The sequence below is a fragment of the Staurois parvus genome, unplaced genomic scaffold (assembly GCF_062004578.1).
Source record: "Staurois parvus isolate SC_StPar_1 unplaced genomic scaffold, SC_StPar_1.0 ptg000300l, whole genome shotgun sequence".
NCBI lineage: Eukaryota > Metazoa > Chordata > Amphibia > Anura > Ranidae > Staurois > Staurois parvus.
The window spans coordinates 93,462-165,550 of NW_028318096.1; the positions used below are offsets into that span (position 1 = coordinate 93,462).

Here is a 72,089-nt window from a genome sequence, read left to right on the forward strand (position 1 = left end):
AGATTTAGATGCACTTGATTAACAAAGTAAAGCTAAATTCCAGCTAGCAGCTAGATATACAAGTCAAACCGGGACCTTGAATTTGACGGGTATAAATAGGGACGCTAGTGTGGTGGTACTACACGTAGTAAGTGGCAAGTGTGTCCTATTATTGATAGGTGGCGTGAGCCAGGCCAGAGAATGTTAATCAAAATGGCAATGTTAGTGTGTGCATGGAACAGTGTGTGGTGATGAAGTTAATTGTGAATGAAAGCATAAAACCCATGAATATCTACAGCAGACAAGTACAGTACAGTGATGAGACACTCAGCTACAAAAAGACATTTGAGTGGTGTAAACATTTCAAAGACAGCCGTATATCTGTCAGTGAGGATCCTGGCTATGGGGATTCCCAGCTCACAGCAGTCATTCCTGTGAACATTCAGTGCGTGCAACGCTTGATCCTGGATAATCAATGTATAACCTGTTGTGAAATTGCACAAGAGATTAATCTTTCTGTGGGAATGGTGAACACAATCATGGCGAAGTGAAGCAGACTGTCCTAGGATGGTTCAGGTGTACTGACAAATCTTTCTATGCTGAAGCTTTCCAGGTGTTAAACACTGGGATGAGTGCATACATGTTGCAGGGGAGTATGTCAAACAATAAATGCAGTTGTCACTCCTTGAAATGTGTTCTTTTACTATATAAACTCAAAAGGCCTGGTTTGACTTTAACGCGCCTCATATAAGTAGTTACAGCAAACTTTTTAGTTTTTCTTTTGTTTGGGATAAAGGCTTTACGTAAATGAATAAAATGAATCATCATCAGCATTCCTGTCAGTGATGCTGCAGCATACAGGTGAATATGAAGGGGTTTGTTCTTTAATGTGCCCCAAACGTCTACTATAAGGGTTTAGGAGCTGGACTTCCCCACTGTACTGTACGTTAAAGTGGTTGTAAACACATATACCCAGTGAACTGACTGGTCTCAGGTGCTACCTAGCGATTAAACCACTCCTCCTGCATATGTTGTACCTGTAGCCCTCTCTTCTCTACAGCCTGTAAACCACACATTTTTTACACATTTCTGAGCTCTTGCAGTCAAGTAGTGAGATTCTTATGTCAAACACCGCACAGGCCATAGAGTAGAGCTGAGTGTAATTTGGAACTTGAATGGAGAGAAAGGACACACCTCCTACACAGTCTCATAGGGAGCCATGCACAGCTAAGGCTGTGTGCTGAAGGGGGGCAGGTCTTCTTTGTGGTTCTGTGGTGTCAGTATAACCTGTCAGACGTGACTCAAGCAGAGAGAAAACAGATCATGTAAGAACCACACTAAGTGCTTTGGATTGAAGCTAGTATGCACTATAGAGCTATATGCTTTGTTGATTTTTTCATTTTAGTGATTAACAGTACTTTAATGATAACTGGATTTAGTCAGTCCCCAGCCCAAACTAGTAGGACAGATCACGCTGAGCTAGTTGAGAAATATTCCTGCAGTCAGTCCTTACACCTTCTCAGAAACATAAAAAATGTAAGAAATATTTTTAGGAAGTTGTGTGAATAGAAACACAAACATATAATGGGGTTTTCTCATTTCACTGCACAAGTGGAAATACAGGGTAAACATACAGCTATTTCAAGCCTATTCTGCTCTATTCAAGGAAATATACTCTGCTTTATTAAAGCTGAACTCCGGGCATATAAAAACAATTCAGGTATTTGTTTATTAGAAAATCATGAGTTAAAATCACACTAAACTCCTTTTTTTTTTCGTTGCTATGACTGGGCTTTCTTTTTACAGGGTGGCTATGTTGATTACTCATAGTCCCACTCTATGTAGGAACATAGCCACCCTCTCTTGCTTGCTCCCGAGATGGACTATGAACTATGGGATTTGTAGTGTGTATATAGTGCACAACTAACACGCACTTCACATCCAACAAACAGAAGTGAGGGACAAGAAGGAGAGCTTCAGAAGCTTACAGAGGAGATTAAAAGAAGGCAGAAAAACACCTTCCTTCAGTGCAGTGTTTCTCAACTCCAGTCCTCATGGACCCCCAACAGGTCATGTTTTCAGGATTTCCCTCAGATGAAACAGCTGTGGTAATTACTAAGGCAGTGAAACTGATCAAATCACCTGTGCAAAATAATGGAAATCCTGAAAACATGACCTGTTGGGGGTCCATGAGGACTGGAGTTGAGAAACACTGCTTCAGTGAATGGCTGTGGTGTGTCTTTACAGTGTCATCAAAGCCAGCTAGCGTCCCTGATTGCTAGCCACAACAGACCAGTGCAGCCAGAAACAGTGTTCCTGATCACCACCACACCAGTACGCTTTCAGTAGACCAGTGTAAGCCAGCAACAGTGCTCCTGATTGCTCATCACACCAAGCCCAGTGTCACCAGCAACAGCGTTCTTGATCACTGCCAGATCGGTGTAAGCCAGCAACAGTGTTACTGATTGTCACTACACCAGTGCAAGTAATATCAGACCAGTGTATGCCAGCGACAGTGTTTCTGATCACGAGCCACACCAGGGCCTGTTTTAGCAGACCACTTTAAGCCAGGAACAGTGTTCTTGATTTACCAGCCCTAGTGTTTCCAGACCAATTCAGCCAGCAACAGTGTTTTTTTTGTCACAACCCTATCAGTCCCAGTATCACCAGATCACAGAAAGTCAGCAACAGTGTTCCTGATCCTGCCACACCAGTCCTGTTGTCACCAGACCAGTGTAGCCAGTAATCCCGATCACTAGCCACACCAGTCCCAGTGTTGCCAGACCAGTGCAGGCAACAACAGTGTTCTTGATCATTAGCCATACCAGCTGCCTTGTCACCAGAGCAGTCTAAGCCAGCAAGAATGTTCTTGATTGCCATTACACCAGTCCCTGTGTTGCCAGACTAGTGCAGCCAACAAAAGTGTTTTTGATTGCCTCCACATCAGTCCCAGTGTCACCATATTACAGCAAGTCAGCACCATTGTTCGTGATTGTTAGCCATACCATTTTCCCTGTCACCCGAGCAGTGCAAACCAGCAAATATGTAATGCAGAAATGCAGTGCTAAGAAAATATTAAAGTGAGAAAAATAAGTGCAGGTGCTAAAAAGCGTTATGAATGATACAGATATATAGTGGTATCGTCTGATTATGATGTATCAATATGGTGTACACATACATAAAGTGAGCAAATGAAGTGACTTTAATGATCCATATATGACATGATAAAGTCCAAATGCAAAAATAATAATAAATATTGGTGAAATCTGTGACTCAGTGGCTGGAAGCTTTTGTATAATATTGCACTAACCAGAAGCACAATATATAAGCGCATTTGTGTATATTAATCCCGTCATGGTCATGGGGATGTTACAAATCATCTGGCGCACGTCAGGTGATCAGCAGACCTCACACACAGGTTCCAGGGGCATCACGTCGGAAATTGTAGACCAATTAGCTGGGTATATAGTGGGTATGTTGCGGGACTCCACCTTGGGGGCTCGTTAAATAACAAGTCAGAGAAAGAATCTTTGATAGTGCAGTATTTTATTCAAGATAATGTGATAAAGATATAGAATGCACTCACATCTGGCTAAGTAACAATAAAGATGGCCGCCGGCCTTCCTCGCGGCCTGTGTGGCGTGACGGCAGCAGCTGGACTCCTCTCTGACCTGTTTCGGGTTCGTGCACTTTTCAAAGGGAGCGTGCCAGCTGTGAATGTCTTTCTTATAAAGGGCTCAGTGCGCATGCGCGGTTGAGCAAACAGGCACCATCTTGCCAGTACTGCGCATGCGAAAACCGGAGAAAAACTGGACTCATGAACAGGAAAAAGGCACAGCAGCATTGGGGGAAAGAAAATATATAAATGGTGTCCAAAATTCATGAAAACAAATGGGCATAATATTAATTATGATCGTGTTTATATGGCAATAAAAAAGTATAAATGGTAAGATTATACTATAAAAAATGGGACCGGAAGGGACAAGGTTGCCATTTTAAAGTGGACCACTACATTCCTTGTTAAAATATAGGAACGCCATAATCCCAAAGTCCAGATAGTAAATAGGACAAAGTGCTAGCACACTGGAATGCACATATAGTGGGACTACAAGTCTCAGATTTAAAGAGAAGGTATATCTCAAACATCATATGAAGGGATATATATATATAAATAACAAAAAGATCATAATATAAAATGGTTGAGTATCTAATAAAATGTAAAAACTATGAAAAACAATGCTGTGTGCAAATCTGAGAATTATGACATAGTAGACATATAAATATAATAGCATCAATACATAAAAAACAGTGAAAGCCAGATAAAATATATAAAATATAACAAATGATAACGTACATAGATCAATATAGCAATAAAGAACATGAGATATTATAGAAGATATTTAATCATACATAAAATAAAGGATAAAAATGACTAAGAAATTAAATTAACTAAATAGAGATCTCAGATTAAATAACTATAAAACAAATGAATGTGATAGTTATTTAAAATAGTATAATCATATTAAAAAAGATAAAAATATGTTAGAAAATATTAAAAATAATATTAAAAGATATGTTAAAGATATGTGTAAACCAGCAACATTGTTCCTGATCGCCACCATACCAGTATAGCCAGCAGCAGTGTTCCTGGTCGCTGCCACACCAGAGCCAGTTTTGTCAGACCAGTCCCTGGTCACTGCCCTACCAGTACAGTGCCACCAGAGCCAGTGCCGCCAGCAACAGAGTTCTGACTGCCACCACAGTTCTAGTTGCCTCTGCCTGCTGCCGGATCTGACCCTGCTGTGTTTATCGGACACATTTCCCTGACCACTCATAGAGATGAGCATTGCATTACAAGCATCCTCATACTCAGAGGTGTAGCAAAATGTCTTTTGTGGTGTAACTGTAGTATACCCATGCTATTTATGAAAACTTAAAATGACAACTGTGGGAAAAATAAACAAAACCTAAGTTAGACTTACCGGTGACGGTATATCTAAGAGCCTTTCAGGCCAGCACCTCCAGAGAGCACAGCTCCGCCCATAGTTTCAGGAAACACTGCAGCTTTAAAGGTCTGCATCTTCCACCATGCCCTCAGTTATTGCCGAGTAGCCAACAACATGCTGGAAAAATAAGAACAAACACCATGCAAACAACAGACTCACTAACATGATCATAAAACAGGAGGGGTAAGTTGCTGCTGTCCTGAAAGGTTCTTAGACATACCATCACCAGTAAGTCTAAGGTTTTCCCCCATTGCCTTTCAGGACAGCACCTGCAGATGATAACTGAGAAAGTTACTCTAGGGTGGGACCACCGCTTGTAGGGCCTTCCTGCCGAAAGACTGGTCAGCAGCTGCCAACAAGTCCACCTTATAATGGCGTATAAATGAGGAAAAGCTGAACCACGTAGCTGCCTTGTAAATCTGTTCTGGAGATGCACCAGCCCTCTGAGCCCAGGAGGTCATCACTGATCTTGTAGAGTGTGCTGCAATCCCTACTGAAGGATCTTTGCCTTTTGCTCCATAAGCCTCCTTGATGGCTTGCCTGAGTCATCTCCCTAAAGTACATCTGGAGGCTCTCTCCCTTTTGCGATTTCCCAAAAACAGTACAAACAAGAAATATGATTTCCTGAACTCCTTCGAGACCTCCAAAAATTGTAAAAGACATCTTCTCACATCCAATGTATGGAAAGTTCTTCTCCTGGATTGGCTGCAGCTGTACAAAAAGTAGGTAATACTATTTCTTGAGTACAATGAAAGGCAGAAGAAATCTTTGGAAGAAAACCGTGGTCTGTTCTAAGGATCACCTGATCCAGAAAAATAACAAAAGGGTTCAGATATTGACAGCACCTGGCACTTATCCTTGCGGCTGAAGTGATTGCAACAAAGAACATGGTTTTCAAAACTAAATCCCATATTGATGCCTCTTCTAGGGCCTCAAATGGTTTATTTGTGAGGCCCCGTAAAACTAAAAATAAGTCCCATTTCAGAAAAATTTTAATGGAAGCCGGCCTAGCCCTAACCAAGGCCTTGAAAAACCTAACAATTATTATTTCCTTAGATAATATTCTCTCCAAGAACACCGACAGCATGCAACTTGAGATTTACTTGTTGCTAACTCCGTGTCCATTCCTTCATTGAGAATTTCCAAAACTGACACGATCCTCTTCACCTAGAAATCCTTGGCTGAACACCAGGAATTATAACGCTTCCACACTTTAAGATCTATAGCTCTGGTTACCTCCTTTATACTTGAAAGTAGGGTTGAAATAAGCTTGTCTGACAGTCCCTTTCTTTTTAGAAGATGCTCTTCAAGAACCATGCTGTTAATTTGAACTGCTCCACCTACAGGTGCCATACAGTTCCCTGAATTAGCAAATCCTTTCTGCCCGGCAGTCTCCAGGGGGTGGGTCTGGAGGATAGATTCAGAAGCGTCAAGAACCATGGCCTTTTTGGCCGGTATGGCGTGATAAGGATTAGATTTGTTGCTTCTTGCTCAAACTTTCAAAGTACCAGAGGAAGGAGCTGAAAGGGAGGGAACGCATAGGACAAGAGGTAATTCCACGGATGAGCTAACGTCTAAACCCACAGCCTAATCTTTCCTGTGCAGGGAAAAGAACACAGAGTCGACCTAAGGAACTCCCCAAGCTTCCGTGACTAATTGGAAAATGTCCAATTAGCCACTCAGACTCTACCACCTTTCTCCTGCTTAGAATGTCTGCCAGATGATTCTGCAAGCCCTTTAAGTGAACAGCCAAGAGGGAGCCTAAATTCTGTTCTGCCTAAGACAGGATCTCTAGTGCCAACTTCAGCAGCCCCATGCTCCTTATGCCCCCGTCTTGATATGTATGCCACCGCTGTAATACTGTCTGAGAGGACCTGTATGTGCTGCCCCTTTATTGACTGCTCAAAAAAGAGTTGGATGGCCCTCCTCCAGTTTGAGGACTTTTTGGCCTCTGTTTTGGATCAAGAGTGTTGTCTGATCTTGTCTGATCTTCAAGGTGGGCTCCCCACCCCCACGCACTTGCATCCATCTGTAGCCATTTGGATCGGGGAAAGGACTATGGAAGACCCTTCGGCAGTTTGGTCGGATCCCGCCACCACCACAGTGCTTTTTTCATGTTTGAAATGATCTTTACAGGTCTGTCCAGAGGCTCCTAGTATGCCCATTTTTGAGGAATGTCCAGTTGGGGATGACGGGAATGAAACCTGGCCCACTGGACTGCTGGAATGGAGGCAGTAAGTAGCCCCAGCATGGCCACCTAGACTGACACTGACAGACTGGACTGAATCAGACTCAGAGCCGAGTGAATTTTCTCTATCTTCTCCTTGGGGAGAAAGATCTTCCATTGCACAGAGTCTATGACTTATCCCAAAAATCTTATGCTCTCGGCTGGTATCAGGTTGGCTTTCTCCAGGTTCAAAAGCTATCCCAGATTTTTCAGATGAGTCTAAATTACTTGAAGATTTGACAGCACCTGAGTCCTGGTTTCTGCGAACAGGAGCATGTCATCTTAATATGGCACAACGGAAATCCCCCTTAGCCTCAGGAGCTCTAGAGCTTCCGCCATCACCTTGGTGAACACCCTTGGGGAAGATGACAGGCCAAACAGTAGCGCCTTGAATTGTAGATGCCAAATGGACACCCCCAGATTGACAGCCAGGCAGAGGAATTTTTGAGAAGGTTGAGCTATCGGTATGTGTACATAAGCATCTCGAAGATCGATGGTTGCCATGAAGTACCCCAGGGATAATAGCTTCCTCACTGAAAAAATTGTGTCCATCCAAAAGTGTTTGTACCAAATGGACTTGTTTAATGTCTTTAGATTCAAAATAAAATAGAACTTTGCTGAGAGTTTCTTTACTAGAAAAGTTTGTGAATAGAACCCCAGACCTTCTTGTTCCCTGCGAACCTGGGCAATGACTTCCTGCTGCATCAGTTCCTTCAAAAGTGACGTCATTGCTAAAGCCATCTCTTGATCCCTTGGGGGATTGGTTACAAAAAATCTAGTCAGAGGGTTTCCTGGAGAACTCTAGACTGTACTCATGATGTTCTTGACAATGGCACTTGTCGCCTTCTTTCACTGTAGAAAGAAAAACCGTGGTCTCCCCCCCACAGATAGAGAATAGTCATTGGCTCTTGGCGGGCCTCTCTAGGGGTCTGAAAAAAACTCCTCCTTTCCTCTTGTTTTTTTCTGAAAGCTCCAACTTCTCTTCTGGCCCTGCTTTTTATCTCTCTGGTTCTGTGAAAAAGAATGAACACTCCTTATTGGCTGTTTCTTTTTTTTTGACAGAAAAGATTTCTTCTTATCTGCAGTCCTATCCAAAACTGTCTCCAGATCTGGCCCAAACAACAAGTCTCCTGAAAAAGGGATTCCACATAACTTGATCTTAGATGCTCAGTCCCCTGGTCATGTTTTAAGCCAGATGGCTCTCCTGGCTGAGTTAACCAAGACAGAGGACCTGACCGACAAAAGTTGTTTTCTAGAGGTCCCTGCTTCCACATGTTCCCTCAGCTACTCCAGCCAGCTCTCTATGTTTCTAGCCACCACTGTGGAAGCCATCACAGGCTTGAGGTTGGTCAGGGAAGAGTCCCAAGCTTTTTAAGGAGAGAGTCTGCCCTCTTATCCATTGCATCCTTCAGGATGCTAATGTCCTCAAAAGCCAAATCTGTGCACCTGGAAACCTGCTAGAAGGCCGCATCCAATTTTGTCTTTTTGTTCCAAACCAAAGACTCATCCTCCTCAAAGGGGAGTCTCCTTCTGTGGGATTTGGAAAAGAAAGGGCCCCTTTCTGGGTCCTTCTATTCTTTTCTGAGTCCGACAAGACTTGGTGGACCGGAAAAACTCCTCCTGAATTTCAAGAGTCCTATAAATTGCTTTCAGCAAGTCATCTACTTCTTCTAAGGATAGCTTGTATCTGCATGATCTTGCGATCTCCTCTCCCTCATCTTCATCAGAATCCTCAAAGGAGAGTAGGACGCTCCCTCTTTTCTTCTCTGAGTTGCTAACCCCAACATGGCCTGAGGTAGACGGCAGAGATCTGGATAGGGTGCTCTGCTGAGAGCTGGCTGCAGCACCTGGCTGCCTCCCCGGCATTTTATCCAGCAGGGAACAAAACAAACCCAGAATCTCTGTTAACTCTTTTTTGTAGTTCGCAAGCAAGAGCTACATAACTGCTTTGGCCACAAATCCCTAATCAGATTCCTGCAGGAAGGACACTTCCTTTTAAACAGAGACACTCCCTTCAACTTGACTGTGGCTTTTGCCTGAAATACAGAAAGGGACAGCAACAAAGCCTCATCAGGCTCCTATCCACCAGGACCCTGACCCTACCCCTCTGTGCCACAAAACAAGCCACCTTTTTGTGTGTGAGAGAGAGCATAAAAAGAAAGAGTGTGAGCCCATAGTACCATAGAGTGGCAACCTCACCAAACCATGCAGCAAAGCGAAGTAACTTATGTGTCATAGCAGCAGGCTTCCCCTCTAAGACCCACAGGGCAAGGCGCAATAGACCAACAATTGAGTTTACAAATGCCCCATAGTAAGGATAAAAGGCACCCCTGTACCCCCCCTTACCTGGGCTAGGCTATTGCAAGAGGCGCCTGCTTTCATCCTGCAGAGTGTGCAGCCTTGTTGGGACTTGCAGTCCTTTTAAATTTTCCTCCGGTGTCCCTGTGCCCCCAGGACCCAGACCTGGATGCACCAACCAATCCACCTCTTCCCCCTGTGGTCTAGCGGCCGGAACCACTGCCGCCACACCCCCACCAGAAGTCCTGCCCACTTGCTCTGGCGTCACCTCCCACAAGACGATCTGGGTGTAAGGAGACCCGTTCTTACCTTTCCAGACCCTTGGGCGCATGGGCAAAGACTCCCCAACTGGCCACCGCTCCCCTGAGCTGGAGGGGGAAAGAAAGCACGGAGCACCCCCGCCTCATCTTCTGGAGGAAGGTGCTGGGATGCACCATACAAAAGCTACACAATCAGCAAGGCTACCTCCTCCCCCCACACCTGGAGAGAGCGCAACCCCCCCTATCAAATGCTTCCTGCAGCGCTTCCACGATGATAGAGGAAACGCCATAACAAGGCATGGTGGTAGAGGCGGAATCTGCAGTGTTTCCTGAAACTATGGGTGGAGCTGTGTTCTCTCTCCAGGTGCTGTCCTGAAACATGATGGAGAAAAAAGAGTTTTATTAACTTTAATTTTCCCAAAAATTGTGGCAAAACATTACAGCTTAAAAAAAACCTCACCATGCTTTTTCCTAAATACCTCGGAGTGTCTACTTTCCAAGCAAAGATAATTTTGGGACTGTTTTTACTTAACTAGCATTTTGGGGTCTTAAGAAATTAGAACATCAGAGCTTATACATTTTAAAAATATGTACCAGCTTGTAGATGTAGCAATCGTGCACACAGAGACGGATACGAACCTCCATTTTGGCAAAGGACTGTCCATCTTGTACAAGCAAATCTCTCTCTCACTTTTTCCTCCAATCATCCTCCCTCCCTCTCTGTTGAGTGACATGTGGTCTGTTTGATGCAGAGTTCAAAAAGGCATCGAAACCCAGTGGGAGGGCATCCTGGCTATAAAACCTCACCAGCTAGGTGCCCCCCTGTCTGGTAGCTGTGCAATCTGGGATATCGTAAAAGTGTAAACCAAGTCCCTCACTGAACTTCAAAAGACCTTCCAAGGGGTTGTAAAAACAGACTTACTTTTAAAAACTCACTTTTTCATATAAGTTGATATCTTCACATAGGACATAATTACCTAAACATGGAGCCCATATTCGGACAGCTCAGTTTGAGACCATTCTCCTGGTATGTTGCACCCCTTATCTGACACATGTAAGAGAGCAGAAGATTATATCTTCTGAACCATTCAAGTAGATATGACATGTTTCATCTCTAACCATTCCGCAGATGCGGCTGAGTATTAATATACTAGTGCCCAGGCTGGCAAATGCCCCGAGAATGAGCTATGAATCATAATAGCAGCTAAAAGAGTTTCTAGTCATAACTTAGGGCTCCACCTACACTTCCCTCCCCAAGGGAGACAATTGGTTTCACTGCTCCAGGGAGACACCCTGCTGAGATCCTAGAAAAAGGCTGTTATGCTTGGTGTGTGTGAGAGAGAAAAGAAGAGTCTCCTGTTTAACATCGAAACTGACAGTAGAGACAAGAAATCCTTTTGACTTATGAAACTTGAAGCTGCTTACACCAAGGCTGACTGGCAAGTACTTTAACCCTCTAAATTCCGTTCTGTTATCTCTTTGCTGTGCTATTGTTTTCTGTATATTTATATATATATATATATACTGTATATTGGCTACATATTTCTGTAAATATTTTTTATTGCACCCTTTTGACCTTTTAGTAATAAATCTTACTTTCTGAAAGTGTTGAACTGTTTCTAACGCCTTTAATGCAAACTATGAATTCCTGCCGCTGAAGAGCGCTACTGTGTGTGTTTAACCCTCTGTATAACCTGCCTGCGGTGACAGTGGTATACAGACGATTATTTCAACCATCATAGTGTTATTGCTGATATTGCCGAGTTTGCTCTTTTTCTGTACAAAAAGGAGGTGGTAGCAGTGTGAAGGGTTAGTTGCGTAATTAACCTGACCCAGTAACAATCGTGCTCAGGCTGCCGGTACATCGATTGTGGTCCATTAGTTGGAAAATCGTTGTGCAGGGTGCAGCTGGGTGTGGAATTGTTACGCACGTGACATTGCAGTTTTACATTGGCTAGTCCTTTGGTCACGAGTTTGGTGAGAAGGGCTGGGAGTCTGACGCCGCGATCGTCACAGTAGACTCTACTGTATAATGTCCACACAGTCTAAATAATATACAGACTTTTTTTTTTTTTTAACCAAAGAAATATAGCAGAATACAAACTAAAAAAGACTAAAAATTTTGAAAAAAAAAAGTTTTCTCCTAGTTTCTGATATAAAATTTTGTAAATAAGTAATTTTTCTCCTTCACTGATGTGCGCTAATGAGGCTGCAGTGATGGGCACTGATAGGCGGCACTGATGGGCATGGACAGGCATCACTGATGGGCACTGAAAGGCAGCACTCATATATGGCACTGTTTAGAACTGTTATGCGCATTACCGTGCACTGATAGGTGGCACTGAAAGGCAGCTCTGATGGGCACTGATATGTGGCATTGATGTGCACTGGTATGAGGCATTGATGGGCACTGACAGGTGACACTGATGGGGCTACACTGATCATCAGAGCCCTGATGATCAGTGTAGATGCCCACTCTGAGTAATGCTGATCACGGGCTCTCCTCTCCTCACGAGCTGTCAGCGGGAGGAGAGGACTGCCAATAACCGGCATTTCCTATTGCGCGCACACGCAGTCAGAGTGGGAGGACATCATATGATGTCCTTCCAAAAAGAGAGAATCGCCGCCCTCCCGTCATTACCTTATATGGCGATTGGGAGGCGGTTAAACAACCAGCTTATGGCGTGCTGGGGTGGCATGCAGAGTCCCTCCTATGGCAGCTACTTTCTGTGCTGCTGGGGCGACTGGCAGAGTTCCTCCTGTGGCTGCTGGTGGAGGGCTGGTCCCTTCAATGGCAGCTGGGGTACTGTGGCAGTAGTCAGAGGTTCTCTGTGTCTGCTGCTAAGGGCATGCGGCGCTTGATCCCTGCACTTTTCAGGCACTTCCCGGGTAGAGATGCTTGCCAGTGTGGAAAGCACGCTGGAGGTCCGCTCTGGGCATGTGCAGAGTCACCCAGCCAATCACGGGAGGGGGAGCCAGGCTTAAAAGAGCCAATTTTAAAGATGCTTCTGTCTAAGAAGCATTTGCTGCCTTGCACTGGTTGTTCTCTGTTCAGTCTGCCTGTGCCTGCTGTTCTCCTACCCTAAGGTATACTTTGCAAATGCAAGGTTTAGTCCTGTGTATTGCCTGCTGTATTTTATTTTACTTACTATGGCTCTTTGATTTATCTTGCAGCAATGCCAACATGCCTACCCCCTCTAAAGACTAGCACTCACAGAGAAGGTAGGGGAGATGTCGATGGATGCATTTTTGAAGGACTGCAATATTGGCAGACTAATTTCTCCTCTCTCTGCTGTCCCAGCTCCTCAGGTCTCGATGATTCTTCTTGACGATCAGAAGAAAGAAGCCCGGGAAGGAGTAGGAGACATTGACGCTTCCATAGGACAGAGACTCCTTGTTCCCGTTCTGCCTTGAGGTGTCAACACTCCCCATCGTGATACTGCAGAGATGCGCATTATGTGCAGCCCAGAGCAGAAGGATGCTGGGCATGTCCTAAAAGAGCCTTGCTGGGTAAGACAGCATGTGAGAATTGCTTCAAAGAAGCAAACGGCAAGAGCCCTTTAAAGAAGAGATGGTTTTGCTAATGAAGCAGGTGTTTGAAGAAATACTAAAGGCGTTTGCGTCGCAGACGCAGGCCTCAGCTTTCCCGGTTCCATCTTCCTCACGCTCCTTATCACCTCAACTGGGGCTTCCTCTGAGGAAGATTACCAATATGATGGTTTTGACTTTGCCTTAGTCCAACCTTTCATGAAGGAGACTAGGCAGGCTTTGCTGTGGGAGGATGTGGCGAAAGAACCGTGGAAAAAGCAGAGGAAGTACTTCGCGAGCATGAAGAAGGATTGAATTTCCCCTTCATGAAGGAAATTCAGGATATAATTGATGATGAGTGGAAGCAAGCAGATAAAAGAATTGCATTCAAAAATCGGTTTGCGAAGTTGGCTGAGAAAGTTAATTTAGAGGAGCCTTCCATGGTGGTTGCGGCATTTATATGCCTCTCTAGACACGTAACCCTTCCGCTAGATGAGGCAGCAAGCTTCAGGGACGTGTTGGATTGGAGAGTGGATGTAGACCTTTAAAAAATACACACACTTGCTAGTAGGGCATGAAGGCCTTCGATGGTACTAGCTGCTATTCCTAAGGCCATGGAGGTCTGGCTTCAGAAATCGGAAGTGGAGGTGCAGATTGACCTGGGCAAAGCCGAGGTCCTGGCCTCATTCATCAATTTGAAGCTAACAGCTTCTTTTATGGCTGAGGCATCCACTGATCTGGTTAAGTCGTTGGCCAAAGTTATGCTGAATGCAGTAACTGCCAAAAGAGCCCAATGGCTGAGGCCCTGGGTGGTGGACCCAGCCTACAAACAGGGAGGAAGGGAAATCCCTGTTTGGAAATAAATTAGACACAACCAATGCTAAGGCAACAGATGGAAAATTGGGGTTTATTCCCCAAGATCAGAGGTTGCTTTGCAGGAGAGGCACAGCTTACAGAAATTCACCAAGGAGCAGAGGCAGAGAAACTAAGTCTTACAGGCCGGGAAGGGAAATTCATTAGCAATGGCTTCCATTTTGCTTGAGGTGATTGTAGCCGTATTAGTGCACTTGCGACAGAAACAATTAAGTACTGTCTGTGATACTTTTTTTATTTGCACTAACATACAATTTTCAGGACAAGCTTTCGGGGTATGTCCCCTTCTTCAAGGTCAAAGCAGTACTACTTCACAAAGTTTTAGCAGAATGTTAAAAGGAACAATCTCTGAGGAGGGGGAGGGGGGAAACAGAAAAAACACACAAACAAATGTACACAGCAATGGATATAAAACTAGGATTAGACTAGAGATAAGACAGAGCAAAAGCAAAGACTGGGGGGATTGGGACAACAGTCACAGAGTGGGTCGTAAGACTGTTGGATACGAGTGAGTAATCCCATGTCCAAATTGAGGCCGTTATCTTTTGTATCAAATAGAAATATCGTTCTTAGTTCAAAAGTTTTCCTTTCCTGGATAGTTTTGAAATTTCTTTTAAGAACTAAGATATTGAGGTTTTCCATAGTGTGGTCCGGTTGTGTGAAATGATGTCCCATAGGTGAGCAGAAGTAAAATTCTTGATGTTCCTTAATGGTATGTCTGTGCAAATTCATCCTTGTTCGTAACTTGCTGTTTCATCAACATAAGATCCTTTGCTACATTTTCTGCACTGGATAAGGTACATTACATTACTAGAGGTGCAGCTGTATGATCCGCTGATACTGAAGATCCCTTTTGAGTGTCTGACACTTTTTTATGGATTCATTTGGTTGCAGAGTTCGCAGCATTTTTTATTTCAGGGTTTCCTTCCATTATTTGTGATATCATAATCAGAAGGAAGTTTCCTACTGGTTAGTTTATTTCTGAGGTTTGGGGGTTGTCTAAAAGTCAGTATTGGGGGTTGCTTAAATATTTCTTTGAGGAGTTCCATATGATGGGTTGTAAATCTTTGATTATTTTTCTTATCCCTTCTAGTGCTGGGTTGTATGTGGTTACTATAGGTATATGGTTGTTGGTTTTTGTCTCTTTGTATTGGAGTGGATTTTCTCTTCGGGTTTTCAAGGCTGTTTATTCTGGTGTTGATAGTTTTGTCCTTGTAACCTTTCTTATGGAAGGAGTCTGCTAGTGTCCTGAGATGTTTATCTCTTGTCTTTTGGATCTGAACATGGTGGTGGTGTCTGGGTATCTGATGGCCTGAACTGTGTATGATGGCCCGTTTCGTGTGTTGGGGGTGAAAGCTTGAGCTGTGGAGGTAGTTGCATCTGTCAGTGGGTTTCCTGTATATTGAGGTGTGAAGCTTGTCATCCCTGATATATACTTTGCTATCTAGGAAGTTGATGTGTGTTTGAGTATTCCATTTTTAGTTTGATTGATGGATGAAAAGTGTTTATTGAGTAAAGTTGTTTTATGTTTTCTTCACCTTCTGTCCATATGATGAAAATATCATCAATAAAGCGATAGTATCTGTATGGTTTTTGTTGCATGCTGTTCAGGAATTTTTCCGCCAGGTCAGCCATAAATAAATTGACATATTGGGGTGCCATTTTACTTCCCATAGCAATGCCCATACATTGAAGACAGATGTCATTATTGAAAGCGAAGTAGTTGTGTGTATGAATTCAATGAGCTGTGTAACATCCTCAGCAGTGTATTTATCATTTGGTGAGGATGATAAGGATCTGTGACATGCGGCTAATCCATCCTTTTGAGGGATGTTACTATACAGGGAGTTTAGAGTTTGCAAGCAATCATGACTTTTCTCCAGACTCTGCAAGAGTCTGCTACATACTGGAATTCCTGCAGGCGGGATTGGAGTTGGGCCTTTCCGTGAGTACATTGAAAGCCCATGTGTCTGCCATCCCTGCTTTCACTGGTATGCAATGGGCCTCGGATAATTTAGTGGTTCAGTTCTTTAAATCAGCCATCTGCCTGAGACCACCCAAGTCTTTGATATTTCCAAAGTGGGACTTGCCTCTATTTTTGGACTTCCTTTTGTGAGACACCTTCAGTCATCCTGTCTTGCTATGGCATCTCTCTTTAAAGGTAACTTTTCTCGTGGCAAGAACATTAGCTAGAAAGGTATCAGAGCAAGCAGCCTTAGGATTTAAAGAACCCTTCCTCTCTTTCTATCACGATATCCACATCCAGAGTGGTGCTGAGACCGGTTGTGGGATTTGTACCAAAGGTAGCCTCCAGGTTTCACATGACGCAGGAAATTACACTTCAGATGTTCTTCTTGGAGAATTCCCAGGATTCAAATCCGCTTGATGTCAGACATTCATTGAAGACCTATGTGGACGCTATGGTCGATCTCAGGAAATCAAACCATCTCTTCATCATTCCTAATGGTGCTCAGAAGGGCCTGAGGGCTTCTAGTAGAGTGATCGCCTCGTGGCTGGTCAAGAAGATCTCTTTGGGATTCAGAGTGAGGGGTTCGCCTGTGCCTGAGGGGGTCATAGCGCATTCCGCTAGAGGGGTCTCAACCTCCTGGGTGACAGCAGGAGGAGTTTCTCTGGAAATTATCTGCAAGGCAGTTACATGGACTTCTATGCATACCTTCATGGCGCATTATTGTTTAAAGCTGGCAACTCTGAGTACTGTTGATTTTGGCAGGAGTGTTTTGGCTTCTGCTTCCAGTCAAAATTAAATTGGTCAAGCATTACCCTCCCGTGTGTGGCTAGTTAATTCCCAGCTGTGCTGACATGGAGCCGTCAGAAAAATTGACTACAAATGCTTACCGCAATTTTCCTTTCCTGACAGACAGCACAAATCCCACCCATTTTGGTAGGGCGAGTTACAGAATGCCAAGGCTGAGGTGAGCTGAAAATGTATAGATATGTCCTGGTCATATAGGCGGTGGGCAGGGCCTTACCCAGCTGTGCTGCCATGGAGCCAGTCAGGAAAGGAAAATTACAGTATTTGTATTCAATTTCCAATTTTTATTTCAAAATTTTCAGTAATTTCATTTTTATAAAATAAAAACACAGTGGTGATTAAATACTGTCAAAGAAAGCTCCATCTGTGTAAAAAAAAAAAAAAAAAAGATACAAAACTCACATGGGTATAGCGTTGCATGACCGAATAATTGTCACGCAAACTATCACAGTGCGTAAAACTGGTCTGGACAGGAAGGGGGTATAGCATGGTAGTCTTCAAGTGGTTAAAGCAACTTAGCTGTGCTGCAGTGTTCATGTGCAGACAGGAATCTGGACTATGAGATGAGCTAATTTGTCTGCTGTGTCTCCTTCATTGTGCATTCACAGGCTGGGGACAAGTGTAGGAAAGGATTAGAACATATGTCAAGTTTACTGTGGATGGGAAGCCTGTGCACAGCGATGTACTGGTATGTTGCTACCTGCTTCCTGGTTTAGGGCACACATATGCACACCCCCAATGATTGTACACAGTGGGAGTTTGTCAGGAGGTCCCAGCCAATGATTCATGGTCGGGACTTGCTGATAGGCTGTGTGCAATCACAGCCCAGAGCCCTGTGTTGACATATCAACACAGGGCTCTGCACAGAGGAAACAATCTTCTCTGTTTCGACAAAGATATTTTAGTAAAAGCAGCACATAATACACACATTAAACATTGGTAGGCACATGCCCCATGATTGCCCCAGATCAGGGGTGTCAAACTGGTGGCCCTCCAACTGTTGCAAAACTACAAGTCCTATCATGCCTCTGCCTTTGGGTGTCATGCTTGTAACTGTCAATCTTGCAATGCCTCATGGGACTTGTAGTTTGGCAACAGCTGGAGGGCTGCCAGTTTGACACCTGTGCCCTAGATGTTAACTCCTTTCCAGTCAGTGTCATTAGAATAGTGACAGTGTAGTATTAACACTGATCACTGTATTAGGGTCAGTGGCAAACAGTTATAGGCAAATTGCCAGCAGTCCCATTCTAAGTTGCTGATCACCATTAGTAGTATAAATAAATTAAATACATAAAAAAAAATTCCACTATATATCCCATACTTTGTAGAAGTTTTTTTTATACCAAAGACATGTAGTGTAATACATGTTTGGCCAAAATTTATGTAGAAGTTTTTTGTTTATTGGATATGTTTTATAGCATAAAGTAAAAAAAAATTTTTTTTTTCAAAATTTTCGGTCTTTTTTCGTTTATATCGCCAACAATAAAATACATTTTATTTGATATGTCTTATATACTAGAATTTTTATTTATTTTTTTTTACTAGTAATGGCAGCGATCAGTAACATGTTGGGAATATGATAGTCCTGCAGGCAATTTGACACTTTGTGGGAATTGGCACCGACATCAATGACACTAATACAGTGATCGGTGCTAATAATGTACACTGACTGTACTAATGGCACTGGCTGGGAAGGGGTTAACATCTAGGGGCAATCAAAGGGTTAACTGTAGGGCAGAAACAACCATTCGCCATAATTGATTATGAAAATAGTTGTTGTCAACTATTTTCATAATCGATTATTTGGCCTGTATACAGAATGCACTTTTTGTTTACATGTCAAAATACAGTGCAGCACACATACAGCTCCGTACATCGTCCATACATGTCAGAATGTGTGAGAAGCAATGCCTCGTGGAACATGTACTCCTGGGCAGGAGAAGGAAGTGATTTAAAGCGATTCTAAAAGGCAGATGTTCTTTACCTTGCTATAGAGGCACGCTATACTACAGGTGAAACTCAAAAAATTAGAATATCGTGCAAAAGTTCATTTATTTCAGTGCAGCAACTTAAAAGGTGAAACTAATATATGAGATAGACTCATTACATGGAAAGCAAGATAGTTCAAGCCGTGATTTCTCATAATTGTGATGATTATGGCTTACAGCTCATGAAAACCCCAAATCCACAATTTCAGAAAATTAGAATATTGTGAAAAGGTGCAATATTCTAGGCTCAAAGTGTCCCACTCTACTCAGCTAATTAAGCCATAACACCTGCAAAGGGTTCCTGAGCCATTAAAATGTCTCTCAGTCTGGTTCAGTAGGAATCACAATCATGGGAAAGACTGCTGACCTAACAGTTGTGCAGAAAACCATCATTGACACCCTCCATAAAGGTGGGAAAGCCTCAAAAGGTAATTGCAAAAGAAGTTGGATGTTCCCAAAGTGCTGTATCAAAGCACATTAATAGAAAGTTATGTGGAAGGGAAAAGTGTGGAAGAAAAAGGTGCACAAGCAGAAGGGATGACTGCAGCCTGGAGAGTATTGTCAGGAAAAGGCCATTCAAAAGTGTTGAGGACTTTCACAAGGAGTGGACTGAGGCTGGAGTCAGTGCATCAAGAGCCACCACACACAGATGGATCCTGGACATGGACTTCAAATGTCGTATTCCTCTTGTCAAGCCGCTCCTGAACAACAAACATCAGAAGCGTCTTACCTGGGTTAAAGAAAAACAGACCTGGTCTGTTGCTTAGTGGTCCAAAGTCCACTTTTCTGATGAGAGCACCTTTTGCATCTCATTTGGAAACCAAGGACCTAGAGTATGGAGGAAGAATGGAGAGGCACACACTGCAAGATACTTGAAGTCCAGTGTGAAGTTTCCACAGTCTGTGTTGATTTGGGGAGCCATGTCATCTGCTGGTGTTGGTCCATTGTGCTTCATTAAGTCCAGGGTCAATGCAGTCGTCTACCAGGAGATTTTGGAGCACTTCATGCTTCCTTCTGCAGATGAGCTTTATGGTGATGCTGACTTCATTTTCCAGCAGGACTTGCCACACTGCCAAAAGCACCAAAACCTGGCTCAATGACCATGGGATTACTGTGCTTGATTGGCCAGCAAACTCGCTTGACCTGAACCCCCATAGAAAATCTATGGGGCATTGCCAAGAGAAAGATGAGAGACATGAAATCGAACAATGCAGAAGAGCTGAAGGCCACTATTGAAGCATCCTGGTCTTCCATAACACCTCAGCAGTGCCACAGGCTGATAGCTTCCATGCCACGCCGCATTGAGGCTGTAATTGCTGCAAAAGGGGCCCAAACCAAGTACTGAGTACATATGCATGCTTATACTTTTCAGAGGTCTGATATTGTTCTATGTACAATCCTTGTTTTATTGATTGCATGTAATATTCACATTTTTTGAGATTGTGGATTTGGGGTTTTCATGAGGTGTAAGCCATAATCATCACAATTATGACAAATCACAGCTTGAACTATCTTGCTTTGCATGTAATGAGTCTCTCTCATAGATTAGTTTCACCTTTTAAGTTGCATTATTGAAATAAATGAACTTTTGCACAATATTCAAATTTTTCGAGTTTCACCTGTATATTTGGACACAGGCACAATTTTCATACTTTTGGCTCTGTATGCCACCAGAATAAATTAAAAGGAAACAATACAAATTAAATGAACTTTTGCACGATATTCTAATTATTCGCGTTTCACCTATATATTTTGTGGTGGCTTGCCATAGGGGCACTCTGAAGGCAGGAGGAGCCAGAAGCACAGATAGCGACACCAGAACAGAAGAATCGGGCTGCTCTGTGAAAAACTATTGCACAGAGCAGGTAAGTATGACAAGTTTGTTCTTTGTAAATGTTGGGATTTTTTTTTCTTATAATCACTTTAAGGGCTCTGCAGGGAAGATCAGCATCTGAACCCAGAGAAGCTGGAGGCTGATAGACTGCAAGTAATATGTCATTTTTATATTTAAAATGATAATATCCATGCTTAAACCTCTCAGCATTTAGTACTACTTTAATATAAAAGATTTATACCCCCCTCCACCCTTCATGTAGCTTCATGTTTGAGTCCCAGTTAAGGTTAGGTTCACACTACTGTGACCTGAAAGTAGCAGTTACAGTGCGACTTTGAGAGGCGACTTGATGCAACTTGGAGTACGACTTTGATGCGACTTGATGCGCGACTTGCATGCCTTGTGACTTTTCCTGGGTAATCTTCCTGTAATGTCAGATCCTAGTCACATAAATATAGATGATCATCCGACTTGGAGTTGACTTATATTCAAGTCTATGGGCACAAGTCGGATAGAAGTCTCCTTGAAGCAGTACAGGAACCTTTTCTAAAGTCGGAGCAACTTCAGCAGTGCTAATTAAGACAGCTCTCATTGACTAACATGGGATTTCACATGTCATGTAACTTGGGCTCTCACAAGTCGGACTCCAAGTCACGGCAGTGTGAACCGAGCCGAAAATACCCTATTTATATATAATTACTTTCATTGTTTCACAGTATAAATTAACCCCTTATAGTAGTGATTATTTACTGCTTTTGTACTATAAAAGGGCTACTTTTTGTTTTAACCATCACGACAGATAATTTAAAAAAAAAAAAAAAAAAAAAGCATGCTGCTGCTACTGGGTGTCTTATGCTGGCCGTATACGTATCGATTTTCAGACAAGGAAATTCTTTGTACATTCTACACGGTCTAAAAAAATTGGTTTGGCCAAGAAAAGTTTTCTATTCTGCTCCTTTGAATTTTTTGGTAACTGTGGTAGATTTTCTAATTAGTGGGGTCAAATCAACATTCGTTTTCTAACAAACTCTCTTAAAAAAGAACATTTGCAAACAAAAAATTAATTAGTGTATGGACATCATAAGTGACAGCAGTCACAGCTAGCTTGCATTAAGCTACCTGCCTATGACAAGGGAGTCTGTCATGCATAATTATTACAATCTTGTCTGAAAATCTCCAAAAACAGCATTTTAGGTCTTTTTAAATCTTTTTTTCTTTAAAAGCGGAACAATACTCACCTCAGCTCCAGCAATGCGGAGTCCTTCAGGCGGGGAAGGCATCACTCCCATGCATGCCTGAGAGTTGTCAGATTTGGCATTGCTGAATTTGTACAGCGAGCTGTACATGCACAGTTCACTGTACAGGGACAGACAGACAGACAGGTAAGTAGCAAGAAAGGTCTGGTTGGCCGCACATGCTGTTAAAATCACCTTTATTACAGCATATTCATAAAAACAATTCAAAGACACAAACATGGAGTAACAGCATTACCAGGTAATGAGTTTCGCATTCACTTAGCGCTTAATCATAGCCAAGTAGCAGATTAAGTAGCTTTAATGCAGAAGACAAAAATCATGCCTGTAAGCCAATTTTAATATTTTAGCCTAAATTTCCATTTTGATCTCTGAATCTGATATGTTCCAGATTCAACCTCTAATAGTGCATGTGTAAAATATAATATATATATATATATATATATATATATATATATATATATATATATATATATATATATATCTTCTGTTATTCTCAGAGTGGATTAGATAATTTGTTCTCAAACTATATAATGTAGCTGGTTATTTACCACTGCTTATAGATATTCAACAACACATTACTTTGACATATTAACTAAATTATACACCAAACTTTGAGATTATCCGGTTAATCGAAACAATAAAATCGGCCAACCAATCGACAATGAAAATAGTCGCTAGTTGCCACCCTAGTTAACTGCGTGCCTAACACGTGTAGAGTGCGCTGCTTTTATAAAGCAATGAGACTGTTTTATCTCCCTGCTTTGCAGGGAGAAAAACCAGCCACATTGCTGCAGTCTATAGAGAGCCATGTGTTTACCAACACAGGGCTCTCTTCTGTCATTCGCTCACTGGCTGGGACCTGCTGATCGGCTTGTGCTGTAACGAATGACAGCACAGCTGGGGTGGCAGGCTCAAGCGCCCTACCCAGAAATGAGGGACTATGCACATGATCCAGTGCAGAGGGGCTGCTCTGCCGCAGTAAGTCTGCGGTAGGCAGTCCATTAGTGGCTATAGTTGCGGCTAGGCTAGCCCATCTAGCCTATATTTTACAATATATTTCTCTAGATATTTTCTGTAAATAAAAGCACATACTTCAAGGTAACATTCTCCACTTTTAGAATCATCTGTACATTAAAAAACAAAAAAAAACAAATAGGTAAACTTTTTAAACATTTTATTTAGAAAATACAGATTACCGAACACCATCGTAATTTTGCATAGGTATTATATTACCCCTAACGGGGGATAAATCATAAACTGAATCAGCAACAGAAAGCAGCACATTTGGTCCCATCTGCTGTCTCTTCCTGGTTAGACCCATGTCTTTGGGTTAAAAGACCAACCAAGTAATTTGAAGGCGGAGCATACTGTAGAACCAACCAGACCAAGCAGGGCGAAAGAACTAATAGCTCCTCTTGCACGTTTCTTTGGATCTAGTAAAGGTTTAAATTGTGCAAAAAAAAAACAAAAAAAAACAGTTGATTATTGTGCTGCCAAAATAAAAGAGACATAAAGATAAACAAGATAAATAAAAGTTACAGGAATTTTACCCAAGATCATGGATTAATGGACACTATTGTAAACAGGTCTGACAAATGCAGGTTTTCAGTTCAGAAAAGGGGTGCAATGTGATTTATATACACAATTTTATTATATTATACAAATAAAATGATCATATGCTCCTTTAGGGCCCATTCACGCCCAGTTGTCTGTTGCATTCACGTAAACGGGCTGTTAATGCACCACAACAAGCTGAAACTGCACTTTTTTTTGTGCCACAGCACAACGCACAGTAGTGTTACCATGTGGTATGGTGTGCAGCAAAACAGGTGCACTACCTTTGAAAACTCAAGGCACAGCAATGCTATTGCAGTACAAGGGCATTTAGAGAAAATCTACACTGAAAAAATATAGGTGCTTATAATGCTGACCTCCCCCTGAAAATGCTAGCTGACTGTCATGGTGATCCTTAGATTTAGCTATGGACACTTGCTGACCTAGGAGAAGTCATACATGTTCCTGCTCAGTGACTCAGGGTGTATACATATCATAGAAACCATGACAGCCAGGAAAGTAGCATTTTCTAAAGGAGGGGTCAGCAATGACAGCCTTCCTTCAGGTGGTATTCTTAACCAATTTAAAGGGATATTTCTTCTCCTTTGTCAAATGAATAATGCTGTCAGCTATTTCAGGGTGTTTAAAATGCTTGTTCCAGGTAAATTAATTAGGTGAAGAACAAGGATTTTCACTAGATAAAAGTTTAGATATAATAGTCTTTACTTCATTTTTATGTTCTCAAATGAGGGTTACAGATGACACCAAAGATATGATCTGATCTGAGAGGTTACATGAGAACATACAGTGGGGCAAAAAAGTATTTAGTCAGCCGCCAATTGTGCAAGTTCTCCCACTTAAAAAGATGAGAGGCCTGTAATTGGCATCATAGGTAGACCTCAAATATGAGACAAAATGAGAAACAAAATCCAGACAATCACATTGGCCGATTTGGAAAGAATTTATTTGCAAATTATGGTGGAAAATAAGTATTTGGTCACCTACAAACAACCAGGATTTCTGTCTCTCACAGACCTGTACCTTCTTCTTTAAGAGGCTCCTCTGTCCTGCAGTCCTGCACTCATTACCTGTATCAATGGCACCTGTTTGAACTTGCTATCAGTATAAAAGACACCTGTCCACAACCTCAAACAGTCACACTCCAAACTCCACTATGGTGAAGACCAAAGAGCTGTCGAAGGACACCAGAAACAAAATTGTAGATCTGCACCAGGCTGGGAAGACTGAATCTGCAATAGGCAAGCAGCTTGGGGTCAAAAGGATCACAAGAACGGTGAGCAAAAATCCCAGGACCACACGGGGGGACCTAGTGAATGACCTGCAGAGAGCTGGGAACAACGTAACAAAGGCTACCATCAGTAATACACTACACCGCCAGGGACTCAGATCCTGCAGTGCCAGACGTGTCCCCCTGCTTAAGCCAGTACATGTCCGGGCCCATCTGAAGTTTGCTAGAGAGTGTTTGGATGATCCAGAAGAGGACTTGGAGAATGTCATATGGTCAGATGAAACCAAAATAGAACGGTTTGGTAGAAACACAACTCGTTGTGTTTGGAGGAGAGAGAATGCTGAGTTGCATCCAAAGAACACCATACCTACTGTGAAGCATCGGGGTGGCAACATCATGCTTTGGGGCTGTTTCTCCGCAAAGGGACCAGGACGACTGATCTTTGTATAGGACAGAATGAATGGGGCCATGTATCGTGAGATTTTGAGTGCAAACCTCCTTCCATCAGCAAGGGCATTGAAGATGAAACGTGGCTGGGTCTTCCAACATGACAATGATCCCAAACATACCGCCCGGGCAACGAAGGAGTGGCTTTGTAAGAAGCATTTCAAGGTCCTGGAGTGGCCTAGCCAGTCTCCAGATCTCAACCCCATAGAAAACCTTTGGAGGGAGTTGAAAGTCCGTGTTGCCCAGCAACAGCCCCAAAACATCATTGCTCTAGAGGAGATCTGCATGGAGGAATGGGCCAACATACCAGCAACAGTGTGTGTCAACCTTGTGAAGACTTACAGGAAATGTTTGACCTCTGTCATTGCCAACAAAGGATATATAACAAAGTATTGAGATGAACTTTTGATATTGACCAAATACTTATTTTCCACCATAATTTGCAAATAAATTCTTTCCATTTTTTTTTTCTCATTTTGTCTCTCATAGTTGAGGTCTACCTATGATGCCAATTACAGGCCTCTCTCATCTTTTTAAGTAGGAGAACTTGCACAATTGGTGGCTGACTAAATACTTTTTTGCCCCACTGTAGCCTCGCCCGACCCTGGATGCAGACAGTGTACATCCAAGGATGGCATTGCTATGGATTTCTGGCCGCACACAAACTGCCCGCAGCTAACTGGATGGTTTGTGCGCAGTCATAACACAAAGTGCAGCTTCATCCAGAGGAAGGGTTTAGCCGCCTCTGAAAGCAGTAACCTATATACACCCCATCCTCTGCGCGGCTGTAGCCTTAGGTACTATTTTCACATCTGTAATGATAGTATCCTGTTCCATTCTGGTAGTAAAGGGTTTGTGAACAAATCCTGGAAGGCACACATGGGGTCATGACGTATGAATACATTTGTAAAGAGTCATAAACCTACACTTGTCCTCACATTGTCTTTTTATTCTGAAGTCAAATCCAGCTCACCTTGTCAAAATTTTTTTTTTTTTTTTTTTTTTAAAGTGATATAATTAGTCCAGTTGAAAAAAAGCCAGTCTATTTCAACCTTTAAAAAGGGGAACAAAAAAAACAAAACTACACACTCCTACACACCCACACACCCACACACACCCACAGTTGATCCAGAGGAACGAAAAAAACCCCATTAAAGCTTGATCCAATTTTTTTTTCTCATCAGCAGTTAGTACAGTATTGTAACTTCTATCAATGTCCAACCAAGCACTGGTTAAAGTTTGTAGGAGGAGTTATTTTGCTCTAGGAGGATGCAGAACCCCCGACTTCTGTCTAGACAGTGCTGATTGGCCCTGTGCTGATCACATGCATTCTCCCAAGAAAAAAAAAACCCCCTATCAATACACCCCAAACTGAGCATGTGCAGAGTGACTCCACAAGATGTCTTATCAGGAGATAATAGGGGGACATTGGAAGAAGGGAGGGATCAGAGATGTCAGGATTAAACCGCATTTTTGCACAGTGCAGAGGAATAACCCCTTAGGTTCCACAGTGAGTATAACAAGCATGCGTTACTGCATATACAAACTGATTTTACTGTTGAGGGTTTAATAACACTTGAAGGAAAAAAAAACATTTTAAATTGTAAAAAAAAGTTCCATCCAAGTACTTAAAATCCCGCCCCCCTTCCTCCAAAAAAAATTTGAGGCCCCCACATACATGCACGTAAGAAAGAATGCAAGCATCAGAGAAAGAGCAATATTTCTAGCACCAGAGCTCCTGGGTAACTCGAAACTGATGACCTGTAGGGGCTTTAATGCGTTGCCTAAGGAAAATATACAATACTGAAGTTTGTCGCCATTTCAAAGGCACACAAAATTTTAAGGTTTGACATGTTGGATATCTATTTACTTAGCACAATCTCATCTTTTATATTGTACCATAATTTGTGTGATTTATTTGATCTGTGTGCCCTAAAATTAACTTTAGTTGATTTTTTTAAATTTCCTAAACCACTGCGTTAATATTGTGTAACATAAAAAATTGGAACTAACACTATTTTGGTGACTGCTTTCAGAAAATATATAACGTTTGGGGATTTTATGTAATCTTCAGGCAAAAAAATGACTTTGAACATGTGAGCGAAAAAAAAAAAAAAAAAAAAAAAAAAAAGAAAAGACAAAAACAGTTCTGGTAGCGAAAGGGTTCAAATATTTCATTACTATGGAAGCCTTTGTCTGCTCTAGTGGAACAAAGACATTTTCTCGGTTTACATGACTTTCCAGTAAGTTGGACATCAATTTTACGTAGGAAGAACCACTATATGAACTGATATTCCCTACCAACAGGAGGACAGAGTCACAACCTGCATGTCTTGGTATATTTCTGAAAGTTTGACACACACACACACACACACACACACACACACACACACACACACACACACACACACACACACTTTGGTTTGTTTAAATTAAGGGAAATACAACTAATGAGCCTGTGTACTTACCACCTGTAGAGTATCCAGCGGCATAAAGTTCTCTGCCAATAATCCACACAACTCCCATAGTACTAGCAGCACGCTGTAGGAATATAAACAAGTCAATCATTCAGCAAGTGAAAAAAAAAGGAACCTCAGGCTATATTGTTTAAATATACATGTATGTAAACTAAATATAAAAAGGATATGTAAGCAAGCGCTAATTGACAATAGATATAAATATTAAGTTAGCTGCTGGAACTCAGGGCTTAGGCAACGATCCCAATGTAAACATGTAATAAAGTGCAGCATTATAAAACGCACAAGCTGTATAATGATATTAATGCAGTAATTAGAGATGAGCGAATCGAAGTATCCGAAGTGGAATTCGAGTCGAATATCGGAAAAATTTAGATTCGTGCCGAATCCGAAAAATAGCCTAATTCGGACGCGCGAATCGAAATTTTTCAGAAAATGGCGGCTGACATGTGCGGCGACGGAGCGGGGATGTCTGGGAAGGCGCGCAGACAAGGCGCGCTGACCCATAATGCATTCCTCAACTACATGTGATCGCATCAGCCAATCAGCAGCCAGCACTGTGTAATGGTCGAGCTATAAATAGCGGCCATTTTGGAATTCTTCATTTGCCTGCAGTCATTGAACAGAGGCAGACCGCTCTGTACTAGGGACAGGGACAGAGTTAGGGCCACAGAAACGATAATTGGGGACAGAGAACCATTACTCAGGGACACAGACTTGTTAATGAGGGCCACAGAATCGTTATTAAGGGACAAAGAAACGCTAGTTAGGGCCACAGAATTCATACTCAGGGACAGACAGAATTGTTACTCAGTGCCAGAGAATTGTTACTTAGGGCCACAGAAACGTTATTAGGGCCACAGAATTTTTACTCAGGGACAGACAGAATTGTTACTGAGTGCCAGAGAATTGTTACTCAGGGACAGACAGAATTGTTACTGAGTGCCAGAGAATTGTTACTCAGGGACAGACAGAATTGTTACTGAGTGCCAGAGAATTGTTACTTAGGGCCACAGAAACTTTAATTAGGGCCACAGAATTTTTACTCAGGGACAGACAGAATTGTTACTGAGTGCCAGAGAATTGTTACTCAGGGACAGACAGAATTGTTACTGAGTGCCAGAGAATTGTTACTTAGGGCCACAGAAACTTTACTTAGGGCCACAGAATTGTTACTCGCACAGACACAGAATTGTTACTCGCACAGACACAGAATTGTTACTGAAGGCCACAGAACTGTTACTTAGGGCCACAGAATTGTTACTCGCACAGACACAGAATTGTTACTCGCACAGACACAGAACTGTTACTGAGGGCCACAGAACTGTTACTTAGGGCCACAGAATTGTTACTCGCACAGACACAGAATTGTTACTCAGGGCCACAGAACTGTTACTTAGGGACAAAGAAACGCTAGTTAGGGCCACAGAATTCATACTCAGGGACAGACAGAATTGTTACGGAGTGCCAGAGAATTGTTACTCAGGGCCACAGAAACTTTACTTAGGGCCACAGAATTTTTACTCGCACAGACACAGAATTGTTACTCGCACAGACACAGAACTGTTACTGAGGGCCACAGAAACTTTACTTAGGGCCACAGAATTGTTACTCGCACAGACACAGAATTGTTACTCGCACAGACACAGAACTGTTACTGAGGGCCACAGAACTGTTACTTAGGGCCACAGAATTGTTACTCAGGGCCACAGAACTGTTACTTAGGGACAAAGAAACGCTAGTTAGGGCCACAGAATTCATACTCAGGGACAGACAGAATTGTTACGGAGTGCCAGAGAATTGTTACTCAGGGCCACAGAAACTTTACTTAGGGCCACAGAATTCATACTCAGGGACAGACAGAATTGTTACGGAGTGCCAGAGAATTGTTACTCAGGGCCACAGAAACTTTACTTAGGGCCACAGAATTCATACTCAGGGACAGACAGAATTGTTACGGAGTGCCAGAGAATTGTTACTCAGGGCCACAGAAACTTTACTTAGGGCCACAGAATTTTTACTCAGGGACAGACAGAATTGTTACTGAGTGCCAGAGAATTGTTACTCAGGGACAGACAGAATTGTTACTGAGTGCCAGAGAATTGTTACTCAGGGACAGACAGAATTGTTACGGAGTGCCAGAGAATTGTTACTCAGGGACAGACAGAATTGTTACTGAGTGCCAGAGAATTGTTACTTAGGGCCACAGAAACTTTAATTAGGGCCACAGAATTTTTACTCAGGGACAGACAGAATTGTTACTGAGTGCCAGAGAATTGTTACTCAGGGACAGACAGAATTGTTACGGAGTGCCAGAGAATTGTTACTCAGGGCCACAGAAACTTTACTTAGGGCCACAGAATTTTTACTCAGGGACAGACAGAATTGTTACTGAGTGCCAGAGAATTGTTACTCAGGGACAGACAGAATTGTTACTGAGTGCCAGAGAATTGTTACTTAGGGCCACAGAAACTTTACTTAGGGCCACAGAATTTTTACTCAGGGACAGACAGAATTGTTACTGAGTGCCAGAGAATTGTTACTGAGGGACAGACAGAATTGTTACTGAGTGCCAGAGAATTGTTACTCAGGGACAGACAGAATTGTTACTGAGTGCCAGAGAATTGTTACTTAGGGCCACAGAAACTTTACTTAGGGCCACAGAATTTTTACTCAGGGACAGACAGAATTGTTACTGAGTGCCAGAGAATTGTTACTGAGGGACAGACAGAATTGTTACTGAGTGCCAGAGAATTGTTACTCAGGGACAGACAGAATTGTTACGGAGTGCCAGAGAATTGTTACTCAGGGCCACAGAAACTTTACTTAGGGCCACAGAATTGTTACTCGCACAGACACAGAATTGTTACTCGCACAGACACAGAATTGTTACTGAAGGCCACAGAACTGTTACTTAGGGCCACAGAATTGTTACTCGCACAGACACAGAATTGTTACTCAGGGCCACAGAACTGTTACTTAGGGACAAAGAAACGTTACTGAGTGCCAGAGAATTGTTATTCAGGGACAGACAGAATTGTTACGGAGTGCCAGAGAATTGTTACTCAGGGCCACAGAAACTTTACTTAGGGCCACAGAATTTTTACTCAGGGACAGACAGAATTGTTACTGAGTGCCAGAGAATTGTTACTCAGGGACACATAATCGTTGAATTAAAGAGTATGTCAGACAACATGCAGAGGAGTGGCAGAGGAGGCAATTTTTTAGGAGCGAGCAGACGTAGCAGCAGAGGAAGGGGTCGAGGCAGCACTATTCGCAGCCAGAGGCCAGTGCTCCCGGTGTCATCCAGCGGTCGTGTCTCCACCGACAACCCTGCCGTCATTGATTGGTTCGCTCGGTCGTCTTCCTCTTCCCAGGTCACCTCTGACACCTACAGCCAACGGTCGGTGGGTACGTCAGACACAACCGTTAGTTGGCATGGCCCGGGAGCAAGCCCACTGAAATCACATGTCCTCTACCTGCCCCTGTCCTTTGCTGTTCCCTCACCAAGCGAAGTACTGTACAGTGAGGAAGAGCTAACAGAGGGCGGTCAGGAACGGGGGGAGACATCGGCCTTTTCAGCAGCCAGGCGAAGAAGTACTGGCGAGGAGAGTGGCTCTGTAGCCGGTCTAGAGACAGGTCTGTCTCCTGACCCAGACGCAGCCGAGGGGGCTAGTAGTGAGGCGGAGACCGTACCTGATGATGAGGAGGTTGATCGCACTTGGCTGCCTCGTCGTCATCAGGCAATTTCTTCCGCATCATCAGGAGAAGAGGGTGCCAGCTTGGCAGCGAGCGAAACAGTCGGTGGGTTGCCCAGGAGGCAGCAGGGTCGCATCAGTGTCAGTGGAGCCAAACGGCCACGGAGTAGAGCACCAGCTCCACTGCAGCCTACCACCACGGCCAGTAGTGGTGCCGGTGCGCACGGAGGAAGTAGCAGTCAGCCAGTGAGGAGTAGCGGGGGCAAAGTTTCCTACTCGGTGGTGTGGCAATTTTTCGTCAAGCCGCCCGAGGAAGTAAACGTAGCCGTATGTCGACTATGTGGCCAGAAATGCAAGCGTGGCCAGGGGGCCCATGTTGGGACTACAGCGTTGCGTCAGCATATGCAGCGTCACCATTCGTTGGCCTGGGAAAACCGTGATAAAGATACAGCGGTTCTGCCTGCCCCAGCCCCCGCTCCATCACCCGCTCCGTTACTTGCTCCGTCACCCGACGTCGTCAATCACCCTCTATCAGCCAGTCAAGGCTCCAACACCTCTGCTGAGGGGAGTTGTCGCTCGTTGGCATCTTCCGCTCGTTCAGATGCTCCTTCTCCTGCTACTCCTCTTCACGGATTCCGTCAACAGTCTTTCTTGCAATCCGTTTCCAAGAGACAACAGTTTGCGAGCACGCACCCGACGGTGCAAAAGCTGAACGTCCTCCTGTCCAAGTTGCTGGTGCTGCAGTCCCTCCCTTTCCAACTGGTGGACTCAGCACCTTTCCGAGAAATGATGGCTTGTGCCGCGCCGCGGTGGAGAGTGCCAAGCCGTCATTTCTTTGCCCAAAAGGCAGTGCCAGCCCTGCATTCACATGTAGAAGAGATGGTGGGCCAGTCTTTGAGCATGTCGGTCTCTGCCAACGGCAGCGCCGACGTGTGGAGCTGTAACTACGGTCAGGGACAGTACATGTCATTTACGGCCCACTGGGTGAACGTGGTGCCGGCACAGCCGCACCAGCAACTTGGACAGGTCACGCCGCTTTTGCCTCCACGTTTGCACGTCCTTGGTCCAGCAAACATGTCCGCCTCTACCACCTCTTTTTCCGCCGTGTCCTCAGCCGCCACCCCCGTGCCAAGTGCCATTACCCGACCGGCATATCACATGTGCAGGGCGCAACGGTGTCACGCTGTGCTGCACCTGGTATGCCTTGGCGAACGTAGTCACACAGGGGAGGAACTGCTGAGTGTAATGAACAGAGAAATCGACAGATGGCTGTCTCCGCGCAAACTTAAAATCGGAACCATGTTGACCGACAACGGAAAGAACATGGTGTCTGCTCTGCGTCAAGGAAGGTTGTGCCATGCGCCATGCATGGCTCACATGTTCAATCTGGTTGTCAAGCGGTTCCTAAAATCCACCATCCCACTGCAAGACATCCTTAAAATGTCACGTAAACTGTGCATGCATTTCAGCCATTCCTACACCGCAAAGAACACCCTCATTGAGCTGCAGCGGCAGAACGGAATTCCACAGCATCGCCTGATCTGCGACGTTGCAACAAGGTGGAATTCAACCCTACACATGTTAGACCGCCTTTACGAGCAGCGAAAGGCCATCACCGATTTCCTTATGTTACAAGCGGATAAAGGTACTCCCCTGTGTAACTTAGATGTCAGCCATTGGCAGCTCATGCGTGACACCTGCCGCTTGCTCAGGCCCTTTGAGGAAGCCACGCTATTCGTGAGTCGGCAGGACTATGGGATGAACGACGTCATTCCTCTGTTGCACGTCCTGGAACAAATGCTGTTAACAATGGCTGGTCAGGGTGCGGTAGACGTGGCGCACAGATCTCAACGCCACATGACCCCTGTGGGGGCAGGACAGGAAGAAGAGGAGGAGGTAGAGGAGGACATTTGTGCTCAGGAATTATTGAGTGAAATGGGTGGTTTTTCCACTCAGCGGACAGGAGTGGAGGAGCAGGAGCATCTGGTAGAGGAGGAGGAGGAGGAGACAGAGGACCCAGACGCACCGTGGCAGTATGCTGTGGAGATGGAGGCAGGGAGTCCCTCGCATTCCTTGGCACAAATGGCCCATAGCATGCTCGGTTGCTTGCGTAGCGACAGCCGAATAATAACCATCAGACAGAGGGATGACTTTTGGCTGTCCACCTTGTTGGACCCTCGCTACCGGTCCAAAATGGTGGCCTTTTTCACACCTGCTGAGAGGGAGGCCAAAATTACGTACTATAAAAACCACCTATGTAGTCAGTTGGTCTCTGCCTTTGTGCGCCAACGTCCATCCTCAGACACTGTGGGCCCTGTGCGCTCGCGTTCCGCTGGCATGGCAGCAGGGGAGGGGTGGGGTGGTAGGAGCAGTGGCAGCTCCACCAGCAGCGGCTGCCTCAGTCTGCAGTCGATGATGAGTAGCTTTCTTCACCAGCACAGTGAGGAAACTACTAACCAGCCGCAGCAGCAGCAGCAGCATCAGGTGGACCTGGAGCAGGAGCTCAAACAACAGGCTTGGGCCTACTTGGACAGCACCCTGCCAACCGAGGTAGACAATCCCCTTGACTACTGGGCAACGAAACTTGACCTTTGGCCCCAACTAGCTGAATTTGCCCTTGAAAGGCTGTCATGCCCGGCCAGTAGCGTGGCATCGGAGCGCGTGTTTAGTGCGGCAGGAGGTATTGTAACTCCGCGGAGGACACGACTGTCCACCCAAAGTGTGGAGAGACTCACGTTTGTGAAAATGAATCAGGCGTGGATTAGTCTGGATTTCAAACCACCAGTTCTTGACACAACTGACTAAATCCGCCATGAATCATGCCTCAAACATGTGCCACTTTCAGGTCTCCTCACACACTGCTGGTGTGTTGAATTTTTTGACATAGGGTGCTGGCAGATTACGGACCTCCCATAGCTGCTGCCAGGCCCCTAATCTGCCATGGGCCCCTATATACCGCCTCCTCATGCTGCTGCCAAGTCCAGAGTCTCTCATGGGTCCCTGTACGGCCTCCCATTGCTGCTGTCTCCATCGCCACACTCTGCCATGTGCCACTTTCAGGTCTCCTCACACTGCTGGTGTGTTGAATTTTTTGACATAGGGTGCTGGCAGATTACGGGCCTCCTATAGCTGCTGCCAGGCCCCTAATCTGCCATAGGCCCCTATATACCGCCTCCTCATGCTGCTGCCAGGTGCAGAGTCTCTCATGGGTCCCTGTACGGCCTCCCATTGCTGCTGTCTCCATCGCCACACTCTGCCATGTGCCACTTTCAGGTCTCTTCACACTGCTGGTGTGTAGAATTTTTTGACATAGGGTGCTGGCAGATTACGGGCCTCCTATAGCTGCTGCCAGGCCCCTAATCTGCCATGGGCCCCTATATACCGCCTCCTCATGCTGCTGCCAAGTCCAGAGTCTCTCATGGGTCCCTGTACGGCCTCCCATTGCTGCTCTCTCCATCGCCACACTCTGCCATGTCCCACTTTCAGGTCTCCTCACACACTGCTGTTGTGTTGAATTTTTTGATATAGGGTGCTGGCAGATTACGGGCCTCCCATAGCTGCTGCCAGGCCCCTAATCTGCCATGGGCCCCTATATACCGCCTCCTCATGCTGCTGCCAAGTCCAGAGTCTCTCATGGGTCCCTGTACGGCCTCCCATTGCTGCTGTCTCCATCGCCACACTCTGCCATGTGCCACATTCAGGTCTCTTCACACTGCTTGTGTTTTCAATTTTTTGACATAGGGTGCTGGCAGATTACGGGCCTCCCATAGCTGCTGCCAGGCCCCTAATCTGCCATGGGCCCCTATATACCGCCTCCTCATGCTGCTGCCAAGTCCAGAGTCTCTCATGGGTCCCTGTACGGCCTCCCATTGCTGCTGTCTCCATCGCCACACTCTGCCATGTGCCACATTCAGGTCTCTTCACACTGCTTGTGTTTTCAATTTTTTGACATAGGGTGCTGGCAGATTACGGGCCTCCCATAGCTGCTGCCAGGCCCCTAATCTGCCATGGGCCCCTATATACCGCCTCCTCATGCTGCTGCCAAGTCCAGAGTCTCTCATGGGTCCCTGTACGGCCTCCCATTGCTGCTGTCTCCATCGCCACACTCTGCCATGTGCCACATTCAGGTCTCTTCACACTGCTTGTGTTTTCAATTTTTTGACATAGGGTGCTGGCAGATTACGGGCCTCCCATAGCTGCTGCCAGGCCCCTAATCTGCCATGGGCCCCTATATACCGCCTCCTCATGCTGCTGCCAAGTCCAGAGTCTCTCATGGGTCCCTGTACGGCCTCCCATTGCTGCTGTCTCCATCGCCACACTCTGCCATGTGCCACTTTCAGGTCTCCTCACACACTGCTGTTGTGTTGAATTTTTTGACATAGGGTGCTGGCAGATTACGGGCCTCCCATAGCTGCTGCCAGGCCCCTAATCTGCCATGGGCCCCTATATACCGCCTCCTCATGCTGCTGCCAAGTCCAGAGTCTCTCATGGGTCCCTGTACGGCCTCCCATTGCTGCTGTTTCCATCGCCACACTCTGCCATGTGCCACATTCAGGTCTCTTCACACTGCTGGTGTGTTGAATTTTTTGACATAGGGTGCTGGCAGATTACGGGCCTCCCATAGCTGCTGCCAGGCCCCTAATCTGCCATGGGCCCCTATATACCGCCTCCTCATGCTGCTGCCAAGTCCAGAGTCTCTCATGGGTCCCTGTACGGCCTCCCATTGCTGCTGTCTCCATCGCCACACTCTGCCATGTGCCACTTTCAGGTCTCCTCACACACTGCTGTTGTGTTGAATTTTTTGACATAGGGTGCTGGCAGATTACGGGCCTCCCATAGCTGCTGCCAGGCCCCTAATCTGCCATGGGCCCCTATATACCGCCTCCTCATGCTGCTGCCAAGTCTAGAGTCTCTCATGGGTCCCTGTACGGCCTCCCATTGCTGCTGCCAGGAGGCAGCAGGGTCGCAGCAGTGTCAGTGGAGGCAAACGGCCACGGAGTAGAGCACCAGCTCCACTGCAGCCTACCACCACGGCCAGTAGTGGTGCCGGTGTGCACGGAGGAAGTAGCAGTCAGCCAGTGAGGAGTAGCGGAGGCAAAGTTTCCTACTCTGCGGTGTGGCAATTTTTCGTCAAGCCGCCTGAGGAAGTAAACGTAGCCGTATGTCGACTATGTGGCCAGAAAGTCAAGCGTGGCCAGGGGGCCCATGTTGGGACTACAGCGTTGCGTCAGCATATGCAGCGTCGCCATTCGGTGGCCTGGGAAAACCGTGATAAAGATACGGCGGTTCTGCCTGCCCCAGCCCAGGGTTCCATTTTGTCATAGGGTGCTGGCAGATTACAGGCCTCCCATAGGTGCTGCCAGGCCCCAAATCTGCCATGGGCCCCCGTACCGCCTGGTCACGCTGCTGCTGGGCCCACAGTGTGACCTGGGTCCCTGTACCGCCTCCCATTGCTCCCACTCTGCCATGTGCCACTTTCAGGTCTCCTCACACTCCTGCTGGTTTCCATTTTGTCATAGGTTGCTGTATGGCCTCCCATTGCTGCTGCCTCCACCGCCACACTGTGGCTCCAAACACTGGTTTTGGCCCCGTGACTGGCCAAATGAGTGAAGTGTGCGGTGATTCTAAGATCGACGGCACTCATCTGCATGTCATACTGACTGACAGTATTATTTCTCTTCCCCAGCAGACTCCAAGGGCATTTAAATTAAAGGTACAGTGTTCTGCACTAATATTAAGTCTCTCTGAAGCCTAGAAACACCCTTTTTTAAGTTAAATTCACAGCGAATTTATTCGACTCGAATCGAATATTGTCCACGAATTCGCCGAATCAGTCGAATCGAATTTTTCATTTCTTCGCTCATCTCTAGCAGTAATCAATATAAATTGTGCTCTTAATAGTGTAATCAAAGAGGTATATAAAAAGAATAAAGTGCAAAACAGTGCAAATAAGTGAATCAATGTCCATAATATTACTATATATCAGTCAGCAAATCTCAAGTCAATAATAGTCCTCAAATCAATTGCAATGTATCCAAGTGCACAAGTGCAAAAATCCACAAAGGGAATCCACCACCTTGGACAGATGTACGCTCACCAGAAAGCAAACCTTACTAGGCATCTGTTAAAACCTGTCACATCTGGAGGTGCAGAGGTAAAGAGGCAGCCCAGGGGTTAACCCTGCTGCTTCATCCCTATGCAAGTGGGGAGAGTATACAGGTTTTAACAGATGCCTAGTAAGGTTTGCTTTCTGGTGAGCGTACATCTGTCCAAGGTGGTGGATTCCCTTCGTGGATTTTTGCACTTGTGCACTTGGATACATTGCAATTGATTTGAGGACTATTATCAATTGAGATTTGCTGATTTATATATAGTAATATTATGGACATTGATTTACTTAGTTGCACTGCTGCACTTTATTCTTTTTATATACCTTTTTGATTACACTATTAAGAGCATAATTTATATTGATTACTGCATTAATATCATTATACAGATTGTGAGTTTATAGCGCTCCACTTTATTTATACATATAAACTAAATAGATGAAAGGAAGTAAGCATCTGTAAAATCTGTTAAAGAATATACTGTATATACTAAAGATATTTGATTTTCATACAGTGTGTAAAAATGCAAATGCAATATGTACATATCCAAAAAAAGTTTTAATAAGTAAAGCTGAACTGCAGTCAAGTCTCGCATTCCCTGTTTCAATTGGGTAGATATCGTTCTCTTTTTGCCCCATGTGGTCATCAGAGGGATCCTAAATCTTCTTTCTGCAGGTACCCCCCACCAGTGAAACCTGCATGGTGAAATACTTACCCACTTCCCTCTTCTGGAGCTCTTCACTGTGTACCCCGACCAACACCATGCAACCTTTGCAAGAAAAATGTCTTGGCCATTTTCTCTTCCAAGTGTGCACGTGCGCCACAGACACCCCATTCATTCCTTTTGGATGCTCTGTATTCATGATGACATCCAGCAGAAGCAAGAAGGCAAGTTTTTACCATTCAGGCTTCATTTATAGGACAATATCACTAAGTGAAGTTGTTCTTTAGGAGATGGGCAATGAACCCCAAGAGTAAAAATAATCAGCAGTTGTCTCTGATAGCCAGCAGAGTGTGTTGTATTGCATTTACTTGGCATTGTGCAGTAATTTTCAGCAGAGCCACTATGTAACCTAATCTTATTTATTAAACACAATCCACACACAATTCTTAAGAATCAACTGGATAAAGATATGATCATATCTGTCTATGTATCAGTTTTAGGCACAAACGGAAAGCTTCACCACCTTAAAGGATAAGTTCACCTTTTCTAACATGTTAAACCCATATTCAGGGTGCAACATGTAAAAAGTTACAAGATCTGCCCCCCGCTCCCCTGTGACAGCTAGGGGGGGGGGTCTTCTCCCACCTGCTAGCTGTTACAATTGTATGTATGGGCATGCAGATTCACTGACAGGTCTGCAGGAGACCTGCATGGCACCAGCAATCTGTTGGTCGCTGGTGCAATGCTTTAGAGGCTCCAGAAACAGAAAATAGTAAATGCACTTTTTTTTTTTACCTGTAAAAAAATGTGCATTTATTTTTTATAAAAAGGTGAACTTATCCTTTAAAACAAGTGGAGGGCCGATTTAAAAAGCGTAACTAAAAGCAATTTTTTTTTATTTGGATAGAATGAAGAGGGATTAGAACACCTGTCAGGTTTTTATTGCTCTGTGCCCATTAGGGAGATTCACTCTCTATTTGTCCCAATTACAGTTCACATCAAAAGTGAAAATAAAATATCAGAAGAGGAATGGAGGGGGCAACTTACAAAGGAGACACTAATTTTGGTGACCCTTGTGACTCTCCAAGAAATGGCTATCGGAGAGGAAGTGAAGGGAAATTACCCCTATGGGACACGAACGGCAAAAACACTGACAGGATCTCACTCATTGGAAAACTGCTCAAAAGATCATTCATAACTAGTATTACATGCCAGTGAAAATCTTCCATCTCTCTCCATCCCAGTCTACAACCTGTTGGAGGAACTGTGGCCATAGAGGCACATCTGCACATATATGGTGGACTTGTCCAACTTTAGTATCTTTCTGATCTTATGTACATTCTCTAATAACAAGGGTCACTGGCATTTCCCAGGACCTTACACCTCAGTTGGCTTTGCTGGGAATAGGTTTGGAGGAATGGCCTTGGCACTATCACTCCATTATTACAGACGTCCTTATATCAGCACGCCTCTCTATTGCATGCAAGTGGAAAAAATCATGTCCCACCAACTATTCAACATGTCATAACTCTTAATCAACATTTAAATATTGAGCATATGTTCGCTAAAGCACACCTGACCAACCCAAAATTTCTCGCAAACTGGTCCCCCTGGTTAAACCATCCATCTAGTGACTCACTTACCAGATAGCATAGGCCGGTTCCTGAAATACCTTAACCTGTTACTCGTACTCTTATTCCCAGCAAGGACCACAAGATGACATCAACTTGCCTGAAATATTGAGTCCTCTTTAGTCTATTGTTGATGCCTGGGTCAGGTTGCACAACCTCTCTTAATGAAGTGTATGTATAATATATATATAAAAAATTTCATACTGTCTCTCTCTATTCTCTTTTTACCTATGTATTATTTTTCTGTTAAACCTTAATAAAGATTTAAGTGAAAGACAAAAAAAAAAAAAAAACCTGACAGGAGATATAACCTCTCCTTACTCTATCCAAAATGAAAAAAAAATTGCCTTTAGTTACATTTTAATCTCATCATAATTACATAAGCATTACACTTTAGATAAATATTTTTGACTATTGTTATAGATATGGAACCATTGCATAGCCCAGGTTTTTGGTGCTGGTAATTTACAGGTTTAGTGCTAGGCTCAGGTCTATGGTTAAGTGTAGGGTTTAGATCTAGATAATACATTGAGGTTTAGGAATGGAGTATGAAAAATGTGTATCACATGCAATAAAAGTTATTTGCACCTCATATTTGTGTTCTGATATTTCTGGTGGCAAAACTCCAAAATCCAAAAACATTTAACGCAGGCTGAAACTAAATATACTGCAAAAGCACTGCAACCCCGATCAGCAAAAAACAAACCTGAAATAGGTTAGGCACAGCAAAGAATAACAAAGTAAGGAGCTAACAGAATAATCACTTACCGGGTGTGTAAGTCCTCCAGCAGCAAGGAAGAATAAAAAGGCAGGGTATGATTCCAAACTGTAAAAATATTGCACAGTAACAACAATAAACATTTTTTGGGCATTGTCAAGCATTATACAAGCGTTTTTGAATGTATATTAAAGTTTTAGGCATTTGTTTCCTGGGCTGTGTAAGAGGAGGGAAGTTCTAGAGGAATTTTTCAGGCACAGAAATCCATGCAATTGTGTGTGTTGCATGTTTGCAGGAGCATTCATTGAAGTATATGGAGGTAAAAATGATTAAATACACTAAAAAAAAAAAATTAAAAAAAATCTCATGTACTTTAAGCCTTCAAGTGGGAACAGGGACAATTACAACAAATGGGATTCTGTACGTTAATTGTAGTCAGGTGTAGGGAAGCAGGATGGAATTTTTTCAAGTGTGAATGGCGGTCATGAGACTAAAACATGCCAAGTATAAACATTCTACTTTAATTTAAATGCAGTTTTCCATTTTTACCAAGACAGTAGATCAACCTGTCATTGATGGTACCTGATCAACCTTGGGAGCTATAAACCAAGACAATTACTTGTTTTTTCTACTGTAAAATACTTATGCCCCTGGAAACCCAATGAAATATACAGATTTTTTTTGTCTAGGAAGCCAAGAAAGTGTACTGCTGTGAGGGAAAAAAAAAACAAAACAGTGTAGCTAAAATCTCCTGTCCTGAACCGCTTTCATAACATTTTATTAAACGCAGTCAATGAGCTAATTAGAAATCAAATATCCACCAAAAAAGGACAACTGATAAAGTCATGTTTTTTTGTTTGTTTTTTTTTTTTTAGATCAGGATTACTGTATGGGGTACACAGCAAATGGCACCCATTACGGGTTCCTAGATTGCCACACTAATAACAAAAGAAGGGTACACTACACCAATGCTGTGCTCTCTCTTTGCATCTCAAGGCTTTAAGTTTTATGTTCTAAACCCACACTTGCCGCTCTGATAATCTGTCCTTGCAAATACTTCTGGGTATGGGGGAGCATGTGACCATCTCCTCTTAAGCTGGCCATACACTGAACAAAATTCAGCTGGTTCAGCAGGGACTGGATGAACCTGGATCAGTATGTGGGCTGCTCTGCACAACAGAATCCACTTCTGTTGAAGAAACATGTTGGAACAATGTCCGTCGATCAGTGGCTGTATGCGATATCCAGTTGTTGTTGTGCTATTGGTTTTTACCAATAGCACAACAACTGGATATCACTTATTGAGTAATTGTACTGATATTTTTGAGTGCGGCTTTTGTTTCACTGTTTGTTTAGTTTTATGATCCACAATTTGTTTGGATTCTTTTAGCGCAGTTACATACGTTTCACAATCAGTGGCTGTAGCCAATTGCTGCAGGCACCAATCAGTGTATTACCGCTGTCAGAATTCAATTTCCCAGCTGGAGGTAATTCCGGGGGCCTGAAGAGCCAATTGGCAGGCCTAAACACTACAACATTCTGGAGGGGAGTAGAACAATAAACTTGTGTAAGGTCAGAGAGATCACCAAGGTGCTTACATAGAGATTACATCTAGGGCTCCAACAGAGACAGGAAAGTGTAGCAAGGATGAGAAAGTAGAATGTTAAGTAGAAACGTGAAGCAGGGACCTGGATCTTGCTGGAAACCCCAAAGTCCAGGTAACTCCAATATGAAACAGCAACTTCAACATACAGCCTCAGTGTTTATCCAGCACTACAACAGCCAGCCTCAACTACAAATAGTGAGGGAGGAGACAATGCCAAGCACAATTTGGGAAGTGAAGTTTGTATTTGCTTTTGAACTCCAGTGGGTTGTGAACAAACATATGTACACCTTTGTATGTTTGCCATTAGCATCTGCCCAAGGTTTCAAAGGGAACACACAATAATTATTCAAAGTTTTAAAACTGAACAATGTTACTCTAGCTAGGAGCCGATGCAGCTAAATTCAGAGATAAGACAATGTTTCTGATACTCAGAAGTCTATTAGAGTGGAACTAAATTGCTAAAAGTATGGAATTTTGTGACTGTGTGTGGTGGGCCAATGCTGCAAAGTATGTCTCATTACCTTAGATTGTATGCCCCTTGAGGGTTAGGGACTGATGTGAATGTACAATATATATATGTAAAGCGCTGCGTAAATTGACAGCACTATATAAGTACCTGAAATAAATAAATGTTTTAATGTATGGGAAGATAAAAAGCATGTGCTATATTTATGGGTTATAAATGCATTGCTATGGATAAATAAAATTTAGGGTGGTACATTTATCTGTAGGACAGTCTAAATAGGTATCAAACCCAGTTACTGGATAATGCACAAGCCTCAAAGCTAACCCAAATCTTCATGTTTGTCTCACATGTTACCCCTCCCAGACACTGCAGCTCAATGGGAGGGTTTCAGCAATACAGTCAGTGCTGTCAGCCCAGAAGGACAAGGTGTGGACAGGCGCTGATTGAGAAGTTACAGTGTTGTGAATCAACAGCGACAATCCTGATAGCCACAACCCTGCTATGTTTTCTTATCCCACTGTAGTGCAAGAAGCCACAGCCTACATGAGAATGGCAATTGTGTTCTGAATTCCAAGAGAAGTGCAGTATTGTGGCTACGCCAGCACACGAAGTTGCATTAGAAAGACTTCACTGGCAGGCTCAAGAGGTACTACTGAGACTTTGTGGGGGACCAAGAGAAAACTAGGTGCAGATACATTTATAATAAAGTGCTGCAGCACACAAGACATAGTTCTACTTTAAAGATGTTGCATCTCACTATACATAAAAGTGCTACTGATTAGTAGGGTAGAGGGCAGGTAAAGCCATGTATGAAATCTCAGACACATATACTTACGTATTTTGATGTGCCCGCTGTATGCAGTTAAAGATCTTGCCATTTTCTGGGTCATCACTGTACATGTTTGGATACTTGTAGGAAGGAAATGAACAAAAACACAGTTAACATCAGAAATCACCAACATTTCTCTCTTTAAAAATAACAGATGAGTTCAATACTGTATGGTCAGCCTCAAGAAATGTAAAGTTACAAAATCTTTCAAGATGGTTAGTAAATGATCAAATCCGCAGGAATAACTGCAGATCATACAAATTGGTGCTATTGTTGGGATCATTATTGTGTTTCACAACATACAACTAAATTAACCAATTAAAACAAAAAGATAGTAAACGCATTCATCAATTTACAAAACAATATCCATTTCCACACTGTTTTATTCAACAGTGTTAAACAGATAGCAAAATGTACAAAGTATTAAATAGCAGAATCTCTTTATTAAAACATCCCTTCATCTAATCAATGGATATGAAGTAGAGAGCTTAAAAAGACCAGCCCTAAACATGCATTCTCAAGCACCTAACAAAGGGCACAACAAGATTTCTACTGAAAGAATCAGAACGGACACATCATACTAACTGTTGGTTATGCCCTTTGTGCTGATTCTTGTTTTTTTTTTAGTTTTTGCTAAACTTTAGCTTTATTACTTACCAAAACACTGAATGAGGCAGATCAGGATTTCTAACATCACTTGCTGCATTCTTATCCCAGGTCACTCACTCAGAAAGAAGGCAAACAAGACAACTAGGGAACTAACATGTTCAGAAGGAGGTGAGCAATGGTAAATCCAGATTCCCCTCAGTGCAGGCCACTTAAAAAGGTGTTAAAGGATAAGTTCACTTTTCGTAATATGTTACACCCATATTCAGGGTTTAATATGTATCAAAAGGACCGGCCCCTGCTCCTTCGTTGTGACAGCTAGTGGGGGATATTTTGCCCCCGCTAGCTGTCACAATTTTAAAAAATGTGGCCAAGTGAAGCTCCACCCGCCCGGCCATGTTACTCATTCACAGTGTTCTCTGAATGGGAAAACTACAAGTTCCGAAAACGACAACCTTTGGTAGGGGTCAGAGACAGGTTTGATTCTACTGCAGTGATACTTTAGAGCAGAGTTTCTCAACCAGGGTTCCTCCAGAGGTTGCTAGGGGTTTCTTGAGAAAATAGCAATTTTTGCCTCTCAGGAATGTTCCCACTGACACCATTGATCTTTTTAGCAATCTGTAAGGGGGTAATTCTTCCCAATGACTACGAGTGTAAGGAGCATTCTTCCAACTGACTATCACACCAATGTATCATGAATTGTAGATAAAGCCATTTTTTAGCAGGGATTCCCTGAGACTGGAAAATTACATCAAGGGTTCCCCTGTGTTGAAAAGGTTGAGAAAGGCTGCTTTAGAGCAACAGAAGTGAGCATTTTTTAATCAAGCTGAACATTAAGAGGTGTATTTATAAGATCATTTGCATAGCAATTCACCCAGTGAAAGTGCATTTCATCTATGTGAATAGTGCAAAAAAACAAATGTTATTTGGTTTTTCATTTATCTGAACCAGAAAATATCTTGGGTATCTAGAGGGCAATAGGTATCACAGGTTTTGTTGTTTTTACTTTTAAATCAATGAAAAAAACAAAACAAAACAAAAAAAACATTCAACCAGCACAGGAAATAGCCTATAACCCACTTGCCCTCCTGAAGATTTACCTCCCTTCATGACCAGGTCATTTTTTACGGCGCTGAGTTACTTTAACTGACAATTGTGCGGTCATGCAAGGCTGTATATAAATGAAATTTATGTAATTTTTATCCTACAAATAGAAATTTCTTTTGGTGGTATTTTTTTGCGCTATAAACAAGACAATTTTGAAAAAAATACAAAAAAAACAAAAAAACAAAAAATCCACAACAATATTTTCCACATTTTGCTAGAAGACATACCCAATAATATCGTAATATAAAATAGTAAAATGTCTTCTTAAATTTAGGCCAAAATGTACTCTGCTACATCTTTGGTAAAGAATCCCAGTAAGTGAAAGTTATGTCTACAAATGGCGGTATATATACACTTGAATTTTTATTTTTTATACTAGTAAGGGCACCAATCAGCTAATTATAGCGGTACTGCGGTGGGCATTCTGACACTAACTGACAGTGGGTGGCAACCTACTGCCACGGACATCTCCTGTGACACTAATACAGTGATCAGTGCTAATAAAAAGCAAGGACATGAGTTTGCCAGCAATTGGACATGGGGTTGGAAGGACAGGTTTGAGTCTAGAGTGACAACTAGGACTTTGGCTTGCGGGGTGGGACTGATGGTGGCGTTATTGGGCGTGATGGAGAGGGTGGGGTTGGGGGCGCAGGCTGGGGGGAAAATTAGGAACTCGGTTTTGGAAAGATTTAATTTGAGGAAGTGAAGCGACATCCAGTCTGAAATGTCGTTCAATAGGTGGGTGATACGGGCAGAGACTGAGGGGCTGAGGTGAGGGGTGGAGAGGTAGATTTGTGTGTCATCGGCGTAGAGGTGGTAATGGAAGCCGTGGGAGTGTATTAGTTGGCCAAGGGAGGAGGTGTAGATGGAGAAGAGAAGGGGCCCGAGGACAGAGCCTTGGGGAACCCCAACAGAGAGGGGGAGATGGTAGCGTTATAGGTAACGCTGAAGGAGCGCTGGGATAGATAGGAGGAGAGCCAGGAGAAAGCAGGGTCTCTGATGCCAAGGGAGTATAGTTTATTAAGGAGGAGGGGGTGGTCAACTGTGTCGAAGGCCGTGGAGAGGTCGAGGAGTAAGAGGACTGAGTAGTGGCCATTAGCTTTGGCGGTTAGCAGGTCATTAGTGAATTTGAGAAGGGCGGTTTCGGTGGAGTGTAGGGGACGGAAGCCAGACTGTAGTGGATCGAGGAGGTCGTTGTCATTGAGGTGGGAGCTTAGGCGAGTGTAGACCAATCGTTCAAGGAGCTTGGATGTAAATGGCAGCAGGGAGATGGGTCTAAGTTTGCTCAGGTTGGAGGGGTCCAGGGAGGGTTTTTTGAGTATGGAGGTGATGTGCGCGCGCTTTAGGGGGGAGGGGAATGCGCCAATAGAGAGGGAGAGATTGAAGATGTGGGTGAGGGAGCGTAGGATGGAGGAGGAGGGTGCCCGGAGGAGTTGTGTGGGGACAGGGTCAAGGGGGCAAGTGGTGAGGCGGGCTTCTGTGAAGACCTTAGTGACCTCTTCGGTGGTAGCAGGGCTGAAGGAATGGAGCGTTGGGGAGGCTTTAGTGTGCGGGATATTAGGTGTGCAGGGGGTCAGGGCGATTGCGAGGTCAAAGGAGGGGAGAGTTGCGGGGCTTATATTGGGAGGGAGACTAGGTGGGGAGGTAGATTGAGCATTGGCGATGTCCTTACGGATTGCATCGATCTTGTTTTGGAAATGGTTGGCAATCTCGTGGCGGTGAGTGAGGTACTGGGTGGAGGTGGGGGGGGGGGGTGGAGGAGAGTAAGGAGTTGAAGGTGGAGAAGAGCCGGCGAGGACAGGTGGAGAGGGTGTTGATGAGGGTTACGCAGTAGGCTTGTTTGGCGGAGTGGAGGGAGGAGGTGTAGGTGAGGAAGGTGGATTTGTAAAGGGTGTACGCTTGAGGAGATCTGGTTTTGCGCCATAATCACTCCAGCGCACGACTGCGTTGTTTAAGATTTTTGGCGCGGTCGTTCTGCCAGGGTTGAAGCGGTTGTGGTCTGATGCTGCATGTGGTTAGGGGTGCTAGGGAGTCTAAGGCAGCTGACAGCGAGTTGTTATACGCAGTAGTGGCCAGGTCGGGGCAGGATAGTGGAGGGATACTGTCGTACAGACGGTCAGCTGTGGAGTGAAGAAGGGCAGGGTTCAGGTTGCGGAGGTTACGGCTGGTGATGGTATGACGTTTGGGGGGGGGGGGGGGGGGGGGAGGTGTTTGAGGACGGGCAGACGGAAATGATAAATGCCCCCTGGTGGTTTTCTTTAACCACGTGCCTACCGGGCACTTATACCCCCTTATTTACCAGGCCAATTTTCAGCACTGTCGCACTTTGATTGACAATTGTGTGGTCATTCAAGATTGTACCCATATGAAATTTTTAGAATTTTTTTCGCACAAATAGAGCTTTCTTTTGGTGGTATTTAATCGCTGCTGGGCACTTTACTTTTTGTGCTATAAGCAAAAAAAGTGCAAAAAATTTTGAAAAAAAAAAATTTTTTTGTTTCTATTATAAAATTTTTCAAACAGGTAATTTTTCTCCTTCACTGATGTGCGTTGATGAGGCAGCACTGATGGGCACTGATAGGCAGCAGTGAAGGGCACTGATAGGCGGCACTAATGAGGTGGCACGGATAGGCGGCACTGATAGGCAGCACTAATGAGGTGTCACGGATAGGCGGCACTGACTGACATCACTGCTGGGCACTGACTGGCACAACCGCTGGGCGCTGACTGGCAGCACTGGTGGGCACAGGTGGGTGGCACTACTGTGCACAGGTAGGTGGCACTTCTGGGCACAGGTGGCGACATTGCTGGGTGGCACAGGTGGGCGCACTGCTGGGCACAGGTGGGCGCACTGCTAGGCACAGATCATCAGGGCACTGATGATCAGTGACCCTGATGATCGGTGCCGATCCCCACTCTGACAACTGCCGGTTTTCGGCAGTACTTTCCTCGCGATCTGACAGCGTGAGGAAAGTGCAGCCGAGAACCGGCATTTGCATTTTCCCGGTGATCAGCGTGTCATTGGACACTGCTGATCACGTGGTAAAAGGCCGCTGTGATTGGCCTTTTACCACGTCACGTGATCAGCTGTGTCCGTAGGACACAGCGATCACGGAGATCGCCGGGTGCGCGCCCCGAAGGGCGCGCAGGCGAGCGCGTTCTGGGAGGACGTCATATGACGTCCACCCAGAACTGGCCAGCCGCAGTGCAGCCGTCATTCGGCTATCTGCGGTCGGCAATTAGTTAAAGGGGGAAGTGCAGGAAACAAAAACCACACACACACACACAGACATTCACCTATATGGCTACAGCATTGGTCTGACGCTGCAGCTATCCCCACTGGCTCTAACCCTAAGAACTGAGAAATCACGTGAGCGCTGATCTCTCATTCTTTGGGGCCACTCTGAGCACAGATGCTGATGACCAGTCACAGCTCTCTGCTCTGCCTTCCAGCGATCACTGAAGTGACAGGCAGGAGAGAAGAAAGAAGTGGCTGGCTCAGACTCCCAGCAGCTGAGTTAGCTGTCAATTAGGCATCTGGGTGGATCCAGACATTATTGTTGCGATCTTGGGTCACAGGAGTGCACAAGTAAAAGCACTCCTGTGACCCACAAGAGAGGTATGACCAAGAGAGCTATGGCCATACTTCTCTTGTAATAGACCACTGCTTGTGAGAAATTACACTGCACTGGTAACATGTTATGCTCTGGGAAAAGAGCTATAGGTCATTTGAGGAAGGTGCTTCTTACCTCTACTTTATATTTCTTGCGAGCTATGGACACCTTTATAGCCAGATGAGCGACCATAACAAAGCTTGCTGCTCCTGTGAGGAGCACATACCCATGTTCTTTGGAAAGGACCACCATCTTGAATCTGTAAACAATGAAAAACACATATGGATGTTATTTTATGGATTAACCTCTACAAATCAGAACTGTATTAATGCATTGTAGTCTTTAGGTGGCACTCCTTTACAGAACAAGGGTTAAAGCCCAACTCCAGCCAAAATTAAACCTCCTCCCATTCATATAAAAATCAAAACTTCTACGAATGTTTTTACTCACCTATGTCTGCTGCAATGTGTCCCTTGCCAATCCCTCTTCCAGGAGTGGAGACTGGTGTACCATCACTGCAATCTCTGCCCATGCCAATCGGTCCCCTTGTCCTGACATGATCATGCCAAATGAGTCTTCAGGACCTAAGAGGAACCTGAGGCTGTACAGTTCAACCAGCTAGCAATGTCGTCACTTTTTGAGCACGGAATTGGGTAATAAAGGAGCTTTGCAGGTTTTGATTCAACTTGCTCCCAACCAGGCTAATTCTGACATTTTCAATCTGCATGTAAAAATCACCATTTTTTTGCTAGAAAATTACTTAGAACCCCAAAAATTATAGATATTTTTAAGCAGAGGCCCTAGAATATAAAATGATGGGTTTTGCAATCTTTTATGTCACTGCATTTTTACAGCATTTTTGTTTTTTAAAACACACTTTAATGGCTTCTAGTGCACACAACACCACAATATAATACCCATTTTTTGGGTGAAATATAAAAGATGATGTTGCACTGAGTAAATAGCTACGTAACATGTCACGCTTTAAAATTGTTTCCACTCGTAAAACGGCACCAAACTATGGTACCTAAAAATCTCTGTAGGTGACGCTTTAAAAGCCTTTACAGGTCACGAGTTTAGAGGCGCACAGGAGATCTGGTGCTAGAATTAGCATTCACATGTGTGGGGTGATTTCAGTTTTCATATGCGTGCATTCACCTTTGTGTGTGAGTACTTTGGGATGGGGGGGCGCTTTAACTTTTTTTTTTTTTTTTACTACTCACTTTTATTACTGTCACAAGGAATGTAAACATTCCTTGTCACAGGTACTCTTTTAGACCCCAGATGTCTCCCCTGCCCCTGACAGCATCAGATCAGTCCAAGATCGGTTGGATCCGATGCTTGTACTAGCCGGTAATGGCAGGTAAACAAAAAACAGAAACTGGAGGTGACAAAATACTTATCGCTGCCAGTTTGAAGCTGAATATTGAAGGAGCAAGTAGGAGAACCTGATGTCCAGTGATCAGCTTTAATACAGTACAAGCCTCAAGCTGTTCACTGCATGAACCCATAGGTAGGCCTATTGGATGTTATGATCGAACCCCTCAAAAGCCTCCATTATCTAACTGGAAATATTGAAACCACAGTTTTAATTTAGATATCTGATGTAACCATGCCAGTCATCCCATAATACATTAGGGTGGCCTCCATGCATAATACACTTATCAGATGATTTCCCCCTTGTCCAATCAGAGAAAGCCTTGTGTTCAATAAACAAAATGTAAGATGTTTCCTGAATGGCTGAGGTATGGAAGCGAGAGACGTGTTTAGTGCAAGACATGGGAAATCATTCCAGCACCCAGAAGAGGTCAGTAGAACAAGCTATTACAGTCATTTGCAGGATCACAGGTGGGCCTCTGGCTTATGAAGAATTAGATTGCACCAAAGTAAATTTCCAGGCAAGATAATTCCTGGAATGCTTTGTTAAAGCTAAACTCCAGACAGATATTAAATACACACATTATTGCAGCTCTGTATTAATTAGCGTTTTTTTTTTTTCTAAAGAAGGCAGCATAATTACCTTAATCTGAGCAGATTTAGCCGTTTGCATGGAGTTCATCTGTAACTGTATGCACATGTACCTGGGAGAATTGCTGGTGTTTTAATAGCAAAGGGCTAGCAGACCAAATATTAATTAGACTGTGTTTTCCCTATTTATGAACTTTGTAAGTTGTTAGAAAACAAATTATTGATCGCTTTGCATCGACTGGCAGCACTGAGATGCTTTGATCATTAATACAATCATATTTAGATCAATAAGATTACATAGTGGAACCAGAGATGTGATCAATAATTTAGGATTGTACTATAAATTATGATTATAAAAGACAAGTATGGGTTTTGGGGGGGGGAATTTATACCCACCTGGATGGATGCAACATTGATCTGATGCTCCATCTGTGCCCTGCCATCTCTGCAGTGAGAGATCAAACACCCTCTGATCACTCAATTCTCCCCTCTGCTCTGAGCAAAAAGCACTGACTTATCAGCTCTCTGCTCTGCCCCTCCAGCACTCACTGGAGAGTCAGGCTGTGGAGGGGGAGGGGGTGGGGGCAGGGGCGGGAGTGGCTGACTCAGGCTCTTAGTGAATTGCTATGGAGGTTGTGCCAGCTGGCAGTCCAGGCATCTGGGTGGATCCTGACTATATGGTTGAGGTCTTTTCAGGGCCTGGACCAGCTCTGTGATGGCTAAAGCCAGCTGAAAATGGGTTACAGGAGTGCAGAATGAGCTGAACTCCCGTGGTCCATAGGGGTACAGCCAGAAAAGCTTTGCCCATGCTTCTCATATAAATTAAATTTAATATCTTGATTTTAATATCTTGATTTAAGATAATCTTAAATAAATAATTTATAACCATCTTAAGAAACTGATCAAAATCCATTTCCCTGTGTGTGGCATATTGATCAAGGGGCTTGTAAGCTACAAATCGATCAGAAGAGTTCGATTGGAAAAGAAATCAATGATTTATTGCAGCATGTATGGCCACCATAAAATAAGCACATGAAAAAGGCAGACAGTAAGTGAGAGCACATTTAATATGGCAGTGAGTGGTCAGACTTCAGGATAATTCAGCAGATTTATGGAGTGGGTGTGTGGTGTATGCGTAATCCCCAGTGTGCCACAGACACACCTAAACTTATGATGTCTCAGCAATATGCTTAACCACTTGAGTGCCAGCCTGTAATACCCCTTCATTACCAGGCCAGTTTTCAGTTTTATGAGCTGTGATAGTTTGACAACTGGCAATTACTTTATCATACAACACTGTATTCAAATTAAATGTAAAGTATACCACTTTTTTTGAGAGAGGTAGAACTTTTTTGGTAGTATTTAATAGTCACCAAGGTTTTTATTTTTTAACATATAAAAGGGAAATAAAATACCAAAAAAGTAAAAAAACTGCTTTCCATAATTTCTGCTAAAATAAAAAAAAACCGTCAGCTCAGTATTAAATCCCCCAAATGACCCTTTTTGCAAGGTAGACACAAGGTGATCTCATTTTTTTTTGCCAGACTTTTGGAGGGAAATAAAAAACAAGCTGGTTTTTAGAGGGTTAAAATGAAGATTGGTAATGGTGCACATAATTGTTTAGGTTATATACAAAGGGGAGTGGTGGTGAAGGGGTAAATGCAGAGGTCATATAAAGTGACTGGCTTGAGATGCAGGGGTTAATGTGCAGGATAGGGAAGGTGAGGTCAGTAGAGAGACTGGCAGGGGTTAATGCACAGGATAGTGAAGGTGAGGTCAGTAGAGAGACTGGCAGGGGTTAATGCGCAGGATAGTGAAGGTGAGGTCAGTAGAGAGACTGGCAGGGGTTAATGCACAGGATAGTGAAGGTGAGGTCAGTAGAGAGACTGGCAGGGGTTAATGCGCAGGATAGTGAAGGTGAGGTCAGTAGAGAGACTGGCAGGGGTTAATGCGCAGGGCAGGGAAGGTGAGGTCAGTGGAGAGACTGGCAGGGGTTAATGCGCAGGGAAGGTGAGTTCAGTAGAGAGACTGGCAGGGGTTAATGCACAGGATAGTGAAGGTGAGGTCAGTAGAGAGACTGACAGGGGTTAATGCGCAGGGCAGGGAAGGTGAGGTCAGTAGAGAGACTGGCAGGGGTTAATGCGCAGGATAGGGAAGGTGAGGTCAGTAGAGAGACTGGCAGGGGTTAATGTGCAGGATAGGGAAGGTGAGGTCAGTAGAGAGACTGGCAGGGGTTAATGTGCAGGATAGGGAAGGTGAGGTCAGTGGAGAGACTGGCAGGGGTTAATGCACAGGGCAGGGAAGGTGAAGTCAGTAGAGAGACTGACAGGGGTTAATGCGCAGGGCAGGGAAGGTGAGGTCAGTAGAGAGACTGGCAGGGGTTAATGCGCAGGATAGGGAAGGTGGGGTCAGTGGAGAGACTGGCAGGGGTTAATGCGCAGGATAGGGCAGGTGGGGTCAGTAGAGAGACTGGCAGGGGTTAATGCGCAGGAGAGGGAAGGTGAGGTCAGTAGAGAGACTGGCAGGGGTTAATGCACAGGATAGTGAAGGTGAGGTCAGTAGAGAGACTGGCAGGGGTTAATGCGCAGGATAGGGAAGGTGAGGTCAGTAGAGAGACTGGCAGGGGTTAATGCGCAGGGCAGGGAAGGTGAGGTCAGTAGAGAGACTGGCAGGGGTTAATGCGCAGGATAGGGAAGGTGAGGTCAGTAGAGAGACTGACAGGGGTTAATGCGCAGGGCAGGGAAGGTGAGGTCAGTAGAGAGACTGGCAGGGGTTAATGCGCAGGGCAGGGAAGGTGAGGTCAGTAGAGAGACTGGCAGGGGTTAATGTGCAGGATAGAGCAGGTGAGGTCAGTAGAGAGACTGACAAGGATTAATGCGCAGGATAAGGAAGGTGAGGTCAGTAGAGAGACTGGCAGGGGTTAATGCGCAGGATAGGGAAGGTGAGGTCAGTAGAGAGACTGGCAGGGGTTAATGCGCAGGATAGTGAAGGTGAGGTCAGTAGAGAGACTGGCAGGGGTTAATGCGCAGGATAGGGAAGGTGAGGTCAGTAGAGAGACTGGCAGGGGTTAATGCGCAGGATAGGGCAGGTGAGGTCAGTAGAGAGACTGGCAGGGGTTAATGCGCAGGATAGGGCAGGTGGGGGTCAGTGGAGAGACTGGCAGGGGTTAATGTGCAGGATATGGCAGGTGAGGTCAGTAGAGATACTGGCAGGGGTTAATGCGCAGGGCAGGGAAGGTGAGGTCAGTAGAGAGACCGGCAGGGGTTAATGCGCAGGGCAGGGAAGGTGAGGTCAGGAGAGAGACTGGCAGGGGTTAATGTGTAGGATAGGGCAGGTGAGATCAGTAGAGGTCAGTAGAGAGACTGGCAGGGGTTAATGTGCAGGATAGGGCAGGGGAGGTCAGTGGAGAGACTGGCAGGGGTTAATGCGCAGGATAGGGCAAGTGAGGTCAGTAGAGAGACTGGCAGGGGTTAATGCGCAGGATAGGGCAAGTGAGGTCAGTAGAGAGACTGGCAGGTGATCAGACATGTAGGAGAGGAGGTGGTGAAAGGTTAATGTGGGTGTAGATGAATGAATCAATGAGCTGCCGCTGCAGAGCCATTCATTCTTTTTCCCCATTCACGGAATTATCTCCGTCCTCTGTTTCAAGTAAAAGGGGAGGGATCTACAGCGTAAATCCACTTTTTTTTTTTACATTGTGACCACCGTGATTGGACATCACAGGGACCGCAAGGTATGCTTGCAGCCACTCCATACACAGAAGTTTGGGGCTGGAACAGACGTCCCGTGGTCTTTATTCCAGAGTTCGGATATAAATGGTGGTGGGTGAAAGGGTCCACCAATCATAAACCCACTCTGGTAGACAAGGGGTTAACCACTAATATGGTGGAACTGGAGTTTAGGGATGGTAACACTGCTTAAACAAGGCGTCTATGGAACAAAAAGGATTTTCATAAACCAATGGCAGCAAGAGAAATAGGCATTGGGAAGGCCCCGTCACCTTGTCCATTCAGGGCAGACAAGATCTGTTCATCACCCACCTGGACCACCTATTTATACTTACCTTTCACCTCACTATACTTGTATGGGGAGACTGATCTCCTGCATGATGCAGCCAAATACGGGAAGCATGGAACATACTGTGTACAATATAGGAGTATTTTAAAACCCAGGAGGCACAGGTGCAGCATACAGTCACTGGAAGTCTGTCAAAATCAATAAAAGGCTGAAACAAGCAGCAGCTGTGCGCTGTTCCCAGTGGTACTCACGTACCTGGCCATATGTGAATAGGGACAAACCTCCAACAGACTTTCTGCATTGTGGGCTAGGATCAGAAGAGAGGGCACTGCTGATGCAACCTTCCCAGGGGGCACCGGAGGCCCTAGCTACATCACCAGTGCCTACTGCAAACCAGGAGGTGGAAGAAAACAAATGCAAGTTTTCCAAAAGCCTCTTCCACTGTGACCATTACTTAGGGGTCTATTTATAAAACATTCATTGGATAAATGTCAAACATCTACTGAGCCTGCATGAATTTCACCCGGAGTTCCTCCAATATGGCGAATTCTTCTGATTATCAGCATCATATAGTGGCCACAATGCAGTACTTGTTCTGAAATACTACAATCAGAAACAATATTGAATTTTGGCCACCAGGTGAAGCTGATGATCATAAGAAATATCATATTAGAGAAAATAGGAATGTTTTGTAAACAAACCCCTTAACCGCTTGCCCGACACCTCATAGCAGATGTACTGCTACAGGGTGAATATACATGATTTTACATTTCCGGGTAGGGGCACACATGCATCGCCCTACCCACGCTCCTATTGGCTCGTGAGGATGTCAATCGCCAAGTCCCGGTTTTCAGCCGGGATTCGGTGAAGCTGAGAGGGGAGAGATCTGTGTGTAAACACAAAATCGCTCTCCTGTCAGCATGGAGGTGCTGCTTTCTATCTCCTTGCAAAGCAGAGATAGAAAGCAGCAGGTCTGCTTAGTAAAACACAGTACATAATAAAATCACTCCCTAACACACAGTTAACCCTTTGATTGCCCCAGATGTTAACTACTTCTTGCCCATTGTCATTAGTACAGTGGCAGTGCTTTTTATTAGATGTCAGATGCAGGTAATCAGTTCCCTCCCAGTGTCAGACTGTCCACCGCAGTCTCACAGTCCCGCCATAAGTCGCTGATCGTCGCCATTACTAGTATTACAAAAAAAAAAATCCCAGTATTTATACCGCCATTTGTAGACACTAGAACTTTCACGTAAACCAATTAATTTACATGTATTGGGATTTTTTTTTAGCAAAGCTATGTAGCAGAATACATTTTGGCCTAAATTTTTTTTTTTATTAGATACGTTTTATAGCAAAAAGTCAAAAACCGCAATGGTGATCAAATACCACCAAAAGAAAGCTCTAAGGGGAAAAAACTACAAATTTAATTTATGTACAGCATTGCATGACTGCGCAATTGTTAAAGTAATGCAGCGCCAAATTGCAAAAAATGGCCTGGTCAGGAAGGGAATCTTCTGGAGGGCAAGTGGTTGTAAAGGCTCAAGGTTTCTTTTTTAACTTCAAGCATGCTATGTAATGCGCATGAGAGCCTAGGCTCTGCCAGTACTCTTCCTCTTCATTGACTAAGAAAGCAGTGGAAGCCAATGGCTGTCAATCACAACCAGTGAGCCAATGGGGGGCTGAGCCGCGGCTCTATATGAATGGACACGCAGAGCAGTGGCTCAGGAGTGAGCCTGCTCAGGTGCCCCCATAGCAAGCTGCTTGCTCTGGGGGCACTAGGCAGGGGCTCCAATGGGGGACTCAAGAAGAGTAATCAGGGCTGCTCTGTACAAAATCACTGCACAGAACAGGTAAGTAGAACATATATTTATTTTTGTTTAGAAAGAGAAAAGCAGTGGAAGCTATTTATATTAAAAGTCAGCAGTAAAGTATTTGTAACTGCTGACTTTTTTTGGGGGGGGGGTGGGTAAAGGGGAGGGGGATGGGAGACTGAAGCTCCGCTTTACTTTTGATTGAAATCCCCTTCCCAGTGTGTGATATACTGACTGATTGGGTTGTATATAGCGATGAGCCCAGCTGAGCGATCCCGCCAGGAGGCTGATACTGTACTGGGCCAATCATACACAGATGAGGCATATTCCTTGGCTGCCTATGATTGGCCCGGTACAGTGACATCTTCCTAGGGGGGGTCACTCAGGTGGGCTCGGACCAGGATCTGAACACATCAGAGCACAATACTACTTGATACTTCCTATCAGAAAAGAAATCCTTTATTGAGGCGTCTATGACCACCATATGCCATCATACTGAACCATCTGCCATTGGGATTTCTGTCTACACTCATTGGGGTCATTCTGATGAGATTGTTCTATTTTGCTTGAAATCGATGGATGTACATTGTGCGTCTTCTCACCAATTCATAGAACCCATCATATTACTGATCCTGTGATCGGATCGGATGGTGTATGTCCCCATCAGTCATAATAGCGGTAACCTTCCAATCACCAGCCGTGTCCCTGGTGTCACTCCGCATTCCTCCTGTCACACAGAACATGAGTGACACAATGGTGATCCCGGGGCCGGGAGGGAGGTGATCGGTACCCTGGTGTACACTGCTCGGTGACCGGCTCGTCCTTCCTCCGCACTGTCAAGGTGACACAAACCGGAAGCCGCTCCCAGAGGAATCCTCCACTCCACTACCAGTCACCCCTGAGAAGAACGGGCCGTATAGGAGCTCCTGTGACTGAGCCACCTACCTGTCCGTATGTACTAAGAAGCATATCACCTACCTCAACTTCTACTGCCCGGACCGACAAACACCGACACACCGCCTGAGGAGACTCCCAACTGAGAACAGAAGGGGGAGGGGACTCTGTACATGCCCCGCCCATCACAGTACGTGCTCCACAACGTGTGACATATGTAAAGTCATGCACAGGGTTTTATCTACACTATATTGTCAGAGGTACTGGGCCAGCCCTCCTATCCCAGCCCTCCTATCCCTGGATTCAGGGGTTCCAATCACCTCCATGGCCACAGGTGTATATAATCAAGCACCTAGGCATGCAGACTGCTTCTACAAACATTTGTGAAAGAATGGGTCACTCTCAGGAGCTCAGTGAATTCAAGCGTACCGTGATAAGTTGTCACCTGTGCAATAAATTCATCCGTGACATTTCCTTCCTACTAAATATTCCACAGCCAACTGTTAGTGGTATTATAACAAGGTGGAAGCAACTGGGAACAACAGCAACTCAGCCATGAAGTGGTAGGCCACGTAATATGACAGACCAGGGTCAGCACATGCTGAAGTGCACAGAAGTCCCTAACTGTCTGCAGAGTCAATAGCTAAAGACCTCCAAACTTCGTGTGACCTTCAGATTAGGACAACAGTGCATAGAGAGCTTCATAGAATGGGCTACCATGGCCGAGCAGCTGCATCTGTTTTTGTGTTGTGAACTCATCCTCCATTACCCCCTGGATGAGGTCACAACACAAAACAGGCACAGCAAAACAGCAGTTTAGGTGAGAAAACACAGGTGCAGTTTATTTACAAGAGGAAAAACATCAAAACACAAAGAAAACATGAAAATAAATCCTTGCCAACTTGGCCACTTACTATACACACAGCTTCCCTCGCTATCAACTAGGTGCAGCCTTATGCTACACACAGTCCCTGTCTCCCTGTTAATTTGAGGCTAGCCACATAGGCATTTGTCTCACAGACAGGTCTGATACTCCCAGCTCTACTCAGAGACAGGTCTGATACTCCCCGATCTACTCAGAGACAGGTCTGATACTCCCCGGTCTACTCAGAGACAGGTCTGATACTCCCCGGTCTACTCGGGCACAGGACTGATACTCCCCGGTCTACTCGGGCACAGGACTGATACTCCCCGGTCTACTCGGGCACAGGACTGATACTCCCCGGTCTACTCAGAGACAGGTCTGATACTCTCCGGTCTACTCAGAGACAGGTCTGATACTCCCCGGTCTACTCGGGCACAGGACTGATACTCCCCGGTCTACTTGGGCACAGGTCTGATACTCCCTGGTCTACTCGGGCACAGGACTGATACTCCCCGGTCTACTCGGGCACAGGACTGATACTCCTCGGTCTACTCAGAGACAGGTCTGATACTCCCCGGTCTACTCAGAGACAGGTCTGATACTCCCCGGTCTACTCGGGCACAGGACTGATACTCCCCGGTCTACTCAGGCGCAGGACTGATACTCCCTGGTCTACTCAGAGACAGGTCTGATACTCTCCGGTCTACTCAGAGACAGGTCTGATACTCCCCGGTCTACTCGGGCACAGGACTGATACTCCCCGGTCTACTCGGGCACAGGTCTGATACTCCCCGGTCTACTCGGGCACAGGTCTGATACTCCCTGGTCTACTCGGGCACAGGACTGATACTCCCCGGTCTACTCGGGCACAGGTCTGATACTCCCCGGTCATCTCAGGCACAGGACTGATACTCCCCGGTCTACTCGGGCACAGGACTGATACCCCCCGGTCTACTCGGGCACAGAGCTGATACTCCCCGGTCTACTCGGGCACAGAGCTGATACTCCCTGGTCTACTCGGGCGCAGAGCTGATACTCCCCGGTCTACTCGGGCGCGGGACTGATACTCCCCGGTCTACTCGGGTGCGGGACTGATACTCCCCGGTCTATTCGGGCGCGGGACTGATACTCCCCGGTCTACTCGGGCGCGGGACTGATACTCCCCGGTCTACTCGGGCGTGAGACTGATACTCCCCGGTCTACTCGGGCGCGGGATTGATACTCCTCGGTCTACTCGGGCGCGGGATTGATACTCCTCGGTCTACTTGGGCGCGGGACTGATACTCCCCGGTCTACTCGGGCGCGGGACTGACACTCCCCGGTCTACTCGGGCACAGGACTGGTTCCAGGATGGAGCAACTCCCTATGCAGGCTGGGAAGTTTTATAGGAGGCCCTAATGAGCCTACTTGCTTCAGCTGGGCTCATTACCTCACTGCTGAAGGGCTCAGCACTTCCCCCTAGTGGAACAAATCCCCATAGAGCCTGAATCTAGGACAAATGTACCTGCCATCCTGGACGCAACCAGGTGATTTTACCTGCCTACTGTCAAACTGTGGAACCTTTCAGCGTCAAGTGCCTCGTTGCATCACTACCTGCCAACTGCTCCCTGTGCCAGGTGGTGTCGGTCCCATCACTTTCTGCAAGTATTGCATATACATCTGTGTATAAGGGCAATAGGATGCGTGGGTGTTGTTCATACACCACTGAAGCAGAACATGCTGCTGACCCCCCTCCAAGAAGTAATTTGCTCCCTGCCCATTGGGGCTCACATTAAAGGGATACATCCAAGACACATCATTGCAGAGTACTGGTCCAGCTCAGCAACTTGGAGACTGCTCCTGTCCTCCTGCTGAACTGCAGGAACTTTGCAGATCTTTATGTCGTATCCAAACACTGCATCACGGGGTCCCAATTGGCAGTAGAAGTTTTTTGTGCTCCTTTGCAAGTAGCTATGACCTTCTTGGATGTTGACCAGTGTCAGCAGTTGCTGGAACAACTAGCCATCCCTTTCCAAGACTACCCACTAATCCAGCAACATCTCCTCTATCAATTGCTGGAGAAACATTTATTAGTCTTTGCAACTGGACCTGAAGATTATGGGTGCGCTGAGGCCATAGATCACCCTATTCATATGGAATGTACCTCTCCCATTCAGGAGAGATATCCATATACTGTACCTATATATGTCTTGATCCGCAAAGTGGGATAATGAAGGAGAGCTGTAGTCTATGGGCTGCCCCCATTGTCCTGGTGTGCAAAAAGGATGGAAGTTTATGATTTTGTGAGGACTATCATAAGCTCAACGCCTGTACCCACTGGGATGCCTGCCCACTGCCTCAGAGGAATCGCTCATGGCGTTGGGCCAGGACAGTTATTTTTCCACCTTGGACTTGGCCAGAGATTATTGGCAGGTCCCAATGAGAGAAAAAGACCTGGAAAAGACAGTTATTTGTGTGCCTTTTGGGCTGAGCAACGTTCCCAGTACTTTTCAGGGTATGTTCAATCACAGCTGATCACATGTAAATAAATAGGAAATGTCGGTTATCGGCTCTCCTTTCCTCATGCTGACAGCACATGAGGAGAGTAGGGCCAGTAAGCAGCATTCCTCAGAGGGGACACCTACACTGATAATCAGGGCACTGATCATCAATGTCCTGATTACCAGTGCTGCCCCATCAGTGCTGCCTTTCAGTGGCCATAATCGCCACCTGTCAGTGCCCACAGTAGCACATATCAGTGCACATCAATGCAATAAATCAGTGTACAGTGTACATCAATGCCACATATCAGTTTCCATCAGTGCACATCAATACCACATATCAGTGCCCATCAGAGCTACATTTCAGTGCCACCTATCAGTGCCAGTCAGTGCCAGCTATCAGTGCCGCCTCTCAGTGCCCATAATTGCTGCCTGTCAGTGCCCATCAATGCTACATATCAGTGCACATCAATGCCACATACCAGTGCCCATCAGTGCACATAAATGCCACCTATCAGTGCCCATCAGAGCTGCCTTTCAGTGCCAACTATCAGTGCTGCCTATCAGTGCTCAGTCAGTGATACCTATCAGTGCCGCCTATCAGTGCCAGTCAGTGCCACCTATCAGTAAACATCAGTGCCGCCTAACAGTTCCAATCAGTGCTGCCTATCAGTTCTGCCCATCAGTGCTGCCTATCAGTGCCATCTATCAGTGCCAATCAGTTCCCTTCATTGCTACCTATCAATGACCAGTGCAACATATCAGTGCCTGTTAGCGCTGCCTTTTAGTGTCCATCAATGATGCTAGTCAGTACCCATCAGTGCCACCTGCAGGAGGAGCCCATACAAAATGGCGCTGCTTATTTATCATCCAGGGAAAAGGCTAGAAGATGATCCCAGGGACTCTGCTTATACTGTGGCAACCACGGCCACTTTTTGGATGGCTGCCCTAATAAGCTGGGTAATGCCAATAGTCTAGTGGGACCTGCTTCTCTAGACTATACAGTGCCATGTTCCCCTAGAGACAAACTATTTGTTTTTGCGTGACTTAGTTCTGCCACGTTTCCTCATCACTTGTCAGCTTTCATAGATCGTGGTACCCTAGGAATTTCATTGATTGGGACCTTGCACACCATCTACAGATTCCCTTAACTAAGGTGCCCAAACTTTCTGTTGTTAACTCTCCTTTGTCCATGGGTCTGGTCAATTTATGCACTGTACCAATTGTGTAATTTCATAAGGAGACAATAAGCTTCTACTTGAAAAGTCTCCTGCTTATCCCCTTATCTTAGGTTATCCTTGGTTTAATAACCAAGACATAGATTGAACTACAGGGAAGATTAAATAATGAATAAACCAGCGCAAACATAGACCTCTACACACCATCAATACATAAAGTGCATCATAATAATAAAAAAATTTATAATAAAAATTAATATAAAAAATGAATAGTGAAAGTCCACAAAAAACACCAAAAAGATTTGTCCGTGAAATAAATAAATATATATATATATATATATATATATATATATATGAAGTGAACATTTTTTTTTAATCAAGTGAATTTCTTCTTTCCCAAAGACTCTTCAAATACACCAAAAGAACTTCCACCTTCCACCCGTGAAATCAACATCAAATACACTCACCAGATTTAGGTGAATGAGACACTTTTTAGGAATTTAAGTGATCCTAAGCCCTCTTTGCTGTTCACTCTAAAGGGATCTTCAACGATACAAATAGGCTCCACCGTTCAACCAGGGAGAAAAAAACTTACATAGTGTGATATTGCCACTTAACATCATTATTCAAACTAAGGATTATTACCACTCACATTTTTTTCTCTTTCAAAAGGCATGTTTATTTAAAAACAGCATCTTCCAGACCAGTAGTGAAAACTGTTTTTTACCGGTTCACGTTAGGTTTACATCAGGTTCAGGACAGGATTACCTCTCAGGATTATCCTGTTCACACATATGCGGTTTAGAAACGGTTCCCAAAGAAGTCAGTAGCCTGTAATCCGCACCTGAACCGGACCGCACTGCTCAGAAATCGTACATCACTCTTTTTCAAACCGCATTGAATCCATACTGAATCCGCACTGGCAGTGCACTGGACATATGTGAACAGACACCATAGGAAACAATGTTTTTTCACATGTCTTACGTATTGGATGCGCTTCAAACTGCATCCAGTATGTATATATGTGAACCAGCACTCACTCTTTTGTGGCCAATACCAGTCACTTGCCTTTATTATAGTCCTAACTGGATCTTGATCATGGCAACTTTTCTAAGTGCGACTCTACATTACTTAACCATTTGCCTTTATATGACTCTGTTGTAGTAGAAGACACTTGACAAGTTTATTGAATCCTCTGCAGGCCACCTCTCCAGCCAATTGACACAGTCTGAATCTTTTCTTTTTAGAGGCTGAATTTACCAGCTGTCTCACAGCTTTGAACCCAATTTGGAAGCTTCCTCTAAGTTTCACAACATATCTTACCTCCAGCACAAGTAATGCAGGCCCTTTCCCCTGATCTTTTGGACTCTGTTTTAACCACTTGCACTCCAGAGGATTTACCCACCTTACTGATCAGGCTATGTTTTGCGATACGGCACTGCGTTACTTTAACCGCTTGCCTACCGGGCACTTTAACCCCCCTTCGTGCCCAGGCCAATTTTCTGCTTTTAGTGCTGTTGCACTTTGAATGACAATTGCGCGGCCATGCAACATTGTACAGATATGACATTTCTATCATTTTTTTCACACAAATAGAGCTTTCTTTTTGTGGTATTTAATCATCACTGGGAGTTTTATTTTTTTGCACTATAAACAAAAAAAGAGCAAAACATTTGAAAAAAAATGTTTTCTTTGTTTCTATTATAAAATGTTGTAAACAGGTAATTTTTCACCTTCACTGATGTGCGTTGATTTGGCTGCACTGATAGGCAGCACTGATGGGCACTGATAAGCAGCACTGATGGACACTGATGAGGTGGCATGGACAGGCAGCACTGATGGGCACTGATAGGCTGTGCTGATGAGGTGGCACTGATGAGGTGGCACTGGTGGGCATGTATGAGGAGGCACTGATGCTGCTGCACTGATGGGCACAACTGCTGGGCAGCACTGAAGGGTGGCATTGCTGGGCACTGATGGGTGGCACTGATGGGCACTGGTGGGTGGCACTACTGGACACTGATAGGTGGCACTGGTGGGCACTGCTTGGCAGCACTGATGATCAGGGCACTGATCATCAGTGCCCTGATGATCAGTGCGGGTGTCCTCTGTGACAATTGCCAGTTATCGACAGTACTTTCCTCACGTTGTGACATCATGAGGAAAGTGTTGCTGATAACCGGCACCTGTATATACTTTGTGATCTGTGTCATTGGACACAGCTGATCACTTGGTAGAAGGCCGCTGTGATTGGCCTGTTATATAGTCGTGTGATCAGCTGTGTCCATAGGACACAGCGATCACTGACAGTGGCCGATGCTCACCTCTGGCGGCACCCATGTGCCCCCAGCGGTGACGCCTCCCAGAACTGGGTAACCGCGCTGTAGCCATCATTCGGCTATAGCACGGTTGTAAAGTGGTTAACTGACAATTGCGCGGTCATGCAGCGCTACACCCAAATGAAATTTATATCCTTTTTTTTCCCCACAAATGAAGCTTTCTTTCGGTGGTATTTGATCGCCTGTGCGTTATTTTTTGCACTAGAAACAAAAAAAATTATGAAAAAAAACCAATATTTTAGACTTTTTGCTATGAAGCATATCCTGTAAAAACATTTAAAAAATCAAATTTGATCATAAATTTAGGCCAAAACGTATTCTACTGCATGTCTTTGCTAAACAAAAACCCAATACATGTAAATTAATTGGTTTATGTAACAGTTAAAGCGTCTACAAATGGCGGTATATATACTAGAATTTTTTTTTCAATTTTTTATACTAGTAATGGCAGCACTCAGCGACTTATAGCGGGACTGTGAGACTGCGGCGGGCATACTGACACTGGGGGGGAACTGACTAACTGCCACAGGCATCCCCACTGACACTAATACAGTGATCAGTGCTAATAAAAAGCACTGATACTGTACTTATGACACTGGGCTATGCAGAGCAATACAAAGCAGCGTGTGGGTTCTGACAGGGGAGAGATCTGTATTGTTTATATACAGACCTCTCCACTGTCACTGTTACTCAGCAATCAGTGTCAGTGGGGAATCTCCAGCTGGGACCCGGTGATTGACAGCTGTAGCCACCAATGGTGGAAATACAAAATCACGAATATATACGTGATTTTGTGCAGCTCTGCCGTCCTGTAGCATTACTTCTGCGGTCAGGAAGTGGTTAAAAACTCAGTCTAGTGCGCCGCCTAAGCTACCCCCTGGAAAGCTGTTTGTTCCCCTTCACCGTAACATCTTCCCGCCGACATCACACAAATATGTGGCCACATGGAACTGGGCTTTTTTTCCGTGGGGCCGCATATTTGCGTACCTGTCTTTGTGCTGGGAGCGCAACGCTCGGAGACCGCGGGTCCCGTTCTAACGATTGGGACCCAGGACTCCTGATTCCGGGTCACATGAACGCTGTGATAGCCTCTGATTGGCTATCACAGTGATCAGTCACTGTACAGCCCAGCCCCCTTGCTTTTTTCTCTCTCTATAAATGGAGAAGAGAGATACAGTACATTGTATCTCTCTAACTCCTGGCATAGAGAGAAAAAAAAATGTTTGTTAAAAAAAAAAAAAAAAAGATAAATAAATATTAAAAAATAAATGAAAAAATAAAGAAAAATACCTAGATCAAGGTTTGATCTAGTTCAGTGCCAGGGTTAGTGTTTGGGTCAGGGTCAAAGGTCAGGGTCAAAGGTCAGGATTTAAAAAAAAATTGGTATCAGTGTCAGATAGTGTTAATGTCAGTGTCAGTGTGTTTTTCGGTAAATAAAATGGACAAAAACAAAATGCGCACTATTGTTTCTGGGCTGTACTACGGGTACAAACAACAAATAACATACACATATATGGTATTGCTGTGATCATCAAGAGCTGGAGAATTTATTTTGGATTGTTCTTTGGTAGTAGGTTATGGTTGTAACAAGAAACACACAGCTAAATAAAAATAAAATTATTTTTTTTTACTATTTTGGGCCAGTTTTCCTTTGATAATAAAAAGAAAATCAGGAGCTATCCATTACCATTTACCACCAAATGAAAGCCCAATTTGTCCTGAAAAAATCAAGGTATAATCCACCTGGATGTACAAAGTAGTTGTGGTGGTATGTACAGTTTTACTAACACATGTCAACGTTTCAGAATTGTGCTTAGGCATTTAGATTTGTTTTACCCTTAGGCGTGAAGGGGTTAAGCTTAAAATGCTTTCAGAAGCACAACGATAAGATAGCCAGACGCTCAGGGATTACTGAAACGTTTTCTTTGGTTTCTCATGGGCTTTTGGTGGCCCTCTCTCTATAAGGACACTTGTTCTTATGTAAAAGCTTGCAAAAGCTGTGGTTTAAGTTCTCAAAAGTCAAACCCTCTGGATTACCCCTACCTTTGTCTGTCCCTAGATGCCCTTGGATGCAGATCTAGGCTAATTTGTCCTCAAGTTCTGCTGCCTATGCAACTACCAATGTGGTCCAGTCTGTCTCCACACCTGCTGATGTGGTCCAATCTGCCTCTGCACAGGTATTCCGGTCCAGCCCATGCCAATTAAGTCTCCTACTCCTACTTTCATATTCGGGACTTTCAGTAGGTCTCACTCTACTGCAACTATGTCTTCCATCTATCCTTTGCATAGATTGCTCCATTCAGCCAGTTGATGCGCTCAACCTTTTCTTCAAGCTACTCTGCATCCAGCCTGTGTTCCAGCTATCCAGCTTGACTCCAGTGACATGTCACCTGTTATCCAACTTGACATTACTGGTTCTCTATCTGCTGTCCAGTGTGGCTCTGTAGACTCTCTGCCTGCAAACCAACCTGACCTCACTGATCCCCTGACCATGGCCCAGCCTGATGGTCTGGTGCCTGAAGTCCAGTATGCCTTTAAAGGTTTGAGGGAATGGGGGGGGTAATGTCAGGAGCATCTAGTACTCCTGCTCCATCACAGCTGCTGGTCTCATTCCAGTATCCTGGTTTTGGCTGTTTTACATTTTTCCAGTCTGTTTGTCTACTTTGATTATTGTGGCCAGTCTCTGGGTGAAGACCAAACCTGATTTAAGGCAGCCAAGTCTCATGCTTGTGATAGCGCTGGTTACACGTGCTCAAGCTCCCTGTTTGTTCTGCTCTGCTGTCTGGATTCCCTCGTTGATGACCTTGGATTGGATATCAACTGCTGCCTTTTGACTATGGATTTGACCCTGACTATTCAGGTGGTGGCCAGGCACTATAGCACTGTGTATAAGACCTGGTGTCAACTGAGTACTGGTAGGCCTGCTTGCCTTATGGGAAATGTTCTGTGAAGATGGACTCAGGCTAGTTTATTAGTTGAGGAGATTTGCAAACAGACATGCCAAGTCCAGAATTATCCTTCAGCAGTAACGCAGGAACCAGAGCCCAAGGTTAGCCCACCTGATCATTTTTCTGATAACCCCCATGTGTTTTCCAACTTTAAAAACAGTTGTATTTTACACTCACCGGCCACTTTATTAGGTACACCTGTTCAATTGCTTGGTAACAGAAATTGCTAATCAGCCAATCACATGGCAGCAGCTGAAGTTCAAACTGAGCATCAGAATGGGGAAGAAAGGGATTTAAGTGAACATGGCATGTTTGTTGATGCCAGATGGGCTGGTCTGAGTATTTCAAAAACTGCTGATCTGCTGGGATTTTCAGATCAACCATTTTTACTACTGCAAAAAAAATATTATATATATAATATAAAATTATTTGTTTCCCTGAAGAGTTTGCGAGTTTGCCCACTTACAAAGAAATGTATGGAATTTAATATTTTATCATGGGTGTATTTTAAATGATAGAGACAGAAAATCAACCAAAAATTCAGAAAAACACATGATACAAATGTTATAAATTCAGTTGCAGTTCAGTGAGTAAAATAAGTATTTGATCCCCAAGCAAAACATGACTTAGTATTTGAAGGAGAAACCCTTGTTGGCAAGCACAGAGGTAAGAAATTTCTTATAGTTGTTCACCAGGTTTGCGCACATCTCAGGAGGGAATTTAGTCCACTACAGATCTTCTTGAAATCCTTAAGGTTTCTTGGCTGTTTCTTGGCAACTAGAGGTTTCAGCTCCCTCCATAAATTTTCTATAGGATAAGGTCTGGAGACTGTCTAGGCCACTCCATGATCTTAATGTGCTTCTACTTGAGCCACTCATTTGTTCCTTTGGCAGTATGTTTTGGGTCATTGTCATGCTGGAAAACCCATCCATGATCCATCTTCAGTGTTCTGGCTGAGGGAAGAAGGTTCTCATCCAAAGTTTTACAATACATGTCCCCGTCCATTGGCTCCTCAATTCGGCAGTCAGTCTGTACCTTTAGCAGAGAAACAGCCCCAAAGCTTAATGTTTCCACTTCCATGCTTGACTGTAGGGATGGTGTTCTCAGGGTCATAGTCAGCATTTTTCTTCCTCCAAACACGGCAAATCGAGTTAATGCCAAAGAGCTCAATTTTGGCCTCATCTGACCACAGCACTTTTTCCCAGTCCTTCTCTGAATTATTTAGATGTTCATTGGTGAACTTCAGGCCTGTACATGTGCTTTCTTGAGGAGGAGGACCTTGCTGGTGCTGCAGGATTTCAACCCATGGCAACATATTGTGTTACCAATGGGTTGTTTGGTGACTTTGGTCCCAGATACCTTGAGATCATTCACAAGCTCCTCCCGTGTAGTTCTGGGCTGATCCCTCACTTCTCTCATGGTTATCCTTACCCCATGAGGCAAAATCTTGCATGGAGCTCCAGACCCGGGGGGGTTGATGGTTATTTTGTATTTCTTCCACTTGAGAATAATCACTCCAACAGTTGTCTCTTTCTTACCAAGCTTCTTGCTGATGGTCTTGTAGCCCATTCCAGCCTTGTGCAAGTCTACAATCTTGTCCCTGATGTCCTTTGACAGCTCTTTGGTCTTGCCCATGGTGGTGAGGTTTGAACGGAAGAAAGAGATTCTGTAGACAGGTATCTTTTTTATACACATAATGAGTTAGGAGCACCTTCTTAAATTGACAGGACTAATCTGTGTACTACATGAGCACATAGCCAGTCTGTGAGAGCCAGAATTATTGTTGGTTTGTAGGGGATCAAATACTTATTTTACTCAATGAACTGAAACTCATTATATAACATTTGTATCATGTGTTTTTTCTGGATTTTCGGTTGAGTTTCTGTCCCTATCATTTAAAATATACCTATGATAAAAATGATAGACCCTTCAAGTGGGCAAACTTACAAACGCTGCAGGGGATCAAATAATTATTTTCCCCACTATATATATGTATATATATATTTATATACAGTGAAGGAAATAAGTATTTGATCCCCTGCTGATTTTGATTGTTTGCCCACTCACAAAGAAATGATCAGTCTAAAAATCGAAAGGTAGGTGTATTGTAACACTGAGAGACAGAATAGCAACAAACAATTCAAAAGAAATGCATGTCTAACAAATTATGTACTGATTTGCATGTTCATGAGGGAAATAAATATTGGATCCCCTATCATTCAGCAAGATTTATGGCTACCAGGTGTCTTTCAAACAGGTAACAAGCTGAGATTAGAACAGTCTCTTAAAGGGAGTGCTGCTAATCTCATTTTGTTACCTGTATAAAAGACACCTGTCCACAGGAGCAATCAAACAATCAGATTCCAAACTCTCCACCATGGCAAAGACCAAAGAACTGTCCAAGGATGTCAGGGACAAGATTGTAGACCTACACAAGGCAGGACTGGGCTACCAAACTATCGCCCAGCAGTTTGGCGAGAAGGTGACAACAGTTGGTGCAATCATTCGCAAATGGAAGAAAAACAAAACAACTGTCAGTCTCCCTAGGTCTGGTGCATCATGCAAGATCTCAACTCGTGGAGTGTCAGTGATCATGAGAACAGTGAGGAATCATCCCAGAACTACATGTGAAGATCTTGTCAATGATCTCCAGGCAGCTGGGACCACAGTCACCAAGAAAACAATTGGTAACAGGGATTGAAATCCTGCAGTGCCCACAAGGTCCCTTTGCTCAAGAAAGCACATGTCAAGGCCCGTCTGAAGTTTGCCACTGAACATCTGAATGATGCAGAGGAGGACTGGTTGAAAGTGTTGTGGTCAGATGAGACCAAAATTGAGCTCTTTGGCATCAACTCAACTCGCCGTGTTTGGAGGAGGAGGACTGCTGCCTATGACCCCAAGAATACCATCCCAACTATCAAACATGGTGGTGGAAACATTCTGCTTTGGAGGTGTTTTTCTGCTAAGGGGAAATGACAACTTCACCGCATCAAAGGGACGATGGACGTGGCAATGTACCATCAAATCTTGGCTGAGAACCTTCTTCCCTCAGCCAGGGCATTGAAAATGGGTCGTGGATAGGTGTTCCAGCATGACAATGACCCAAAACACACAGCTAAGGCAAAAAAAGGGTGGCTCAAGAAGAAGCACATTAAGGTCCTGGAGTGGCCTAGCCAGTCTCCAGACCTTAAGCCGATTGAAAATCTGTGGAGGGAGCTGAAGGTTCGAGTTGCCAAACATCAGCCACCAAACCTTAATGACTTGGAGAGGATCTGCCAAAAGGAGTGGGCCAAAATCCCTCCTGAGATGTGTGCAAACCTGGTGGCCAACTACAGGAAACGTCATGTTTTGTGAAGGGGATCAAATACTTACAGTTAGGTCCATATACAGGTGAAACTCGAAAAATTTGAATATTGTGCAAAAGTTTATTTATTTCAGTAATGCAACTTAAAAGGTGAAACTAATATATGAGAGAGACTCATTACATGCAAAGCAAGATAGTTCAAGCCGTGATTTGTCATACTTGTGATGATTATGGCTTACGGCTCATGAAAACCCCAAATCCACAATCTCAGAAAATTAGAATATTGTGAAAAGGTGCAATATTCTAGGCTCAAAGTGTCCCACTCTAATCAGCTAATTAAGCCATAACACCTGCAAAGGGTTCCTGAGCATTTAACCTCCTCGGCGGTATGATTCTTTCTGATTTTTTTGTGCTGAAAGCGGTACCATTTTTTTGCATGGAAATATGTAGTTTTTTATTGTAGTTCTGTAATTTTTAGGAATAACTCACTGAAATCTGTAGTCTAGTAAACATTCCGGATATGATAAAACTTGAAACACGAAATCATAAATTATAATTTAATAAATAATCATAAAAAATAATAATATAATAATAATAAATTTAATTCAATAATATAATCAAACCAAAAACACTGAAATTTGAAATACAGAGGTAAATTCGCACATCACTGAGCAAAGTCGCAAAATCGTTTTCAGTGTCTGATGACGAATTTCCCCACGAATCATTATCACTCAATTCTGCAAGTGGTTCTGATTTACTATCGCTGTTCTAAAACCGCTTTTGACGTAAAGGGACACTTTTTGGACGCCATGGACTTTTCTAAGTTTCCAGGCAGAAAGAACAGTCAAAATGCAGGCAGGGCACAGGACAAAGCAGTAGGGACAAATATATATGTGAAATGCATTGAAACAGCAATGACAGCAAAAATTACATTTTAAAAATTTAAAATTTCCTGCCGGTTCCGGCGCCCGTACGTCCCGACGTCACAGGGACCGTAACACGGAAGCCGGATGCCGGCATCGGCCGGAGGAGATGGCCGGGGACGCTGCAGGGGACACATCGCGGGAGCGAAGGACAAGGTAAGTGCTGCAGGGACCCCCTGAGCAACGCCGCATGGTAAGCCCAAGTGTAGCTCGGGGTTACCGCTCTTGGTATTGAAATTTTACCCCGAGCTACACTCGGGAAAACCGCTAAGGAGGTTAAATGGTCTCTCAGTCTGGTTCAGTAGGAATCACAATCATGGGAAAGACTGCTGACCTGACAGTTGTGCAGAAAACCATCATTGACACCCTCCATAAGGAGGGAAAGCCTCAAAAGGTAATTGCAAAAGAAGTTGGATGTTCCCAAAGTGCTGCATCAAAGCACATTAATGAAAAGTTATGTGGAAGGGAAAAGTGTGGAAGAAAAAGGTGCACAAGCAGCAGGGATGACCGCAGCCTGGAGAGGATTGTCAGGACAAGGCCATTCAAAAGTGTTGGAGACTTTCA

The 72,089-nt window shown here is 44.5% G+C and overlaps 1 protein-coding gene across 2 annotated transcripts; it reads right to left on the reverse strand.

Moving 5' to 3' along the window:
* Window positions 1-23,179: 23,179 nt before the first annotated feature.
* MGST3 (microsomal glutathione S-transferase 3) lies at window positions 23,180-57,719 on the reverse strand. 2 transcript variants are annotated; one of them, XM_089683070.1, is made up of 6 exons: window positions 57,573-57,719; window positions 48,931-49,054; window positions 43,475-43,548; window positions 40,618-40,675; window positions 27,741-27,813; window positions 23,180-23,455 (listed from the first exon to the last, which is right to left on the reverse strand). In XM_089683070.1, exons 2-6 carry the CDS (start codon window positions 49,045-49,047, stop codon window positions 23,334-23,336), a joined length of 444 nt encoding a protein of 147 aa, XP_089539196.1. In that variant the 5' UTR covers window positions 49,048-49,054; window positions 57,573-57,719; the 3' UTR covers window positions 23,180-23,333. The 2 variants fall into 2 exon arrangements, with proteins under 2 accessions (XP_089539196.1, XP_089539197.1); XM_089683071.1 differs by lacking the exon at window positions 57,573-57,719 and adding an exon at window positions 57,197-57,396.
* Window positions 57,720-72,089: the final 14,370 nt, after the last annotated feature.

Excerpts from the sequence above, each read along its gene's own strand:
- MGST3 (XM_089683070.1), bottom strand. The coding sequence starts at position 49,047 with ATGGTGGTCCTTTCCAAAGAACATGGGTATGTGCTCCTCACAGGAGCA. Across the intron at positions 40,676-43,474 it reads CAGCGGGCACATCAAAATAC|TTTGGAATCATACCCTGCCT; the intron begins GTAAGTATATGT and ends ATATTTTTACAG. Across the intron at positions 23,456-27,740 it reads CGCTGGATACTCTACAGGTG|ATCCAAAGAAACGTGCAAGA; the intron begins GTAAGTACACAG and ends AACCTTTACTAG.